Source organism: Tachysurus vachellii, chromosome 25 (genome assembly GCF_030014155.1).
Source record: "Tachysurus vachellii isolate PV-2020 chromosome 25, HZAU_Pvac_v1, whole genome shotgun sequence".
Lineage (NCBI taxonomy): Eukaryota > Metazoa > Chordata > Actinopteri > Siluriformes > Bagridae > Tachysurus > Tachysurus vachellii.
In genome coordinates this window covers 7,956,642-8,028,730 of record NC_083484.1, presented here as the reverse complement: position 1 = coordinate 8,028,730, position 72,089 = coordinate 7,956,642, and the positions used below count along the sequence as shown (strand labels likewise).

The following is a 72,089-nucleotide window of genomic DNA, read 5'->3' as shown; positions in this document are numbered from 1 at the left end:
GGTAAACAGGTAAAAATAATAAATGCTTAATAGCAAATAAACCAAATTCTTATTTTTCCAACAACAAAATATGGGTATGTATGTGGGTAAAACAAGACTGTTTGCTAGCAGGGCAGCATGTTAATGCCGCAGGTAGCACTGATGCCTCACAGTTCCCATGTCCCCCAAACTTTATTGTCTGAGTATGTTTCTGTGAGTTTATGTGACCATTTGAGTTTCCGCCAGATTCCTGTTAGTGCCATTATCTGTTTTCTGTTACTGCCATTAAATCCAGGATGCCGAGAGCTCCCAAGCAAATGCTTCTTCTCATACAGTATACAGTATCTCACAGTGAGTACACCCCTCACATTTTTGTAAATATGTTATTATATCTTTTTATGTGACAACACTGAAGAAATGACACGTTGCTCCAATGTAAAATAGTGAGTGTACAGCTTGTATAACAGTGTAAATTTGCTGTCCCCCCTAAATAACTCATTACACAGCCATTATTGTCTATACTGGTAGCCATAAAAGTGAGTACACCCCTAAGGGAAAATGTCCAAATTGGGCCCAAAGTGTCAATATTTTCTGTGACCACCATTATTTTGCAGCACTGCCAAAACCCCTTTGGGCATGGAGTTCAACAGAGTGTCACAGGTTGACACTGGAGTCCTCTTCCACTCCTCCATGATGATATCACAGAGATGGTGGATGTTAGAGATATTGCACTCCTCCACCTTCTGTTTGATGATGCCCCACAGATGCTTGGCCAGTCCATCACGTTTACCCTTAGCTTCTTTAGCAAGGCAGTGTTCGTCTTGGAGGTGTGTTTGGGGTCGATATCATGTTGGAATACTGCCCTGCGGCCCAGTCTCCAAAGGGAGGGGATTATGCTCTTCTTCGGTATGTCACAGTACATGTTGGCATTCATGGTTCCCTCAATGAACTGTAGCTCCCCAGTGTCAGCAGCACTCATGCAGTTGTATAAATTGAAATAAAATGTAAGCCACCCTGGAATGAGTGTCTGAATGCCATAAATGTAATGTAATTAATATGAAGCTGACCTTCTTTGGTCGACCATGACAAGGCCTGTTCTGAGCGAGGCCTGTTAAACCACTGTATGGTCTTGGCCACAGTGCTGCTGCTGATTCATGAATCCTGAAACTGAGTTTCATGAATGTCTTGGCAAACTTCTTATAGCCTTTATGTAAAGCAACAATTCTTTTTTTCAGATCCTCAGAGAGTTCTTTGCCATGAGGTGCCATGTTGAACTTCCAGTGATCAGTATGAGAGAGTGAGAGCGATAACACCAAATTTAACACACCTGAGACCTTGTAACACTAACGAGTCACATGACACCGGAGAGAGAAAATAGCTAATTGGGCCCAATTTGGACATTATCACTTAGGGGTGTCCTCACTTTTGTGGCCAGCGTTTTAGACATTAATGGCTGTGTGTTGAGTTATTTAGAGGGGACATCAAATTTACACTGTTATACTGTTGTACACTCACTACTTTACATTGGAGCAAAGTGTCATTTCTTCAGTCTTGTCACATGAAAAGATATAATAAAATATTTACAAAAATGTGAGGGGTGTACTCACTTCTGTGAGATACTGTACGTACACACCTGTGCATTTCTAACAGCATCTATTGACTCTAAGATAAAATGCTTTTTGGGTGCAAGATATTTACTTTAGTATGAGCATACTCCTAAACACATCTAATTATGGACAGTACTTTCCTTTTTCTCAGGTGAATGATTACTTTCATATTAATGGTACAAAGATGCACCCTTTTCTTGATCTCTGTCACAGTGTCACCAGGTCCTTCCCTCACTCACCAGCATTTACATTCACCTGAACACTAATCAGCATTACCTGTTCCTCATTCACCAATCAACACACACTATATAAGCCACTCTCAGTCACTCACTCATTGTCTGGTCTTGTATGTACTAACGTGATTTTCTCTGCAGTCATTCAAGCTCCAGACTCCTGTTTGTCTTCTAGCAATTGTCTACCCTTCCTACATCCTCGCTTTCGGAGCGACAGGATTTGCTCCTATATCTACTTCCTCAAGTTAAGGATTCATTGACTCGGATTCCTGTGATATCTCCTGCGTGTGTGTTTGTGTGTGCTGATACACGGTGGTGCTTCGTACTGTTCTTTTCAGATATACAGTATATGTTCACGGACTTCAATAAACCTCACTCTGTTTTGCTTACCTTAGTCTGTAGCGTGTGTATTATTACAATCTCAAGGATCTTAAGTACAGTTAAATTTCTCTTTGTTTCTCTGTTCTTCTTTGCTTGTTGAACTCATTGTCCTACAAGATTCTCACAATGTTTAAATAACGTATCTAGTATTTAGACCTCAGAGCATTTTGTCATTCTATAAACCTGTCCAAAATGATCAGTACTATTGTTCCTAGAGGTATATAATGTTGGAAGAATTCAAATATTGTCTTTATTGTATTATAGATGTTAATTAATTTAATAACTTCCATCCTGAAATACCTCACAATATCAATATATCAACAATTTATCAATATACAAGGCCCAGATACAGGACTCAAGCCTGTACGATGGAAACACAGTCCAAATACAGCAGTATATTTGTTACCGTGGCACACAAATATAGTACAGTATGTTATACAGTGCCACAGACCTCTACAATTTTTAACATACTCTCAAGATACAGAATATATATTGATGCTCAGACATCATCTTTATCACATATACATTACAGCACAGAGAAATTTCTTCGGTTCCCATATTGCAGCTTGGGAAGTTGGGGCAAGAACGGAGGCTCAGCCATGATTCAATGCTCCTAGAGCAAAGAGGGTTAAAGGCCAAATAATGACAATGCTGGGGCTTGAACCCCAACCATCCAATCTACAAATTACTGCGTTGATTTCCTGAGTCACTACTGCTTCTTTAAAAGCATGAATGACAATTTTTAAAGGAACATTTTTTTAAAAGTTTAGCTAAAAAAATCAAAACATAATTGCAAAATTGTAAGAGTATACATTTTTCATTGTGAAATTGAAAGCTTATTTATTGGACAAAATAAAAAATATGTAAAATATGTGCTTTGGATAATTTAGGGCATGCTGCCATAAATCAATTTTGCTTTTCTATTTGTAAAACACTCTTAGTAAGCATGTAACTTTATTTCAATATTTCACAATTATAGCAAAAATACAACCGATTCAGAGAGGATTCACAAAAGCGAAAACGTTGTAAGAGTATTAATTTTTTTACTAATACAATTTAGTTGAAATTTATTTAAATGTTTACCAATTTTTAATGTAAAACTGTGCTGTAAATTTTTACTTTTTGTGAAATACCAAAAAAAAATTTTAATAAAATAAAATAATGTCTTTTACGCTTTATAGCACCCCGGACAAAGTTTTTTAACATATGCAAACTTTCCTTATTACATATGTATTTTAGCACCTAGTCCTACTCATTTTCTCCATTTCTTTGTCATCTTTAGAAACTCCTTTTGTGTACATTTTTGAGACACCAAACACCTATGAGAGTAAAATGAAATAGGTTGAGAGAAAAGAGAGCTATAAACCACCATAACAGGATGTGGGATTTTGTCTTTCCTCTGTCTTTAATCTGCAATCTTTTATTTGGTTTTAATCTGCTTTCAATTCCTTATCCCTCTCTTTTAGCTGTCTAATGCCACTGATTTTTTTTTTGTGATAATTATAGATATGTTCCTTCATGTCATGTGTTTTTTAAAGAAAACTTTTTTGTGTAATGTACTAAAGGAGACAGGGGAAAACACAATGTACTTTTTGCCTTTGATGTGCAAATTGGTACAGAGGCAGACATATGAAGTTAGTTAACAGAAACTCAGCAAGAAAGTTCCTATCAGCCCACCCACAGCACAGTGATTGGCACATGTATAGTGATGTGCGATCTTTTTCCACTGTTTGTATATACGTAATGTTAATCTCAATTCAAAAAACATTTATAATACATCATAAAGAGACATGGCACTTTTACAAGTAAAATCACAGTCAATTTGAAGTCATGTGACCAACAATGTCTTTGGTACACACCCAATCTTCAAACAATATTGTTTTATGAGGAGAATGTTTACAGACAACATTTTGAAAGAGTAGAATGTGCGGCATCATCACCTGTAGCATCAGGTGATTTTGTTTCTTTGTTTGTTTTCTTGTTTACCATCAATTTCACTATCTATTAAAATCTTTGCTAAAATTCATTTAGACTTGCTGTGCATTGCTTACTATACATTCAGCTGCAAGAGGGAGCCACACACACACACACACACACACACACACACACACACACACACACAGTCCGCTACAGTACATAAGCTCCAGATCTTTCTTACATCTGTTTAGCTTTGCAGTGTTAACAGTGTTAATAGAAACATTAGCAATATTCATAGCCTACAGACTATTTGACTATTTAATTACACAATTAAACTACCATTTGATATTTAAAAATAATGATCTTTTATGTTTGAATTCAGCTTTGCCTATTGTCTCTACAGTGTACAGGCATCATTGATGAAATTGTAGAAATTTGACAGCTGCTATTTGTAAAAATATTTGACAACAATTTGACTGTTTCGCTACAGCAACGTAATAAAAGCATGATACTTAATACTTAAAGTATTTTTAAAAGGATTATACTTAAACATCTTTATGCAGCCTGAATTTTTAAAGCCACATTTGTTAAAGTGTCTCCTTACCTATGCAAGGACCTATGACGTCTATTGTTGGGGAAGCTGCCTTTCAACTTACAATAGCCAAGATACACTCTTTTAAGAAAGTATAGCTACATAACTCCACAGCTAGCTAAAGTAGGTCCACTAAAGCTACAGTTTCAAACAGAGGGAAATAAACAGACATTTTCATTAAAATATACACGCTTAGGGCATGCTGTCATAAATGGTTTTGGTTTTCTAGTTAAGATTACTAAGATTACTTAAATATTACACAATTTTAGCAAAAAAGCAGCAGATTGAGAAAGGATTGACTCAACAAGGGGTAAACAACCAAATGGATGTCCTTTGCTTGTGTGATTCTTTCTTGTTGATGAGTTAATGTCCAGCTTCATTCAGTAGTATTTTTATTAGAAGAGTCCAACATCTCCCAGTCTGCGCAATCTGAGGTGCATCTATACACATGGCGATGGATACAATAGTTTGCATATTGTGATTAGTATGATTCAAAAAATAATGTTCAACTGTATCAGGTAATTGCTGGAAAAGATACATTATTTAATCAATAGTTTTACTGCCATGCTAGATTAAGCTGCTTTTCAACACTGAAAGCTCCATGCTTTAATTTGCAAAGCATATTGTTTTAACATACTGAATATCAAATATATAACTGACTGCCAAAAGGACTGATGCAATGACAGCTTCAGACAACAGTAATGTCATTAATATATCTAAAATAAAGAGCATGCTGGATTTGGAGTGGGAAGAAACTGAACCAGTGGTTGTGTGGGAGAAAAAGAAAGGACACCAACAGCAGCTTGTGCAGCAGGTATCAGCCTGTTGGGCTAGCAATGGAGTGTGGTTTTGCATACGTTGTCTTTTAAAGCTGAAAGTATTCTCACACGTGACAGCTGCTTTCTAGACAGAGCTCATTCCAGCAGGTTACTCTGAGGTCAATGAGGACAAGATGTTACCTGAAGGCAAGGCATTTCTGTCTCTTATTGCATTTTTCTTTTTTCTGGTCTTTTTTTTATGGAAAAAGAGATGCATACAGAAACATACCAATAATTTAACTCTTAACTATAGACCATGGGCCATTAGTAGTGGATGACAAATTGTTTAGTGTGCACTAGTTTTCCAACCACTTCAAAAGATGCTTAATTCATGATGAAGTGGAAAGATATTAAATTGCTCTCTTACTAAACAAAACCAGCTTGGGCACAAGCTGCATGGCCAGACCTTTAATCCACCAGATAATTAGACTAAATGAGTGATAGCAGTTTTGCCACAGTAATTGATGATTAGCTGATAAAGATATATTAGGGCTTAATGAGCCAGTGCTATTTTTAACTTCATTGCCCGGCAGTGGGGTAAAACTACAGGGAAGTCAATCCTGGGAAAAAGGTTCCACCTATAGATCTTCACATAGTAATATATATTACTATAGATTCTTCGTTACTTTCTCTTTTTGTTCCTGTTTCCTGCTCACTGGTTTGTCATTGGATACATAGTGTGTTGTTTAGTTTCAAACACAGAGAAACCTATTTGTTGTTTGGCTGCTTCTGAGTAATGACTGAAACTGTTACTACTAAGATTAGTGTTGTGGAAGTCCTTATTTCAAGTGCATATAACTGTAGCGTATTTTCTGAGCACAACCCAGCAGTTTCTAATTTTTACCAATTATCATTGAAACCACAAACAGAAGACCCAAAAATAAATGAGGTTTTATTGAGAAAGTTTAAAGAAAAAAATGTCCAAAAACTGATCATTGGTCACTGACCTCCCAGTTAAGATTTAATTGTAGATTATTTGCAATTTTGTAATTAAGAAAATGTGACTGATGAAGTGATTAACAAAATAACACTGTTGAACTATAGACAGCATTCAGTCAAAAGCTCAGTGTAATTTCACTCTGCTTAATGTCTAATAAAATAAAGATGGATGACAAACTAAAAGAATAAAGAGTTATAAATGATCAAATATGATAGGTGACATGGTGAGACATTATACTCCCTCAAAAGCACCATCATTAACACACTAACTAAGGGATTATTACTTGAAAGAATGCTTTTCTTTGCTCCAGACTTGTAGAATCAATGCTAAGGTGATTTGCTGTGGCTGCTGTGGTGGCCCGTGTTGGCCATCAGAAGCCATAATGAACATAAAATAGCAGAATATTCTTATTACCAGACATTCATTAATTTATGTTGATTTAATAATTTAAAAGTGTAATTACAACTCATAAAATTATAAAGACACACAATTTCAAAATTACTGGACCAGTATCAGTAAAGAGGAGGCTTCAGTTTCTGAATGAAGGATTAACTGTAAAACTGTATTAGTAATTAACGAAAACCAGCCTGAGTTCTTATGACTATCAGCATTTATCACAGTTTTCCCATGCAAATGCTGTATCTTCAAAGCAGAACTACATTAAACATTTATACTTTAAGCATAAACATTACATGCTCAAGTATTGATGTTCGGGAAACCCTGTAATTTCCTAAAATGTTTCATGAATATATATAAATACTCATTACAAAAAAAAAATCCCCTTGTTACTAGCCTCACTCTACACCGCATCTGACCTCACACATCTCTCCACTAGCTTTTTAAAGCTGCTTCACTTCACTCACTCTTAAGGTAAGCACACTTTAACTTGAGCCTATCCTCAGTTCAACTATAAGATTTATTAATCCTGAGATGTGGTTTGCATGATTGTGGGTATCTCCTTATAGCTAGAGTTTCTGGCAAGAAACCACTCTTTCTAGATTTTATGAATGAACTTCCCTTTCTTTTTTCTCATTAAACTTCTCTGTCAAATAAGGAACTAGTAACTTTCAGATCTGCACATTCTCACTGACCATTCATGCTTAAACTCATAATCAATGGTCTAGCTCTTACTGAGTTAATTAAAGTTGGCTTTTGAATTCCAGTGATCTCCAAATACAGTTAACATTCTCCATAAAGTCTTTTCATCACATACAGCAAATGGAGGTATTTATTTTATTGTACTTATACATTCATGAGTATTTGTCAACTCCCCAGCCCAATTTTTCTTTTTTCCCTGCAAGAACTTGTACAGCTCATATACAGTATACACACAGTTTCACAGAGTTTCACACACACACACACACACACACACACACACACACACACACACACACACACACACACACACACACACACACCCTTTTATTTACTTAAACAACCTACAAGTGTAAGACGTAAAACAACTGTTGCCTTCCCACAGCCAGACACTTTCTTTCTCTTTGTGTGTTCACCATGGAATCCCACAATCTCACCACCATGACCCTAACAATGACCGCTGACCCTTCCTTGTTGATGGCTGGGTAACAGGAGTTGATGGGTGCTTAGAGAAGTAGATAGATGTGTGATAGGTGTGAGTCTCTCAGAGACTGTTTATGTGAAACCTTAGAGACTGTTTATGTAAAAACCAAAAAGAATAAGAAGCACAAAGATGTATCAGATATCAGACAGTAAGTGAAGATGCCTTTAATACCTTAACTGGTATAGTATTTAAGTATATAGGAATGTAGTATGGGAAGCATTTAATTTAGTTTTGTTGCATTCCACCTTTACTGACATCTGTATCAAAACAAGACAAGCCAAACATGAAGACTGGTGAGACTGTATGCTTTATGAACATTGGCCTGTTGACCAACATGATGCCTCAATTAGGGTCTTGAGACCTGACCCACCAAGAAGAAAAGAGGATGTCCCAGCTGATAATGAGAACATTGTGGACCTTTTTAGGTACAATGTTGAGTAAATTCCATGTAATGCAGAGCCTGTACAATGACTGCAGTTCAGAACTGAAAACAAGCAATGTGATCCACAAAACTCATGTTTTTACAAATATCAAGTATTGACCTTATAGAAGATGGTAGATATCTACATTGTGCCAAAATGCAGTATCTGCCACATATAGATGTCATCTCTTTATCAGATATTAGGAAGACCTGCTAGAATGTACAGTTTACATCACCAAAAATGGTAACAGCATGTCATTAAACTAACAAAACACACAAAAATGAGGATCCCAGATCACAGATGCTGATTTAGACTGACAATATGAAGCTAGAATGAAAAAGGTTAAACAGATAAACAAAGACATATATTATTTTTTTTACCACGATGGTGCGTATTGAATTAGCTTCACCTAGTTTCTCAATTGCTTCACAGTTGATCTTTTCTTTCTATGAACATCAATGTTGTTGCCCTGTAGAAAAATGCAGGACAAAGAATACACATAACAGAACAATAAATACACAGAATCAAACTGTAAATTATTTAGTAGCAATAGTTATATCTATAGAAGCAATAAGTACTGTATGGCGTTCTAAACAGCATCTGGTGAAGCTTTGTAAAAAACAGAGTGCAGTGGTATTGAGTCATACTACTGTAGATTAGATATTTGGGTATAGGTATATTTGGGGCATTGGTGGCTTAAGTGGTTTAGGATCTGGGTTGTTGCTCAGAGATTCAGGGTTCAAGCCCCATAACCACCAAGCTGCCACTGTTAGGCAATTTATCCCTTATCCCTTTCCGCTCCATGGGCACTACATCATAGCTGCCCATGTGCTCTGACCCCAACCTCCTCAGTTGCCATATGTGAAGAAAAGAATTCCATTGTGCTGTAATGTGTATGTGGTGATAATAAAGGCTTCTATGCCCCAATTTCATTTGACTAGTCCAGGTGAGTGTTGAGAGGCAGCAGAGAGTTTGATGTTTGTTGGCACGAATGCTCTGGTACCTTCTGCCAGATGGCAGGAGGGTGAAAAATCCATGGGATGGGTGATACAGTTTGGCCACAAACATGGTTATAAGAAACTAAGCAAGGTGATTAAGGCACTGCACCAAATGGTCAAATCAAATGGATATTTCATAATATCATTCACCTAAAAAAAAATACATTGCAATAAACTTGCTGTTTATTGCACGTCCAGCTGATGCCGATCTCTGTGTCTTCCATTGGTGACAATCTCATACATCTCATTCATAAAACAAGCAGCCAGGTGACTCCTACTCAAGAGTGTATGTTAATACAAAAAATTATAAGTCTTAATGTCACATGTAACACATATAGAACAGTACACCAAACACTTTTTACTAGTCAATAAATTAGTCTTTGGACTAACAATCATCCATCTTGAAACTGATCCTTCCTGCATGAGTTGATATATTTTAGTGCCTTTCTACAGAAGAGATGTAATTGATGTCATTGTCTTTCCAAAAATACCCAGCAGGCAGGTCAAGGGGTAATCCATGCTTAAGTACAGAAGTTCAGGTGGTAAACAAGAGCAGGAAACCATAAAAAGAAGGGGAGAAAACAAGATCGGAACAATTTCAGATTTATATTAAAAAAATATGCATAAGCTGAAAATAAATGAATTTAAAGAGAATAGATTCAGTCAAGAGTATCTGAGATTTAACTAAAGTACAAACCTAAAAGCCTGAGTTGTCATATTCATACACTTTTGCAGTCTAATAATTCATCTCCAGACTTATAACAGAGTCATTACACCTATTTAATGTGCAGCTTTTTTCTGATTAAAGTAATCATGGTACTGAAATTCAGAAATGATATGTCAGTTAAACGCAGCGCGTAGATTTGGTAGGTCCAGTTTCAGTCTGTGCATGGAATTACCCCACTGCAACTGCTCATGTAGCAGCCAGTAATATGTTCTCACAGTCTGCTACATGGAGATTTGAATAATCACCAATCAAACAGAGAGAGAAAAGGGGACAGTCCTGATCCTTCCAGCTTACTAAGAAATGACTCAGTAACTGAAAAACACAAGCTTTTGCACCTCTTTCCAATGTAGCCTAAGGTCCGAAAGTTTGGGTCCACTCTTAAGAACCTTTTTTTTATTTTAAAAGTTATGGACAACTAAGACAAATAGGATTATATAGATTTAATTTACATGAAATAACATACTGAAAATTGTAAGGTACTGTTATTCTATATTATTATATAGTGAAAAAAGACTTGTAGAGTACGCTGTCTGCAGGACGTAACTGAATTTAAAGTCTCCAGCATCCATGCTTTGTAACAGACAACAAGTGAAGCTGCACCTTTAAGTGACAGAACAACAGATTACAGCTGATAACAAGTGAATCTTCACAGATATTTCATAACATTAAAAGTAACTATAAATCAATAAAACACATGACACTATTTTAAACTGGATTTAGTTTTACACAGAATGTGTTGTTATTAGAAAATAATCAAGTCTGCTGTGAAAACGGCCATCACACCACCCCAATACTGAATATTTTCCTCTAACATCCCTCCCTGTCATATTGTTCATTTAGTGGTTCTTTTATGTAGCAGCTTTTGTTCAGTAATGAGTCAATTATTAAAGGATTTTTAAGAGCTTTTATTTCTGTTTTATGTGCCAACAGCAATAACCTTCCAGTCAGATAAATCTAAGAGTGTACCACTGGATATCACCCACCTGGGTTATGAAGAAAAAGAAACTTAATATATGATTTTTAATTTTTGTAAACCTGCTGTATCCAAGCTTTGGGTAAACCCCCAAATGTCTCGGTAGTATGAATCACTCAGCTCATTACTAATTTAGTCATTCATACACTGCTCACTTATCACCGGAAAACCAAAACAAAAATGCACACACTAAAGTACACACACATGTACTTAAGCAAACACACACACACAAACATACACACCACATACACATGCACACACACATACACTTGAGCACACATGCACACAAACACACACATGCCCTTGAGCGCACACATACACACAAACACAATGTGTACAATGTGTATGAATGAAGTTTAAACCATTGTACCTGCCATCATTCAACATTGGTATCTAGGGTGTGTTTCTATCTTGAGTTATTTACCAGTTCCTATGGCTTCCCTTGTAACACCTGGTTAGAGCAACATGGCCACACAAACTACAATTCTAGTCACAGAATGTAAACAAGAACTACCCAGTTAAAAACAAATGAATCTGGCTTACTGAATCATCAATTTTCACTGAATTAGATTTCTGGATTTGCAAGTTAAAAACTTCAAAAAAATGCGCCAAAATCTTTGTTGCATTATAGCAACTTGTCTCTTTATGCAAGATATTATACATTTGCAATACTAATCTGCTGTAGGAGAGAATCATGGAAATAACTAACACATATTTGCACCATCTATCTTGCACCACCAAATTCAAGAGGTTTTATTGAGTATTGTGACAGACCCCTTTATCTAACTTCCATCCATTAATCAACTGTGCAGTTGCGAGATAAGGGCCTTTCTCAAGTAGTCTCATATCTTAACCACTAAGTTACCAGTGCCTTATGAGCTTCAGGCTGGGAGATTCAGTGTTTTAAGCTGACTCATTGGCAGTGGAACAATGCATTTAACAAAACCATGAGTTCAATAGCTAAGAGATAAAGAATCATCCTGCTTCAAAATAAAACTTACTATCAAACCAGAACCTTACATACCAGACAAACATAACTGCTCATCATTTTTTATTAAAGAATATACCACAGTTTATTCCTGTTTACAGGTATATGTACAGTTGTGGAAACTTCAGTTCCTGAAGTAATAAGACTTATTAAAGAGAAACATCAATTCCCAATGTCCTTTGACTTGATTCTTGATTTGGTGGAAATGAACTTTCTCTTGACCATAACAAAAATATCACACTTACTATTAAAATTCATCATATCAGTGATTTTATGTTTTTCTTTAAATAAGAGCAGTTAATAAAGTCAATTAATTATTAGATTATGATAATGTACTATCTATCAATCATACAATGCCATCAATCAAAAAGTCAAATATCAGTCATTCATATTATTGGACTCATATGTTGGTCAGAAAAGGGGATGCAGTAACGATACATGTGTAAGTTATCCTGTGGATGTATTATTTTTCTTTCCTCTATGTCTTAAGCCTTCACTGGGCTGTGTCCTCCCCCCAAAACAGGGAAGGAATGTAGGATCCAGTGGGAAAATCAGTCATACGGAACTCAGTATCAGGTGGACGGAATGCCGCAGAAGGGCACTCGCTTCCTTACCCATATTCTTCACTTACAGATGTTATCATCTCTTTGAAAACACATACACACACACACCACACACACACACTTATACACAGTCCATTGAACTTTCACCACACGTACATATTCCAACTTGTGTGGGAATTCAGAGTAGGACATTCCTAATGGTGACAGATAGGTAAGTGGTTACTCAATCTCTGACAGACGGGAGTGGATGAAAGGATCACAGTGTGAGGACTGGGAGTTGCAACATGAGAGTTAACAGACAGGGAAAGCATAAAGAAACAGGAAACAGAAAATAAATGTAAGTGGTCATTCGTATTTGCAGGATAATAAAGGCTACATATTAAATATCTGCAGAATGTTTACAGAAAACATATAAGAATAGAATGGAAATTGTAAATCCACATTAATGATCTTACACCATTTTTCAATGCATCATGTAGAAATGTGAATTCCAGACCATAAGACAGCTCATAGTTCTCTTCAGGGGTTCTGCGGGTTGCAATGAAATACATTTCAAACTCTTTGATAGTCAATTTGATAAAGTTGTTTGAGTCACAGTGAAATGTTTAATCATACATCTGATTCATACATGAAAAATAACGGATCATATGCACTACTTTCTATACATAAACAAATCTGTTTGAGTACCAGAAATGTTTTAAGTTCTGAGACGCTTTCTCTTTGACAGATGAACAAAGAGATAGATGCAGAAACAAATACATCATCTTGCCAGGAAACATGTGATTACACAATGTCCTCTGTTTTGACTTATATACATAGTGCTCTGTTGAAATCTTGCTTTTCTGGAAATAAGAGGAAGACATGTCTGATTTCTCAACTAAAAAAAAATTTATCTTTTAATCTAATCTGGATTAGTACAATAAAGCAATTTAATTAGTCACTTAGAAATCAAGATATTATTAAAATTATAACAGAAAATACATCTGGAATGGAAATTTTAATAAAGGATAGATATTTTACACTTGTAAAGTGCCAAAATTATACAACATTCCTTATCTGTCAATCACACCATTTTTCTCAGCAGACATGAGGAAACCAGATAAAATCTCCACAGTGATAAAGATTTTCACTGCTTTCCCCACACTGTAAAGGTTCACAGCATACACTCCCCTTGTTCCAACAGACTTCTAGGTGTAACTACTCTGAACAAAAGTGATACACAGCCAGTCAAATATTTTATTGGTTCTGTTTAAATGACCTCCGTGGTCTACATTTAAAAAATCCGACCAAGAAATAGTTAAAATGAATTGAGAAATGCAATAAAAATACTTTAGTTTACTGGCTAATCTAGATCTAAATTTTAAGTACACATTTATGGATAGTCTTTGACTATTTTGTGTATAGTAGGGGTCATCAATCTCAGTCACAAAGGGCTGGTGCGCCTGCAGGTTTTCATTCCATCCAAGCAGAAACCACACCTGGTAAAAGATTGCAGGCCAAGATGAACTGACTGAACAGGTCTCCTGGTTGGTTGAAATGAAAACCTGAATCTACACATGCCATTTTCAGACAAGAGTAAAGACCTGCATGTGCACCCTTTAAGGAAGCTCTTTTTTAGGGTCCCATTGGGATCTAATAGTGGCCAGCTAATATGTACAACAAAATCTTCTATTGAACATATCAACAAAAATGTTTTTATCTTTTTTTCTGTAGCATTTTCTAGTAATTCAAAACTAATAAAACAAGAAACTCCAGTTGTTTAAATCTTTCCACTGGGAAATGCTGTTATCTTGCTTTTCAGAAGAACCAAATTACCTTTTTCAAAGCTGCAATGTTTCATTGTGTTGTTAAATACACTCACTGATCACTTTTTTGGAGGACGTGTTCACCTGATCATTCATGCAGTTATCCAATCAGGCAGTCATGTGGCTATGCATAAATTCATACAGATACTGGTAAAGGACTTCAGTTCAAACACTGGAATGAAGATATTTCAAAAACTGTTTAACTTCTGACATTTTCATCCACATGAGTCTCTGGAGTTTGCAGAAAATAAAGCAAAAACATCCAGTAAGCAACAGTTCTTCTGGCAGAAATGTCTTCTTGATGAGAGAGGTTAGAGGAGAAAGGTCAGACAGGTTCAGATTGACAGGAAGACCTTTTTTGGAGCAGAAAAGCATCACAAAACCGACAACACATTGAACTTTTAATGTTCCAATCCTGTTAACCAAGAAAAGGATTCAGAGTTCACAGTGGGCACAGGCTCACCGAAATTGGTCAGGTCAATATAGGAAAAATGTCATGTAGTCTTATGAATCCCAATTTTTGCAGTGAAATATAGGTGGTAGGGTCAGAATTTGGTGTCAACATGAATCCCTGGGCCCAATCTGCCTGATGGTGGTGAGAAGGTTTTAGGAATGGTATGCATTATTGGCACACATTGGGCTCCTTAAGACCAATTGAACATTATTCTGAGAACATGTGGCCTCCCCAGTCACCTGAGATGTCAACACAGACCAGAATCTGTGAGCAAAGGTAGTTCCTGCCAGGGGCGTAGATTGGGGGGGGACGCGGGGGACATGTCCCCCGCACTTTTTATAAAAAGTACATTCGTCCCCCTCACTTTTTTTAGTGGAGAGATGTGTTCACCACATGTTGAGGTTTTAATGGAGCAATGTATATAAATGCAGAGTGATTTAAAATTCAAAGAGACAAGAAAGTTTAAGATCGTCTATACATGACGTTCACGGCAATCAGTCACTCACTTGTCACGTCATATGGTATCTGAATTGTGTTGCACAATGTTTAGTAACTCTGCCTGTTGCTCTTGTTGAATAATTAGCAAGTTTTAATTTAAAGGATTATAAGGAAAAATAGATGCTTTGACAAACGTTATATAAACTCTTTTATAACGTCTTTTGTTTTAACAAGTGTGTTATCAAAACCCTTCAAATAAGAATAAAGATAATGTTGAACTGAGATTTTACAGCATGTTTAACTCTGCCAATTCTACATAATATCAAGTATGTGTCACTGTATGTACACGACAGAGACGAGGACGACGAATAGTGACATTAAAGATGTCATTTTAATAATAAGGAGCAGGTAAATCACACAAACATACAACGTAGTAAAGACGATAACCGACAATGAGTGAAGACATTGGTGATGAGTATAAATAGAGTCCGGGTGAACAGACAGGTGAAGACGGGAAACAAACATGGTGGATGAAGGGGTGCAAAGGATGATGGGTAATGTAGTCCGGTGAATGAGGGTAGATCACAGGGGAAACGTTACAGTATGCTGATAAGTACGATCTTTATTTAATGGGCTGCTCTTTCATTATTGCACTAATTTTACGTTTTTATGTGTTGTCAAGAATGAGCAAGAAACAGACAGCATAGGTTTGTCAGGGTAGATTCAGGATGTCGCACAAGAAGCTTTACAGGTGAGAACATGTGGCTTTTAAGGGTACTGTCCCAGTGGCAAGCTGTTCTATTTCTTTCTTTCTGTTTTATAAATCATATATAATCATAACGCATATAAAGCATGATTTAAAAAAAATCATGATTAAAAATAAAACCTGTCATTTACACAAGGGTTAACTGAAAAAAAAAAACAGATAACACTAGACATTTCGTCCCCCCCACTTTTTAAATGATGGCTACGCCCCTGGTTCCTGCCAAGTATTATCCAGTGTTCTTAGTAAAATGACTGGTGAGCACAACATTATTTCCAGGGCTTATTTGAGTTACTGTACACTTCCTGTCAGTTCAGACCAGTCTGATCATTCTTTTCAGATTTCTCTTATCAAGAAAATTGCAGACTCAGTTTTTTCCCCCATACCGATAAAAACATCTGTTGCTAACAATCACACTATGGTTATAGTCACTCATTTTGATGTATGATGTAGTAGTAGTAGTAGTAGTAGTAGCCTTTATTGTGATGTGAACATTTACTGAAGCTCTATACATGCACGCAGTATACTCAAAACATTACCAAGTTCTTTCGTACATCAGCTGATAAAATGGGAACCACAGGAGGATGGGGAACTGAAAATGTACTTGTTGAACAGGACAATGAAACATCCGGTCAGAACTGCTAAGTTTGTTATTATACATTATGCAATTTATTATATGCAGCAAAAGTCATTTAACAATGCTCATGTTTCACGTCAAAAATCTTATCTCAGCGTCTTCTTAAATTTTATTACATTTTATAAACTGTTATCATGGAGATATATGGGCATTACTGAATACTGCTATTGAATGCTGAAACACATTTTGAAGAAAGAGAGAGAGAGAGAGAGAGAGAGAGAGAGAGAGAGAGAGAGAGAGAGAGAGAGAGAGAGCAAAAAGATTTACAACAAAGAACCTTAACATGCTATGGAATGATAAGCATGAGCACTTTACACAATTTACAGCAACAAATACCTTTCAGATTTTCTCACAGATGTAGAAAGCTTGCAATTCATTTAGAAAGCAGTCAAACCAGTGCATTTAAATTGTTGAACCATATTTACTTTTTACAGCACTGTTGACGTTCATGTCTTGGGAATTACCTGTCAGTCTCTGACAGCCTGTCATTTCCATTTTATGTCAACACAGAGGCGAAGATAAAAGAGAAAGTTAATATACAGAATTACCAAGCAGACATGTCTCCTATCACCTTGTAAAGGTTTCTAATGCTTCATGGAAATGTGAATGTTTCCTCAAGCCTACATAACTGTTGAAAAACCAGACTTCCAGAGAGAGAAGCCATTATGTTTATAATTTCTGACTCATTCATGGCATCCATTTAATTCATATATAATTGCAGTTATTTGATCTGGACTCATATTTACAGATTTAATTCATAAAATTGTAATATGTTCTAATTTTATTATTGGTTTTGCAAAGATTGTAACAGACATAATCTACTCGAACCAGCATAGAGCAAATTGTGACATGGTAACAGGTTCTGTTAGTACAAATACTCATCAGCTCTTCAGCTCAAACTCAGATACTTTGGATGCTCACTTTTACACGTATCCAGTGAACAGTAAGTTAGCTATAAGAGCAGAAGATTTCAAAGCAAGCATTACACCAAGCACTAGACTGTTGAGGATCTTGCTCAAGATTCTACATTGTTGTGTATTTTTATTCACCTTTCTTTCACTCAATCAACTCTCACAAAGAATTCGCTGTTGACATTCATTTAGTTGTATTTTAAATAAATGCTGCTATTTGAATGCGTTCCACTAAAAACATGTGTTCATTATTTTATACTGTTCAAATAGCATTGGCAGGCATTGTGTAATGTACAGAAATGTGAATAAGTTACCAACTAAAACACATAAACAAATAAACACATACTGTAGGTCATCTCTTCAGACAGCAGAGACTGTTTTTTTTTATTTTCTTTATTTTTTTCCAGAAATTCATGACAGAAATAAAAACATAGATATTTTATAATAAAAGTCCCACCACTTCTCTGGGAACAAAGATGGTATGCACAAAGATTCTTCTCTTTTCTGGCACCTAAGTGGTGGAATAAACTTGCCTTAGATCTCAACAACTGATAACTGAAATATTTAAATTAGCACTTAAAAATGTGTTATCTGTGAGCTTTTGTAGTGGCTGATGCTGTTCTTAGTCTGTGACCTAGTGAACTAGTATCAGGATGTATTTACTGTATCAAAGCACTTCTGTAAGTCATTTTGGATAAGGTCAAAGTACATAAAGGTAACAGAGAAAATGAACCACTTTTTATTTTAGAAATAAGATACAAAGTAAGAGACACAGAATTTGTGCATATACAGCCACATTAAAACTAAATTTTACCGTCTACAAGCATGGTTTTCATTTAGCAGATGCCTTACATTTTATCTCATTATATAGGGCCTTGCTCAGGGGCCCAGCAGTGGAGGCCTATGGTTTTGCTGTAATTAGTCAGAACCAAGAAGTTGTTTTATGGAATCTAATGAAAATTAAAGTGGAATGATCATACAGACATATCAATTTTACACAACAAGGCATTTTAAAACAAATAACTTGCACATAGAAGACACATTCGCGTCTTCTTCAGTGTCAAGGTAAGTAGGTCTTTGATTTACTGCTCAACCAGTCAGCAGTTGCTCAGACTTACAAATGTACTTTTTCGTGCAATAAAACTATTGCAAAGTCTTGTGTATTGCTCAGTTTGATAATGCCATGTATACTGTATAGAATGTTGCTGAAGGACAGCGGGTTACTCTACATTATATACACAACAGTCATCACTTACACTAGAGACCCAGTAGCATGGTCTCAATCAGCTGACAGATGTTTAGGGTTAGTATGCTATTGTTAGCATCACTGTACCATGTTAAGAGTGGAAAATCTTCTGCAATAACCATATGAGGTTTGTGTAGGAGGATTTTCAGTCTGAACCCAGGTCATGCCACGTTTCCTTACCAATGTGTAGTGATGGGCTGAGTATATGACAAGTGAGGTGGAATGGAGTGGAGTGGGTATGCTTGATCAAACACAGCATGACTTTTCGAGTGGCACACTTATGGGGCTATTGTAGGACACTGTTATTAGCGTTGACAGGACACATATAACAATATTGATTTCTGCCAGAGACCACAATCAAAGAGAAATTGACCAACACACCACCTTTCAAATTTGAAATATATGTTGTCCCACTTTTAGGACAAAACAAGGTGCATGGGTATTATTATTTATAAAGAGACCGGATAGAATAGCTTGCTTTTTGATGTCAGTGTACATCTACAGTTGCTACATTGCTTTGACTGGATGTAGGCCATAGTGTTCCCTTCATACTAAATCTAAATCTAGTCTGAATCCAGGTTATGTCAACAATGCTAATAGATTGTGTGCTGCAATGTCAGTACTCTTCACTGGACCTCTGACATTATGCACGCTCAGCAGGATATTCTTGGGATAGAGTTGAGTTTTGGCACAAACTTGTGAGAAGGGGAGGGGCCATTTAAAATGTGACCGGCTTGGCATGTTCCCACGCAGACACACGTAATGGCACACTTTTGCCCTTGAGTGATTGTGTTATTTATAATGAGCTGATTAAATACTTGGTTCTAACTCATGAGCTCACATACATAAACTTCTCTACATTCCTTACAACTGCACGGTTTGTTTAAAAGTTGTTTCTATGACAAGTTACTAGTAACTGCCCTATTATAGTTGATTTTTGGAATTTACATACAATCAGAGATATATACTTGCTGTAAAAGGCCAGGGGGAGCACTGCTATCAAAAGAAAACATTTTATATAGACAACCCCAAGATTTACTTTTCATAATTAAAACTCAATTAATGAGTTAGTCGCTGGCACAATGTGGGCCCATTTTCCTTTGAGCAGATATTCCTTTAAGCATATTCCTATCCCACTGTTAGCCCTAGACACTGTCTACATGGTTGATGATGGCCATATAGGTTATATAGGATCACACAAGTAAGAAGGACCATGTTGATGCATATAAGAACGATACATTATGTGTGATGTGATACATTAACTGCATTTATTTATCCTATTCACTCTGGTTTAAATGAAAATATTTGATTATAAGAGCCAAGTAAGCTCATTAAAATATCATGACCTGATACAAATAAAAAAAAATGTTTGTTACAGATTTTCTGTTATAAATATTTGAAAGTGTGTATATGGGTGTGGGTGAGATTGGATTATGATTGGATTTTTTAAATCTCTGAAGACCTAAGTTTGCATGCTGTTATTCATAATACAACATTTATTATAAGGTGCATACAGTATAATTAGCACTGATGCATTTCTTCAAAACCATAAATAATCCTGTGGAACAATTCAGGAAGTAAGACAACCTTTAATGTTGAATGCTTCCAGAGTCTCATTTTTTTAGATTAACACAGAAAATTTGATTAAATCTTACAGCCTATAGGATGTCTGGTAATGGTTGGAATGTGGTTCAACTCTGTATAGAAATCAAAGCTAACTAATGAAATTATTCTATTCATCTACTATGGCTCAGTTCAGCAGGAGTTCATGTGCTAAATATATTGCAGCAAGACAAAGTCTGTCTTTTTTTGGACTGATAAACTGCCAGGAAGGCAGCTGTCCAGCAGACAACTGGAGCACCGGTGATGTGGTAATGTGTTCTGAGTGGCTCTAAATATTGCCTTTCCACACCCTGAGGCAAGCCTTTACACTTGTGAGGAAAGCCTGACTTGGCTACAGGCAAGAGTAGTCTTATCACTTGACACTAGAGAGGTTCTTTCCCTTAAAGACCAGGGTCTTGGGGTTTAAAGGCCAACCTTAGTGTTCTTTAGACATGACCTGAACCAGTAAGAAGCAGCATAGCAGCTGTTCAAGTATGCCCAGAGGAAATAGGATTTCAAGTGAGTATTTTGGCTTTCTTCAAGTTTCTGACATTTACCATCTGGTATGTCCTATTAGTGGTTTTGGTAAGAAGCCATTTATTCACACCTCTCCACCCACAAAAAAAAACAACACCATCACCAACAACAAAAACAATAAAAAAACATCTGATGGTTGATGTTGCTCTGACATTGAAAATAAAAAGCTTGCAGAACACCATGGTATCAATATCCAGCTCCTGTGTATCGCCACAACTAAACATTTAGTCTTCCTAGCTTCCATCATCACCCAATTACTATCACCTAACTTCCAACTTATCGCCTAATTACTAAGATAGTAAACGTAGGCTTTCTTAAGTCAATAAATCATGCAATGCTAGTATGTTGAGTATGCACTGCTCTTTTACCCACTAAAAGCTTAAGTTGGGCTGCACCTAGTTAGCAGCTTGGAATGGGGAAAAGTCAAACTTAAGATAGCTCTGCACAGTTTCTTTATTACAGGTAGTCTTGCCAGGCATGTGTATGAATTGTTAAAAGACTACTGATGCACTTTAACCCTGTAATTGATTCTAAAAAGCAAACAGCTGCATATCCTTTGTCTGAAATCTTAAAGGGAGAACAATAGGCACAACTAGGCTTTTTAAAATATAATCACTGGTACAAAATAAGCTGAGAAAAAATAATCTTCCTGACAATATTCGTTAATATATCATTGAGAAATATATAATGCAACTCACTGTGCAAACTCTTCTAACTCAATGTGACATCAATTACATTTTCAGTGAGTAATAGAAATCTCATAAGCTCATAATTAAGATCTAGGTTCTAACCTGCCTCATGAGACTGTAAGTGAAAGATTAGCTAGAAATTATGAGGTTTAGGCTAAAAGAGAGAGAAACTGATTTGTAGCTGTTAGTTTTTTAAATGTCAACCATGTTAAATACAAAACCAAGAAATACCAAACTTCCTTTTAAAAATCATTTTAGCATATATCCATGTTAGCATATATCCATCAGAAAGTTTACATTCTTAAATATACAAGTTGATCAGAGTGCTTATTTGAAATACTTGGAGCTGCAGACTGTAAACTTCACACATTAAACTTGATTGACAGGCATTACGTGTAACAGGTGAATGTGAAGAATTTATCTTGAGATTACCAGCCTTTTGTCATGTGTTGGGAAATATTCCCAACACATGGCAAAAGGCTGGTAATCTCAAGATAAATAATATAAAATATATAAATATTTAGGCAAATGAATTCTTGTCTATCTTGAACATAAAATATAAATGAACAGCTTTACAAAACGACAGCGGCTGCTCCCTCCCTTAACTCTGTTTCACCTAAAAAGCTAAACTTCTATTAGTTTCATATTGTTTATATTAAACCGGTTACTGTAATATCATATTAAACTAGGTTTGACAAAAAAGAGACTAAACAAAAGAAAAAAATATATACTATTCTCAAAGCAAAACTACTGGCAATTCTTATCTAAAGACTTACTGTAAGATACCCAACTACAAAATGACATTTTCTCCACACAACCTGAATCATGACAAACTCTTTTACCTTCTGAACTGCAAATAGAGCTTCATCATCACAGACTTTGGCACATAATGTGCTTCTGAAAACAATAGGCTACATTCAAAATAAGCCTTATTAACATTTAATGAATGTATTTGGGAAGTGATGACACAGAGGCTATCAGTGTAACCCAGCCGGACAAATGCTTGTTGTCTAAACCCGAGGCTCTGTGCGGTGATTCAGAGCCCAGAGGTTTAATCTCTTTCTTCCGTACATCCACTAGCTCCTTCCCTTCATCTCCGGCTATTAACTTTATGTCCCATAAAGAAAACATTATTCTGTCTGAGTCGGTACAGCAGATCATTTGTTCATTTTTAGAGAACATAACAAGACTTCTGTCAAAATACAAGTTTTGAATAACCGAATCATCTGCTTAAATTTACAATGCAGGTTATTTTTGACAGTCTATTTAGAGCATTAGAAATGTGAAAATTTAGTATGTATATTGCTGCATCATCCTACATTGCACATGTGGAAAGTGATGAGTCACTCTGACACAACCCATCATTCTGACTGACAGTCAGGAGTCTCAGGTCTCCTGCTGGAGCAGCAGATAAAGCAACAGGTAATTTCTCACTTCACTGGATCCTACCAGATTTATGTTTGGAATGACATACACATACTCTGATTGCAAGATGAGCTCTGTGATGCAGCTCTGATTTACATCATGCTCAAACTGGAATAAAGTTACATTTTGCAAGATAAGTGTTGTGTAAGCAGCCAATGAATAAACCAACTCTGAGCTTCTAATAACCACTTCTACTACATTTTCTGCAATTATGCATATACTATTAGAAAAATATATACTATTAGCATATACTATTACTAATAGCATATACTATTAGTTTTATACTTAGTGTTTTAAATGGGTTCTTCTTTGTGACTTTCTGTTGTAACACTCTGAATAACAAGCTGTTTGGGCTCTGAAAAACACTTCTGAAGAAAAAAGAAGAAAGTATTAAAGAGTACAGAGTATTCGAAGACTGGACCATAAAATAAATTGTTAGTATGGTAGCATTTGACAGTCTGTACCAGTATACCACACAAATATAATACTGTATTTTTTATTATAGTCAGTAATGTAGGGGAGACCAAGGCAAGACCAAGGTCATTGAATATGTGATGCCAAAACTAAAGAGGCAAGTGATTTTCCTCTGGGTCACTGGAAAATGATTTAAAGTTTAATAGATAATAAAGTTTAATAGTATCATTGTTTTTTTTTTCAAGACTTATATTCAAGACCAAGTGAAAATGGAGTCTAAATAGTCATCTCAATACATATTATTGTACATAATAGTCTATTGATGATTATGATGATTATGCTTTTCCAAATGAGACCAGAATCAGTCAGACCTAAGTATTCAACATGAATTATAATGAAATCTACTGTAAAAGAAGAAGAATGTGGATTAAACATTTGAATATAAAAAAGTAGAGCATAGTCTTTATATCTGGAGTATCATGAGTAACCGATAGTAACCCATAGCGACTGATAGTATCATAAGTCTCAAACTTATGTAAGCTTTCCTCCTGGCCACACTGCCATGGGGAAAACAAAATCACTTACTGAATATTTTGGTCTGAAGGCAGTGGAACGTGTTTTTCTATTACTTTTGGCAAAGCAAGTGGGAGTGAGACATGATGTCTATAAGTACTAGAACCACTGTACATATACATACATCTCTACTGTGGCAGTGTTGGTGTATGTGTGTGGAAGAGAAAGACAGCAAGGGTATGTGGAATTCACCCCACAAGATAACCACAGTTGCTCTGTTCCTCTGTACTTTGGGCTGAACTGGACTGCGGAGTTCTATTTTAATCTTGGTAATATCCAATTTCCACTGGCACACAGGCATAAACCTGCATACATGGCTGCTATTTGCAAATGGTGTTTAAGGAAATGTCCATGTGTCATCAGATGATATTTCTAAAGACTATTTGTAACTTGATCATAAATGATCATGCATGAGCATGTTGCATCACTGTAGTATTTGTCATTATTTTCAGAAAATCAATTTTGTGCATTTGAGTCAAGCTGATTGTCCTGTCTGAAAACATTTAGGTCATAGATCTAACGGATCACTTTGTTATCTTCATTTTTTTATGCCATGTTTATCACTCCAAAGAGGTCAAAAAAGTGGAGAAGTTAACTGGGGTCAAGGTTATTGCCTTGTAGCAAATATACTTCAAGCTTTAGATGTACAGTAGATATGTCACCGTGCCACTTTACGGATAGCGATTTTTTTTTTTTAACTGAAGGACTTTAAAATGAACTTTAGAGTTACACTGCAAATATAACATAGTATAAACATAATATAATTTAAAAAAAGTCTTATTAAATATAAACATTTCCGGTTCCAAAAATGTATTTAGCTTATTTATTTTTACCAAATTTTATTCTAATCATTTGTTGCAGTTTTTGATATCTGATATGTTTTCCCCAATACCAGATCCTCTACATTTTGCTGGTACCAGCAGACTCTGGAGATCACATGACATCTGTAATTAAACAGACAACTCTTGAAATTAACACATTCTTTCCCTTAATGTCAGAAATCAGTTGAAGAATCACTGCTACATACTGAGCAGAAAAGCTTTCTTTCTTTGCCTTTCTAACCCTGGTTCTCACCATAACTAATCAAAAAATTGTAAAAAGGCAAAGACACTTTGCTTTGCACTCTGTTAACCCATATTAACCTCCAGCTGCACATTTTGGCTCATCCTTCGTCTGTGTTTTTCTCTAGCAGCTCTGTTTAGAAGTGAAAAGGGTGAAAACTACTCCATTCATTTTTCCAGAAGCCTTTGAACACTCCAAGAGAAAGCGCTAAATATTTACACGAGACACCAGTGTTTGTTTAAAGTATGAGGGACACAGTGGTGAGAGAGGCAGACAGAGAGAAAGAGAGAAAAATAAAGAGCAAGGGCATAAGTTTAGACAAAACACCTTCAGCAATGTGATGACTGCCAGACCACACGCTTTCTTATGAACTTTTCGGTCTCTTCACCTCCTTTTCAGGGCATAGGAATAAAGAGGACTGTAACCTTTAAAACAGAATGCATAGTGACTGAAATCTCACTTGAAAAAAGCTGCATTGCCTCATTTCTGCGCACTGTAAATATTCAGCATCAGTTCTGTGGCTATATATGAACCAGAAAATGACAACAAGCAAATGTCAAAGATCCTAACAGCCAAACAGGGTTTTATTACAGAATGCTAAACCCATTGTGGAAGCTTGGAATGACGTGTGTGTCCGTGTGTGTTTGTGAACAGTGACGTTCATACTGAACAATATCAAATATGTTGCTTCTACAAATTCCTGAATACACAAATGAGACATCATTCTTAAAAGCCATGAGCATTAAAGCACTTCAAAAATCTTCAGCAATGGTAATAATAATGATTTCTAGGTTTGTAATATCGACAGCGATTCTTGTAAAATTGTCTCTTGTTAACTGTGAATTCTGGTTATTCCATAGTGTGGGACTTCTGGTCAGAAGCATTATTGTTGTCTAACAGCATGTCATAAAGTGCTTTTTACAAAATTTAAGGCCAGAGTAATAATTAGTATAGAAAGTTTACAAAAAATACAGGTTTTTTAAAATGTGTTTTCTTCATTTTCTATACATACAGCCTAAACTTTATCAATGAAAATATATGTGTATTTGAGAACTAAAACTATGACTAGAAGAACTAAATATGTCAGTTTAATAGCTGGGACATTATAACACTTGGAAGAAAGTGCTATCCAAGCACGTCTGCATACATGAGGTGAAAGATACTCATGATTGGTTCATGTCACTGTGATTGATGGGAGAGAGAGAGAAATCCACCCTTCCATCTCTTGCTCTCTAGAACTACTGCCCATGAATCCCTGGCCGTGGCATCATTAAATGAACTTGCAATCTCCAGATGCTCAAGCAAAAGCTTTTCTGTTGCACCACTTGGGAGTATACACCAAAATACATGAACATAGAAGCAAAAATAAATAAATAAATAAACACAGCCATGAAGAAAGAAAATTGCTAAAATGAATATCAACATGGCTTCCAAACTTGATATTTTGTGTGTTTGTATGTGTGCGATGTAGTAAATCTTTTCAAAGTCACAAAATTAGAGTGCAATTTCAATTCTTTGATTATGTCAAGTCGAGTTTAATGTCAGCAAATTTATGGGTTGTGGGAAAGTCATGCGACTTGAGCCATCACACGGGTAACATAATCTAAAAACACCAATAACTTCACATAATCTAAAAACTAAATAACAATAGCTAATAGGCTAATACATTTAACTTAACATAACTAATAGAGAGAGAGAGAGAGAGAGAGAGAGAGAGAGAGAGAGAGAGAGAGAGAGAGATACAGTATGCAGGTGAGGAAACAGCTGTTTGCAGAAAACATCTTGTCTCTCCAATTTTTAACCACATCTAATTATAAATCTCTAAAAACTGAGTTTTTAAATTATATATAAAACCTTGCAATTGTTATGTAATCTAACATGTGAGATAAGCAGTTCAACACTGAGACTGCAAATAAAACCCTGGGGTATGCCACCACCAAGGCATCTATTTATTCAGTACAACAGCACGGTCCATCATGTGTTACTCTTTACAAATTTAAATGGCGTAAAAACATTCACTACATATTCAATATGCTTTTTGCACCACTTGGAACCATAGTTCTGTACAGCTCTCCTGCACCTCCAGAGGCTCATAACACTGTTAGACTATCTGCAAAATTAAACCGATTCTTTGGAGTAATTATCCACTGATCCAGCAGTGAAGTCAGGTTTCAGGTCTATGTGTGTTTTTGTGTTCTCATTCATTATCTGGTACTTCAGCTAGCATCAGTTACAGAAGAAACACCACAGGAAAAAGAAGATATAACTGATGCATTGTTCCCTCAATGATTCAGCATTAACTGAAGATTTCTGCCTGTTGTCTGATAGAAACGGTCAAAGGCGATAAAATCAAGGCATACAGAAGAGGATATGACCTACAGAAAACACACACACAATATGTATAATGATAATGAAGATATTTTATTTGTTTAGCACTTTTATCAATGGACATTGTCTCAGAGCAGATTTATAGGAATATGAAATTTCAGAATAAAAATTACAAATTTTAAAAGTTAAAATTTACATGTATATTTATCCCAAATGGGCAAGCCTCCATAAAACACTATGAAGGAGAGACCTTGAGAGGAACCAGACTCAAAAGGGAACCCATCCTCATATGGGTGACAGTAAAGAGTGTGTTTAGACATAATGACATTTCTACAACTGTAAAATGTCAAGTGGAGTTGTGTAATTGGGAGCTTTTGAGCAACTTATAAGTTCCTCAGCATAGTTTGTGAAATTATTCTAAATGTAAAATGAATTCCTTCTTGTTTAAGTCATCAAAATGTTCAATGATAGGGACCCAAGTGAAAAACCTACAGTGGCAACATCAGTTCAAAGCCACGTATATGATCTCCAAATGATACTATCCACGGAACTCCCATGTATCTCCACTCTGCCCACGTGGGTCCATCCTCAGCAGCAACGAGCACCTCCAGGTGATGGGACTCCAACCAATAATTGGGTCTGGAGAGCAGGACACTGGGAACACTGTCAGGAACACTGGGAGTTCAGGAGTAGCACATGAAGCTTGAGAAAGAGACAGAAAGAGAAAGAGACAGAAAGACAGAATTTAAGTTATGCTTGTGATCATATAATGGTTAAGGTTAATGTAAATTGTGTGCAGAGTGCAAGCAAGACTTGGCAAGATAGCCATGACAGCAAAAAAAATGCATGAAAGGCTTGACTAAACAAATGAGTTTCAGCCTAGACTCCTTGAATTCTGAGACTGTGTCTGAGTCGTGAACACTATTTGGAAGGCTGTCCCATAACTGCGGGGCTTTATAAGAAAAAGTTCTGCCACTCCTGTAGTCTGTAGATTCTACTACTTGAGGTACCAAAAAATAGCCTGCACCTTTTGGTCAAAGTAGGTGAATCATAAAAAAAACTCGGGTACCATGGCAAAAGAACATTCAGTTGCTTTATAGGTCAGTAATAGTATTTTATAATCATCAATAGTGTGAACTTTGACTTAGACCCAATGCAGTGTGTATAAGATGGTACTAGTTAGGACTCTAGATGCTGCATTCTAGACTAACTGGAGCTTGATGCTCCTATTGGGATATCCAGACAGAAGGCATTAGAAGTATCAAAGTAACATTTCTTCATCATGTAAGGACACCATATTTTTTTATCTTAGCAATAATTCTAAGAAGAAAGGAGGCACCTAGTGATATTATCAAGCTTCAAATGAAAGACTGGAGTCAATAATCACACCATGGTCTTTCACTACTACACATGATGAAACAGAAGACCATCCATTGTTATTTTGTAAACAGAAAGCTTACCTCTGGCTGCATGTGGTCCTGGTACAAGCACTTAGGTCTTGTCAGAATTAATTAGGAGGAAGTTAATAAGCATCCACTGTCTAATGTCCTGTCATATAACTACAGTATATGTCATCAGCATGACAGTGGAAACTAATACCATGTTTATGAATAATTTTAACCAGAGACAGTATGTATAAGGAGAAAAGCAGTGAGTCTCAAACAAAACCTTGTGGAACACCTTACTTATCCATAGTGTTGTAGAGAAGTCACCATTAGCATCTACTGATAATGATCAGTTAAATAATATGTGAACCAGGAGAGGTTCCAACAAGATATTTTAGCCTTTCAAGTGGAATAGTATGGTGTCAAAAGTTGCATTAAACTCAGGCAATGAGTTATGATCATGTTATGCTGAGGTCTAAATCCTCACTGATACATTCCATGAATGTTATTCCTATTCCTATGAGCATAACCGCTGTGCTACAACCTTTTCTAAGATGTTCGAGATTAAGGAGGTTTGATATTGCCCTATAGTTGGATAGCTGGCAGGGGTTGAGGTCAGGTTTTTTAATCAAAGGTTTGTTTAAAATGTTTAAAAGATTTAGGAACATAGTCAGTGCTAAGGGGAGAATTCATTATTTTTAGAAGGGGTTTGGTCGATACTGGTATTATGTGTTTAAACAAATATGTATCTAATATATATATGTGTACCTATAATGCAAGGTTATGATATTAAAGAAGAAATTAGTGAAATTAAATCAGTCTCTAAATCATGTCTGGATTTAAGAGCCGGATATTTTCAATTTTGCCATCAATTAGGGTGGAGAGCCCTTACATTGCATTTATGACATATAGCAGATGACCTTGTCAAGAGCAACTTACGTTTAATCTCATTTTAAACAATTGATGGTTATATGTCTAGGTTTTTGTTTGGAACAGAGTTTATTGTCAAAAATAAGTTTCTATACATGTAATATGTGTAGAACTCTATACTCTCGAAATCCCAACGGACAAGCTTCATTTAATGCTACATACTCATTTGGTTTAATCCATGTTTCTGTTAGACATAGTGCATTAAACCCCTAAACAGTAAGATTTTCATTAACAATAATATAAATCATTAAGTTGATTAAATCACAATGACATCATACAATTTTTTGAATTTTTGACACTGCATAGAACAAAGGGTAAAGCTAAACTAGATAAATGTTATCGTATATCTCTTCCCCTCTATAGCTCCTTCACTACACCTTTCTGTCAAGACAAAAACAGACAGCACATTTCACCTCATTACTCAGCTTTCTTCACAGTTCTTTTCACACTGAGAAGATCTGAATGTCCCATTTGCCATCATCACCTTTCTTCCCTGGCTGCTGTGACCCTGTCAGACCCCTACTGAGTAACCTTTGAACCTCAGCCTCTTTATATATGTATTTGTGGATAATGAGCAGTAAGCAAAAGGAAATATTTAAAGTGTCTAAAAACTTTTTTTTGAAAGATCACAGTAGGATGTGACCCAGTTTGAACAGAACTTGGTGGTGATCATGGTAATAATATCCCTACTCCAAGTATTGTGAGATTTTAAAGTAAAATGGAGTACACCAGTAAAAATCTTGTGTTCGATAGGTCCAGTAAAATGAATATCTCACAGCTTCAGGAGAATCTTTAGCTGACGTTATTGTTTTAGTGGAGTTTCCAGTTTCTTCCTACCTGCAAAAGCAAGTACGTGGAGTGGCAAAGCTAAATTACCCCCTCAGTGAATGAATGAATGAATGAATGAATGAATGAATGAATGAATGAATATCTGTACACAACCCAGAAACTAGATTCTGATGATTCAGATTTTTTATGCTTTCCCATCTTGTCTACAACAAGGCTCATGGTGACTCCACATATCTCAATCCAAATATTTTACATCTCAATATTTTGTCATTAGTTACTTCTCAAATCAGGTTCAACATTAGTAGTAGACATTCCTTTACATTTTTACATACCAAATAAACATTTTTGTGAATGTGTTATTATAATGGACAAAACTGTTAAAATCTCTATACTGTCATACTGTCTGAGCCACAGAAACTAAACTGACCACTTAACCCTTGTATGTATGTTCGGGTCTGTGGGACCCATATTCATAAACATCAATATTTTTTAAAAACTTTGCTTCCTTGTAAATTTGTTGATTTTTTCCCACTCATAACTTGATTAAATTTGATTTTCATTTTTTATTACATTTTATTAAAAAACAACAAAAAACAAGTAGCACTTTAATTAAAAAATGTGATGTAATAAAGTTAAAGGGCAAATATTAACCATATATGCTGTTTATATTGCTTGTAATTGGGATGAAGTAAACATCTGTAAATTTTTGATTGTGTTGAATTAAAAACCAAAAAATGCAGCGGGTCCAGCAGACCCACGAACACTGTCTGAGTAACATAAAAAACGAACAACATACAAGGGTTAATAGGACAATCTTAGAACAGCTATAGAACGTTTTGTTTAGTTTCCTTGTAAGGCAACTGACCTATTGGAGTGAAAGGAGATATACAGTATCTCATAAACAGCTGTTTCAATGTGGCTATACAGTATAGCATAACTCAATTTACTGAGTTTAATGAAATAGGAATCATCCAGAGGAATTCCCTGTGATTCACCCAAATTTAGGACGAATTTAGTGTGATCCCTCTAAATCCACCTTTGCAGACATGTTACTTGTAAAACTTCCCTTCTGAGTTGTAAACTTTTGTTCTTTTGTGCTGTATTTTTCTACATATTATTTCTTGCTTGTTTTACAACTGGGTTCTATGAACACTGAGTAAGAGGGAGCTAAGTAGATGAGAGCTCTGTAAGTAATTTTTGTTGTTCTCAGTTTTTAAAGTTTGTTGTTGCACTGAATGTTTTAACTTATTATGCACTAAACCTTTTAACTTCTGGGAATGAAAGTTGATTATTATTGTTCTGTGTTATGAATCATGATATTAAGGTCCTTAGTATTAATGGTGTAATGCAATGTCTATCTAAAAAAAAAACCCAAACTTTGTCACATTTACATCACAGTACAGTAAAATATCCCAGATTACAGCGCATACCCCAGCTTGTTAGGGAGGGTCAGAGCACAGGAAAAGCCATTATAACGAAGACCTAGTCAGGGGAGGTTAACGGCCTTGCTTAATGGCCAAACATCGATGGTGCTAGGGCTTCAACCCCTGAACTAAACCTTTGAACCACCTTTGAACCTTATGTCTCTCCATATGGGAATCAAGCCCCAATCTTCATGACTATTTAAAACAGTGTGAGTCTGATCAGGCAGTTACTAAGAATGCTCTGTATTCATTTCAGGTTCACATGAATGAACATGGTCATCATATCTGACCACTTACTTGCATCCTTATTAAAGTAAAGATAAACTATTTTTTGTTGTGTCATTTGGATTGATCTCAAACAGCAATATATATTCTCTCTCTCTCTCTCTCTCTCTCTCTCTCTCTCTCCATATCAGAGACAGAGAAAGAGTTATCAGTCAATGCTCATTTTAATTCAGAATTCCAAATACCAACAATAATAATAGGTTTAGAGAACCATCAGAAGTTTTCCTGAATGATCTAATCTCCTCTGGTCATCAATAACAGTAATCTTACAGGCATTCACGATCTTTACAAATCCAGACTATATTTTGTCAATCTTTACAAATCCAGACTATAACTGCAACAGTTTATGATTGCTGTGGTATTCTTATACCGAGGATGCCTGATAAACTTTGTAAATCTATTCATACCAAGAAAACGGGCACAAGTGTTTTTACCCTTGAACTCTTTATTTTCATTATTACTCTCCTTTCACTAGGATTGCACACTTCAGGAGTAACAGTCATACAAATAGTCATAACAGGTCTATAGTCCACCTAATTATGTACAGTGATTCATGTTCCATGTGATCTGTTCTGAGCAGTACCAAAAGTGAAAAGTTGAACTGAATGTAAAAGAGAGAGAGAGAGAGAGAGAGAGAGAGAGAGAGAGAGAGAGAGAGAGAGAGAGAGAGAGAAATGAGGACTATCAACACAAGCTCACCATCTCTTTCCATATGGCAATCTTTAATACATTAAAACAGTTTTATTAAATTAATTTAAATAAATTTGTCTAAGCTAATATAAATTAAATTAAATTAAATTAAATTAATTTGTCTAAGCTAATATAAAAAAAAAAAAATTAGCTTTTTAAAGGACATGCTGTACTGAGTAGCACCTGGTCAGCAAAGGCTTAGTTTAGATAATTTATAAAATATCAAATTGAAAAATAAAAGATTTTGCTTAAACAAGAATTGTAATAGAGAACTATGAGTGAGTTGGGTTAGTGCTCTAAGTGCCTATCAGCAGTAACTCACTGACAACTGACACTGTAACTCACACACGCACACACAAGCACACACGCCACAAACAGGGGAAGTTTCTGAAACTGATCTGCATAACCTAAAAGAATGATAAGAACAGGCTAACATGCTAACACTCAGATGCTGGCATGCTTGATTAGGATCAGGTGTGTGGTGCTTCCCCTCTCCTGTCTCCAACACAACCACTATATCCGGTGCATATTCACACGTATAGTCTCTATGTCTCTGTCCTAATAGCGTAGTGTTATAGCGATTTTATTTTGTCTTATGAATGATCAAAATGAGACAATTCTCCATTTACACTACAAACACGCAAATGCTGAAAAAAGAAACTAACTGCTGTGTACTTGAGTAATACATGAAGATTAAAAATAAAAATTGCAGACTAATGGACAAGTTGTTTGCTGATTAAGGAACTTTTTATTAATACATCCTGTTTCTCAGAACCCTTTAAGTATCATGCTAAAATTATGTCCAAGTTTGTGTTGAAAAAGAAATAAATAATAATAAATATAAGTAAATAGTACTACTGATACTACTAATGCTACTACAACTACTACTACCACTAATAATAATAATAATAATAATAATAATAATAATAATAATAATAATAATAATGTACAATTGATTGATTAATTGATTGGTTATATCAAATCATGTAAAATACTTCTTCGTAGCATGCTGTGTTCTCAAGGCAATATGCTAACATAAAAGCAAACCAGCATGCTAGAGTGTGGTCAGCAGCAAGCAGAACTGGAAGTGGGAGCTGATTCTTCTGTGTCATTTAGAAGTAGAGTTTGGCAACAACACACAATAATGTGCAAACACACACACACACACACATCTATTATTCAAACACCTACAGAGAGTATCATTTTGAATGGTTTAAACCAAAGACACTTGTTCACGCAAATAATTTTTTCTACTGAATATAAATCATATTATGTTGAATTTAAATTTTGATTACTTACACAACCAGCCTACACTTAAACCAAGCAATAACCTTAACATCTGTAACAAAAGGAAACATTTATGCTCTTTTAGTTGGTCAAACGTGTCAGATATTCCTATCTTTGTGAGGACATTTGTTTTCCACCAATATATAATCATACACACACAGTCTTGATCCCACTTATAGAAAATCTTGTGTCGGCTGTGTAACTTGTTCCACACTCCCACTAACTCAGTACATCCACGTCAGAAAATGGAAAAAAAGGGTGAGATGAACAATAAAGAGATGTGAGCTGCAGTGTAGAAGTGGGATGAGGAACAAGGAGAAAGCCTTTCATTTCACTGGGCTTGTGAAGGACAGCTAATACATTAAAAGTTAAATAAATGAAGCATATGAATTCAAAGACACATTGCTTAGCTAGAGCAAAAATACTAGAATAAATGCAGGGTATAATTATCTGCAAGGTGTAAAAGGCACTGTATTCAAGATGTTCACTGTCGTCAAGTTTCTGCATGCATTTTAAAGGTGAGAGACTCATTTTATGATCCCATCAACGCCCCAACAAAATTTCCCACAATTACTACTCTGTTTTTAAAAACTGCTTTCTCTGTTAAACTACCACACATGCCCTGCTCAGGTAGAAACCAAGGCTGCTTTCATGCTCAGAGCCACTGAAAATGAGGTCACAACACATAGTCTGTCAATCATCCCAATTAAGCCTCAGGAAAAAGTTAGAGACAGACAGAAAGTGACAGGCAGACCAAAAGGCTAAAGCAGTTTGTCAGACAGGTATATAAACTACACTGGCCTTTAGCTCCTGCAGGCAAATCTCTTATAACTCTCATTGTTTGTTTAAAGATTCTTGGAAGCATAATCTTGCTTTCAGAAACTCTAATGCACTGCTAATTCAGTTACGCAGCATTCTATACTAACTATGTCATTTTTCCATTGTGCACTAAAGTATAATAATAATTCAACTGAAAGCTTTGGTATTTAAACCGTCTAAATGTTCAGCACTCAATGGAATTTGGTGCATAGTGAAGTATGCACACATCCACTTACTTTTAAGACACTGTTACCTCAAAGTGAACATCATGTCTAAATTAAATACTAAGACATCTGCAGTACACATCAGGTCCAGATCCTATGACCGTCTATCTAAACCTCTCTCTCAAGTGTATTGTCAAAACAGAAGAATACTGCTCGTTTACTAGATATTTTGCTAATATTCATATAACAATTGAATGCTTACTTTTTTCAGTGTTGGAGCGGCATGTTAGCCTGCTGGTAAGCATGTTTTCTGCACCCGTCCAGGGTTGGGGTTCAATTTCTGGCTCTGCTGTGTGTGTAGAGTTTGCATGTTCTTCCTCTGCCTTGGGGTTACCTCTTCTTGGTGGTCCTCCCACCCTTTAAACCATCCATAGTGGGTGATTGTGTCCTGCAATAGATTAGCATCCTGTCCAGGGTATACCCTGCCTTGTGCCCCAAGTCTCCTGGGAAAGGCTTCAGGTTCCCTGTGATAAACAAAAAATAGATAAATGGAATTTTCAGTGCTTATATACTGTATGTCCCACAAACCCTGGGCAAGTAAGTTCCCTTTTGAGGGAATTCGAGGCTGTATCAGAGCTGATGCTATGGGAATGCTTCTTTGAGGAAGTTGTGTCTGAAACTCTGTGTACACACACGGCAATTTAATGGCTCGGAAAGGACACATGATGAAGTGATTACGCAACAGCAAGTCCATATAAGGGCATCTATGTCACATTACTCCAGCTTCTTTGTCTTCAGAAAGCACTCTGTGTACATTTGTATCGACCGTATGTCTGTCTAGCATGCCTGGTCGGTTCTTGAGGGAGCTGGCTGCGCACTTTGAGAGAGGTTTTCTCAGCACAAGCTCCAATCCCGCTTGGCTGTATTTTCCAGCCAGGTGTCTGCACCTTAAAACAAAGCTTCCCCTATTTCCTGAGCCGCCCGTGCCATTTTTTTCGGAGCAGTGGGGTCTGTTTTTTTTTTGCATAGACACAGACTGGGACTGGGATGTGGCACAGGGCATCCGTGTACTGAATTACCTGGATGACTGGCTCATTCTGGGCTATGGTGGCCAGTCATCGAGATGCTCTGCTTGCACATATGAGGTCTCTAGGCCTCATATTTTAACCCAGAAAGTAGTTTGTGACTCCACCACAATGTGGACACGTCTGTCTCCCACTAGGGTGGCTTTCATCTTGTCAGCAGTGAAAGCTATTTGGCTAGGCCGATGCCTCTCTGTTGCTGCCAGAGTGCGCAATGATCAAGTCAACCTTCTTTTTGTTGGCACCTTGCTGGACCGCTAGAGTTGAATTGGCGGACCTAGTCTTCCTCCAGGACAGCATTCCATGGGAGGTCCCCATCATGAAGAATCTCCTCTCTCAGGTGCAAGGGCAATCCTACACCCCCGCCCCACTATGTAGAAGCTCTGGGTCTGGACCCTGAGGGGGACCAGTTCCTAGAGGCAGGCCTCTCATCTAAGGTGACAGAAGGAAGCTGTATGTTTTGAACTGGAGGCTACTCTGCCTGTAGTGCAGTTCACTGCCCAGTCGGTACAGTGCTGGAGTTTCTGCAGTCTTGCTTTTCTTGGGGCCTGTCTCTATCTACTTTAAATGTGTATGTGGCTGCCATTGTGGCGAACCACAAACCTATCCTCTGGTTTCCTATCCTCAGTGACAGGTGGCTGAGACCTTTCTGCAGACTGTGCCTTCCTTCCTAGGACCTCTCTGTGGTCCTGTAGGGGTTGCTGGAAGCCCCATTTGAGTCCAAAGAGTCAGCCAATGAGATGTTTCTGGCCTTGAGGATGACTGAGGACGTCTCCCTCAAAAGAGTGGGAGATTTGCAGGGCAGAAAAGGGGAGCCAGAAAATCACGGGTAATCATGGTGGCGGGGATATTGATGTTCCCATAGCATCAGCCCTGATGCAGCATTGAGTTGCTTCAAAAGGAAAATACACCAGGTTATGTATGTAACCCGGTTCCCAGAGAAGAAAACGAGAAGACACCGGGTGTCCACTCGCGCTTGTTTTAGACAAACAAAAGCTGGAGTAGTTTGATGTAGATGCCCTTACAGTATATGGACTTGCTGGCATGTAATCACTTCGTAATGTGTCCTTTCATGAGACATTAAATTGGTTTGTGTGCACACAGCTTCAAACAAAACTTCCTTAAGAAGCATTCCCATAGCATCAGCCCTGACTCAGCATCTTGTTCCCTTCTCAGGGAACCGGGTTACATACGCAACCTGGTGTAGTTTTTTGAACAGTTTGTAGTGGTACATATTAACATATTAACCCTAGTCTAATTGTGGTCCTGATGTTCAAGTCAATGTGCCAGAATTTGGGTAACTTCTTAAGCTGCTAATAAAATGATCTAAGGGTAGCAGTCTTGTGCAGTCTTTATTCAGACTTTCATAAATGCTGTCATAGGACCTATAAGTACTTTGTAAAAAAAAAAAAAAACATTATTACTAATCTTATTTAAAAAACAGAAAAATGGAGATATCTGAGGAACAAACAAACTTGAAAATAGCTGAGGAAAATAGCAGGTAGAATTTAGGGGAAAAAATATTCAATTCGAATGAAAATCTGCCTCAACAAAACTGAAGGTAATGCAAAAGAGTATGCATTGCTTTGCACTAATCTGGCAAGGGATAATGTTTGATTCATATTATCATACCTAAGTGCAAAGCAGAGGGGAACACTGAAAGTGAGACAGGAAGACACAGTCAAGACACTAATAATTGAAAGGCATTTACACACACCACTTACACACATTGGCACACACCACCCATCCATCCATTTTCTGTACCAAGTATCCAACAGAGTAATAAGCAGCCTTCAGTATATCCTAGAGGACTTGGGGCACAAGGTGAGGGATACCTTGGACAGGGTGCCAACCCATCACTCACACTCACTACAGACAATTTAAAGATACTAACATGTCTTTAATCTGAGGAGGAAACCTGAGTGCCCAGAAGAAGGGAAAACATGCAAACATGGCGGCAGGAATCAAACCTCCAACACCAGATGTTTGAGGCAAACATTCTAAATGCTGATAAACATACACACATATAGTAATTTACACATATTTGGTCATTTCAATTGATTTAAACATCTGCTGTATTTAACATCTGTTGAAATTTTAAAAACAATACTGCCCTATTTTAATAACAGTCCATATTTAATCTACAACTGAATATCTGGCCTTCTCCGTGACAGATATTATAAGAGATCTCTTGCCCTAGTGTCAGAGGTAGGCCATTTGTAGAGCAAGGAAATGAATCACCAACAACCATTGCTGGTGTATTTGTGTGAGTGAGTTTGCATGGTGCATGTGATTGCCTAGAATGTGGAGTGCTGGAAAGTACTTTTGTATTAGCTATGAATCATGTGGGTCACGTTAACAGAAGCTGAAAAAGGACCAGTGAGAGCTTTTGCCTCCTTCAGCTGCTTACGTTCTCCCTGTCTGGCCTCTGCTCATGACTAAACACCATACTGAAAGTGCACAATTGTTTTTATAAAGGTTATGTTCCAATAATCAATTCTACAATAATACTGTAATAATACACATAAGATATTGCTATTGTGATTACTTCAATAATTACTACTCCTCCATTCCATTCAGAAAACTAAGGCAATTGTGTTCAAATGGGGCAAGTTTTAAAACTACAGCTCTAAATGGGTCCGTAAATAAGTAAATATCCCTGGACAAATTTGTAAAAACTGTTGCCACTGGCTTGTTCATTAAGGGTCTACATTTGAACTAAATTATTTCCTTTCAAGCAACTGCTAATTCAATTGTCATTTTAATTAATTTTAATCTGAAAGACAGAAAGAGTTGTGTATATAATAACTCAGACTGAAAAATAATTGTAAATAATAGTAATGTTTCAAAACATGGGCATCAGGTGTGAATACATCCTGAATGGGATTTCTGCAGGATGTATCAAATGAACAATATATCTCTATATCTAACAATAAATCCTCTGTGTGTGTGATATCCTTAAGTCATAAGGATAGCTCAGTGGTTAAGGTGTTCGACTACTAATCAGAAGGTCATTGGTTTGAATCCCAGGTCCACCAAGTTGCCACTACTGGGCCCCTGAGCATGGCCCTTAACCCTCAATTGCTCAGGTGAAAACTGAACTGAAATAAAAAAAATGTAAGTCACTTGGGATTAGAGTGTCTGCTATATGCTGTAAATGTATTCTTGAACTTCTCAAGAAACTGTGTCAGTCTCTTAGATCAATTCTGCAGACTATCATGCCAAGGTATGCACAGAACTAAGAAGCACTATTTTCTATGGCCATCTTTACCACTGCAGATTTACATCAATTACACATTATGTGTGATTTCTGTTTAGCACTAAAACACACCAAAGTTGCAGTCATCCTGTACCAGAAAACAGTCCTAGAGCTAAACAGATTTTGTAACTTTTTACCTGTATATATGTCTGAGTCTCTGTGCACTTGGGTGGGCTCAGTTAAAGCCTAACACTTTAACAACATGAGACTCTTGCTAAACTACAAGCTAATGACAGACTACATTCGGCACACTGTCTGGAAAACAGACTTTTACAAACAAGGAAGCCAGTCAACAGATGTTGTATGTTGTCTGCTGTTAGACTTTGTCAGAAAAAAAAACATTGCAATGTGAAACAGTTTTACTAAACAAGATGTTTCTCCAACAGATTTTTTCACTGAACTGTACTGCCTACATACATTCTCTCTTTAAATGAATAACGTTGAACAAAAAAATCCACCCTGAATAACTTATAATTAATTATAATCACTATGTTATCTTTACTGGTATAAAAATTTTATTTTAAGATTTCATTCTGGGTTTAATTTTTAGTTTAAACCACTTTCATCAACATGCTGGTCTATTTTCACTTTGTGTAATGGGTCCTATGTTACCCACAATGCTGTTTGACTGCTTGCTAGTAGTGACATTATGACATTAATTGGCAATTAAATATAGGGTTATGTGCAATGCATAAATGTGCATTTATGAGATGGAGAATATACGGTGGCCGAGAAGTGCAAAACACATTAACAAATCCGAAAACACATTAACAAATCCGAAAACACATTAACAAATCAGAAAACAAAACAACAAATCCGAAAACACATTAACAAATCAGAAAACAAAACAACAAATCCAAAAACACATTAACAAATCAGAAAACAAAACAACAAATCCAAAAACACATTAACAAATCAGAAAACAAAACAACAAATCCAAAAACACATTAACAAATCAGAAAACAAAACAACAAATCCAAAAACAAATTAACAAATCCGAAAACTCATTAACAAATCCGAAAACACAACGACAAGTCAGACAACCCGGAAAAGGTAGGTATAGTTTGTGAATGGAAACTTACCGATCATTGGACAAGACACCTGTCATTCACCTGTATATCTTGAATGACAGGTCTCTTTCTGTCTGAAGATGACAGTAGTTCTTCCCAATTCCCTAGATAGAAAGCATGTCACAGCACTGTGCCTCTAGTACAACCTGAATGCTTACAGACCCCTCCATCAACTGGTGAAATTCTGTCTCCATACCAATATTTTAAACATCTTCTCTCTGATGACATCTTTATCATATTGTTCATGAGTCAAACCTGTACAGCATCCAGTACAACCCTGCCAAGCCCCTTAACCTTACTGTTCACTTACTTACTGTGAACTTAAACAGTTCTTTGGCACTGTACTCCACATGTCGTTATTCAGTCTTCCAACTACCTGCATGTTTTGGAGCCGACGGCAGAAGCCGCATTGCATGTGTTGCTGATGTTATTCCTCTTTCACTGTGGGAGGTAATCAAAGATTTCTTCATTTCAGCAACAATAGTTTCCAGCCCACAAGAGACATGGCTGACTATGATGAGCTTTAAAAGATTCGGCGTCTCATAAATCACATGCTCACCAAGCTAAAAGAACTGCCTATGTGTGAGACATGAGTGTGGATGAACAAATGGTACCATTTAAGGGCAAGAACAGAATCAAGCAAAACCCCAGTAAACTACAAAAATTGTGTTACAAAACACTGGTCCTTGCTGGATCAGATGGTATTCCAAACAATTTTGAGATTTATATTGAGAAAGCTGTCCATCCACCTGAGCTTCCAGATGTAGGGGCAAGTTGGAATGTAGTACTGTGCATAGCAGAATCAATACCAAAGAATTAAAATTTCAAGTTATTCTTTGACATCTGGTCTACCTCAGTACCACTGATGATTGTGTTGTCTCATCAAGGCATCCATTGTCGGGGTAAGGTGCGCTCTATTCGCTTGCTAGGCATTTCCGTGATGACAGACGCTGATCTGAAAAGATCTGGCCATGGGTCCTTCCAGGAAAAAAACAGCTTATTTTGGCAAAAGGTCAGTCACCCTTCTCAGTAGCTATGTAGGTGCTCACCCTGTATCTCATGTTGACTGATGGGACAGAGGCAAAAAAAAACCCATCAAGGTCCCATGCTCTGCAGCAGTATCCACTTACAATCAGCACATGTGAGGTGTTGACCTGTTGGATGCTTTGATTGCTTTATATTGCACATCAGATCAAAGAAATGGTATCACTGTTTGGTTCATCATTTGATTGATATGGCAGTGGTGACACGTTGGCTCAGCTACATAAAGGATTGTACCATCAGTGGATTGACGAGAGGTGACCATATGCGTCTATATGCTTTTAAGTCCCAAATAGCACACAGTCTAAATAAAAAATTAAAAAAAGATGTTAGAAAGAGAGGCAAACCAGTGGTGGGATTACCCAACAGTATGGAGACAAGAAAAGGAAGCAGGGGCCTACCGTCCCTAACCAGGATGTCTGCTTGAACAATACTTCACTTTGCCCAATAATGTGTAAAAAAGAAGGGAAGATGCAGAGTTCCTGGGTGTACAGGAACACAAAGTGATGTGTTGGAAGTGTAATCTACACCTTTGTTTCACACTAGAGAAGAACTTCTTTTTGAAATTTCACAGAGTGAAGAACATGCAGTAAATGACATGACTGACGTGACAAACATATTAGATGATACAAAACTATGCCTGGATCAAATTCAATATTTTAATGTTTGTTTATAATAAGTTTATTTCTGAATTATTTATTGTTTATGTTTAAACAATTTTGTAACTGTGCCTTAAGGCTATTTGGATCCTTAAAAACATTTTATTTTACCTTTTTAAATTACCTTTTTCTGTCTAAACATATTTACACAAATTCTTGAACCATTATTTGAATGTAGCTTAACATATTCCATGCAGGAGAGTATATGTGGATTAAGTTTAAGTGCAAGATAATTATGTGTGCCTAAATTGTCTAGAATGTATCATGACTTTAAGCTATGAACAGAACTTCAGTCTTTTATTAATTATAGGTGATAGTGATTTATAAATGATATTATTATTATTATTATTATTATTATTATTATTATTATTATTATTATTATTATTGTTATGACTACAGCCCCATTGACTCTCTATGTAAATGCATTGATGAAATTAACAGTTCAGAAACTCTCAAGGTTAACACACACCTTGACTCTAGGGGTCTAAAGACACAAAATAAAGTCAGAAATCTTGGTGTAATTTTAGAGTCTGACCTTAATTTCAGTAGTCATGTGAAAGCGATAAGCAAATCAGCTTACTACCATCTCAGAAATATAGCCAGAATTAGATATTTTGACTCAAGACAGGACTTAGAGAAACTTGTTCATGCTTTCATCACCAGCAGGGTGGATTATTGCAATGGACTCCTTACTGGGATCCCCAAAACGACCATTAGACAGCTGCAGCTCATACAGAACGCTGCTGCCAGAATTCTGACCAGAACCAAAAAATCTGAGCACATCACTCCAGTCCTCAGGTCCTTACACTGGCTTCCAGTTACATTTAGAATAGATTTTAAAGTATTGTTACTCGTTTATAAATCACTTCATGGCTTAGGACCAAAATACACTACTGATATGCTAATTGAATATAAACCAAGCAGACTACTCAGATCATTAGGATCAGGTCAGTTAGAGATAACGAGGGTTCACTCAAAACAAGGTGCGTCAGCATTTAGTTATTATGCCACCTATAACTGGAATCAGCTTCCAGAAGAGATCAGATGTGCTTCAACAGTAGACACTTTTAAATCAAGACTAAAAACACATCTGTTTAACTCTGCATTTACTAAATGAGCACTGTGCTGCTTCACACTGACTGCACTTTTTATCCAAATCACTTTTACTCCTGTTTTATTCTTTTTAACATATTTTAAACTGTTTTTATTGAAATCACATTTATTTTCTTTAATTGTTCTTTGTTTTTATTATGATTTTATCGTATGTCTCTTATTTTTACATATATATTTTTTCTCTATTATAAACTGTTTTCTAATTTCTATGTAAAGCACTTTGAATGACCTCTGTGTATGAAATGTGCTATACAAATAAACTTGCCTTGCCTATTAGTGACTGTGTCACAGACTCTGGTCTCCATCTCTCTGTCTCTCAATTCAATCTATCTCTGTAGTTTTTATTTTTATTTCTCTCCATGTCTCTCTCTCTCTCTCTCTCTCTCTCTCTCTCTCTCTCTCTCTCTCTCTCTTGGTTTCTCTTTGCCATCCTCATTCATTATCTCACATGGACTTGTCAGATATTTACTAAATCATGCATTATTTCTGCAGATCCAAATAATGATCCTCCAGAAAAGAAGAACAAAAATTGAAGGGGCATACTTCCATAATAAAAATAATTGTGCAATAATTGTAAAATTGAACCAAGAGAACCAGGTGTGCTATTTTGCACTTACAATGATGGCATCATAGCCTTTGGTGTCTCTTTTTCATGATTTTTTTGCCTAATTCTATTGTCAGTTGCAATCACATTAATTTTGATTTACCCAAGTACATATGTTGCAAAAAAAAGATGTTTTCCAACAACCACATCTGCAGTATGTATCATTACCATAGACAAGAATGTCTAGTAAAGGAATAAAAAAACTTGTTAAGTCCCTCATACTGAAAAGGGGTGTCTAAAGGCAGCTGTTAAACTGTACTTCTAGTGTATGTCTGTGTGCTAAAAAAAGATTTCTGCGAGCAGTATTTGCAGAAAAAGAAGCAAGTGGGTTCGATCCATTAAAAACAGATATGTAACACCTTTCACTTTTTTCATTTTTCTTGTAAAATTGAGTTTCTCATGAACAATGACAACAAGACAGGACAGAAATCCAAGCACATATGTCTCAAAGTATGCAAGAACTAGCTTTGAACACAAGCTGAACAAAAAAAAAAAAAGTTTTAGACATAAAAAACAAGTCTACAAATTCTTCATTTTTGTAATCTAAAATAAGCTATTATACAATGACTTACCACTAAAATTTAAGTCACTCGGTTAATGGTAGCTCCCAGTAAACAACTAGTGGTGCCTATGTGGGTGTATAGACAGTTGGTGTTTGTTGGTCCTCAAACGTTTCTTGGACACTGAGAGCCATTCCACTTCATGGAGGGCGAAATCCTCTTGTGTCTTGAGAGTACTGCCGTACTCAGGTGTTTTTTGCACTAATTATCTACTCTTTTGGATTGTATTGGCCTTCTCTTTGTTTCATAATAAAAAAAAGTTTTTATATTTGGGGTAACATGTGGGGTAAATAGTCAGTATGTGACAAAGACATGAGGGTAGTAGGGGAGTTAGGGTTTGAATGAAACAAAACAAAGTAAATGTTGAGTATGTAAGGAAGATGAGTGACACAAGACAGGAGAGAGGCTGAGTTAGGGGGTGGGGGAGGGAATTGGGGGAGAGGTGATGGAGACTTGGCTTAGACTTGGCTTAGATTTGGTTTAGCATACTAATATCACCTTAAAATCCCAAATTATCTGCTGAAACATTATACTGAATATCACTGTTCCTTCACAGGATAAAAAGGCTAAAATTTGTCACTTCAACTGTGACACATCAAATAATAGTAAAATAGTAAAAATAGTGTTATAAGATTTTTTTAAAGCAGTATTGGCTTACCTGTTAAAAACAGTTATATATCTCATCAAAACCAGATGAAATAGCTAAAGTGTCCAAGTTAACTCAATGCCTTAGAGAGATAAAAGACTGGATGAGCTGTAATTTTCTGTTGTTAAACTCTGATAAGACAGAAATACTACTTATAGGTCCAAAAACCAGTACACGGGATGTACTGTTACTAGTAGCTCGACAGTGAAAGACCTGGGTGTTATATTAGACAGCAACTCGTCTTTTAAAAATCACATCACCCATACTACAAAAACAGCCTTCTTCCACCTTAGAAATATTGCCAAGCTGAGAAACATCCTGTCTGTCTCTGATGCTGAGAAGCTAGTTCATGCTTTCATGACCTCTAGACTGGACTATTGTAATGCATTACTAGGTGGTTGTCCTGCATCTTTAATAAATAGGCTACAGTTAGTCCAAAATGCAGCTGCCAGAGTTCTCACTAGGACAATAAAGTATGACCATATAACTCCAATTTTATCATCTCTACACTGGCTACCTGTTAAGTTTAGAATTGATTACAAACTGCTGCTACTTACATACAAGGCTCTTAATGGTTAGCTCCCATGTATCTAGTCTTCTAACACGTTACAATCCTTCACGCTCTCTGAGATCACAAAACTCAGGACTGGTAGTTCCCAGAATATCTAAGTCCACTAAAGGTGGTAGAGCGTTTTCTTATTTAGCTCCCAAACTTTTGAATAGTCTTCCTGATAGTGTTCGGCGCTCAGACACACTTTCCCAGTTCAAATGTAGATTAAAAACTCATCTCTTTAGTCAGGCGTACACATAATACATCCCATAATATTGTACACTATTACATCAGACTTGCACATCTTTATGAACAGCAGATATGTTAATCCCTCTCCACTGCTTCTCTCTTTCTACCCATCCCGAGGCATCCAGACATTGTACCAGCTCCGATCGTTTTCCGTGCGATGAAGATTTTGGACCTCCACTAAGCTGATGCCGACTCTGTGAGAATCCTGAGACATTTACAGACCTACCAGCTCCAGTTGGACTCTGTGATACTAAAGAGGAGATCTGAACTCCATGTGATCCCTACACCAATACAACATTTGTTTGACTGTATATTTATAATCACACCCTCCAGTGACACCCATATGAGGATGAGTCTGATTCCCCTCAAGGTTTCTTCCTTTACCAATTTAAGGGAGTTTTTCCTTGCCACTGCTGCCTGAGTCACCTCAGACTTGATCACTGCGGATTGCTTTGAGACAATGTCTATTGCAAAAAGTGCTATACAAATAAACTTTAATTGAATTGAATTTAATTAATTTCTAATATTCACAAACAAGTCATGTTTTTTTTTTCACACAATCACAGAAAATTAAAGCGGACTCTTCCACGCTCTGATTTTTCCATCTAAAATCTAAATGATCATAATAAACAATTAAACATTCTGTAGATTAAATCTTACATTCCTTTTGTTGATATGTTTTAATAGTGATGAATATAAAAGTGATGAAATTAATCTTGTGTATCTCAAAGAAATCCCATGTTCGATAATGTGGTGTATTAGACCCAGTGGGGTACTTGAGTGGTGCTGTTCAACGTCTTCACAATGTTCTGTGTTATCTTTAGTAATCCATGCAATCAAGAATCTCTACAGTTTATTACATAAACATATGTTTCACTGTCAGATTTCCCTATTAAATATCTACCTGTCTGTGCGGGACCTTCTAAAAATAAACACACCCACACACACGCCTGCATGCATGCACATAGACACTCTCTCACTCTTTTTCACACTCACACTCACACACACACACACGCCTGCATGCACAGTCACTCTCTCGCTCTTTTCACACTCACACACGCCTGCATGCACACAGACACTCTCTCGCTCTTTTTCACACTCACACAAACACACACAAAATGCTAACTTCTCACTTGAATAACAAAAGCACAGTGTCAGCCAACAAATTCAAGCATCAAAAATTCAAGCACCAGAATTTCTAAGCACATCATTAGTATTGCAATGTAAGCATATTTTATCTGTGTTAGGGTAGAGCTTTACTTGTGCAAAATTGTACTTTTTTTGCAGTGCGGTTACCTGCAGGGGAAAGCAAACCCTAGACTGAATGACCATTAATGGCTAGAGTTTTGAGTGCCTTAGCACTTAATCCAGCTGTATAATTTAGATGTAGCTTTCCCTGTCTTCCTCCAGTTATCATGCTGATAAAATGGATTATATTTAAAAAACGAACAAAAATAAACTGTGAAATGAATACAGTGATTTGTCACATTAGGTAACAGAAATGAGCAGAGCAATTCATAGGAATTTCAGGTAGACCACGAGTAGTTTAGTGATAGGGAAGGACGAAAGCAAAAGTCACTTCCAGAGTTAACGCAAAAAAACGATAACGCAGAACTGATAAAGGAATACTTCTCTAATCTACTATTAGAAAACTAACTAACAATGAATGCTCATATTGTACAGTGGTGTGAAAAAGTGTTGAGTTTTTATTTTTTTGCATGTCTGTCACCCTTTAATGTTTCAGATCATCAAACAAGTTTAAATATTAGTCAAAGATAACACAAGTAAAACACAACATGCAGTTTTTAAATGAAGGTTTTTATTATTAATGGAAAACAAAATCCAAACCTACATGGCCCTCTGTGAAAAAGTGCTTGTCCACTAAACATAATAACTGGTTGGGCCGCCCTTGGCAGAAAGAACTGCAATCAAGCGTTTGCGATAACATGCAGTGAGTCTGTTACAGCACTGTGGAGGAATTTTGGTCCACTCATCTTTGCAGAATTGTTGTAATTCAGCCACATTGGAGGGTTTTTGAGCATGAATTTCCTTTTTAAGGTCATGCCACAGCATCTCAATAGGATTCAGGTCAGGACTTTGACTAGGCCACTCCAAAGTCTTCATTTTGTTTTTCTTCAGCCATTCAGAGGTGGACTTGCTGGTGTGTTTTGGATCATTGTCATGCTGCAGAACCCAAGTTTGCTTCAGCTTGAGGTCACGAACAGATGGCCGCACATTGTCCTTCACAGATGTTTTGGTAGACAGCAGAATTCATGGTTCCATTTATCACAGCAAGTCTTCCAGATCCTGAAGCAGCAAAACAGCCCCAAACCATCACACTACCAGCACCATATTTTACTGTTGGAATGATGTGATTTTTCTGAAATGCAGTGTTACTTTTATGACAGATATAATGGGACACACATTCCAAAAAGTTAAACTTTTGTCTCATCAGTCCACAGAGTATTTACCTAAGTCTTGGGGATCATCAAGATGTTTTCTGGCAAATCTGAGAAAAGCCTTTATATTCTTTTTGACAGCAGCAGTTTTCGTCTTGGAACTCTTATGCTGGAGTCATGAACACTGACCTTAACTGAGGCAATTGAGGCCTGCAGTTCTTTGGATGTTGTTGTGGAGTCTTTTGTGACATCTTGGATGAGTCGTCGCTGCGCTCTTGGGGTAATTTTGGTCGGCCGGCCTCTCCTGGGAAGGTTCACCACTGTTTTTGCCATTTGTGGATAATGGCTCTCACTGTGGTTTGTTGGAGTCCCAAAGTTTTAGAAATCGCTTTATACCCTTTTCCAGACTGATAGATCTCAATTACATTCTTTCTCATTTGTTCCTGATTTTATTTGGTTCCCGGGCATGATGTGTAGAATTTGAGGATCGTTTGGTCTACTTCACATTGTCAGTCACGTCTTATTTATGTGATTTCTTGATTGTGGACAGGTGCGGCAATAATCAGGCCTGGGTGTGGCTAGAGAAATTAAACTCAGGTGTGATAAACCACAGTTAAGTGATGTTTTGGGGAGACACGACACTTTTTCATACAGGGCCGTGTGGGTTTGTATGCTGTCTTTACTTGTGTTATCTTTGACTAATATTTAAATTTGTTTGATGATCTGAAATATTAAAGTGTGACAAACATGCAAAAAAATAAAAAATCAGGAAGGGGCCAACACTTTTTCACACCACTGTATATAACTTACACATGCATCATTCAATATGCTGTCTAGCTTTATTTGATCAAACATTGTATGATTTCTTAATAAGTGATTAAGTCTCACATATAATTTGGCAAAGCATTCTATAGAGATAATAAGCATTGAGCTTTTTCTGTAATGTCTAACATAGTTAACGAAGACTATTGTTAGCAATAATTAACAATTAACAATAAATGTTTTACTTATGAAAATTCTGTTGAGTTCCTGCATGAGACAGACGACAAGTTATTCCAGTTTTATATATAAAATAGTTGTGTTGGTATGACATTAGAAAAGCCTAAGACAGTGGTACATCTATTGCTAAGCATTGAATAGAACATTAAAAGTTTGTAAGTGATCAGGCCTGTAAGTAGAACACTGCTCTGTGTGGTGTATGTGAATCTTATTACGTTTGTAAATGTGGGAGGGCGTATTTTCCAGCAGTATGTTTTCATGACTATGACTCTGACTCTGACCACTCATAAACATACTGCATTTAGAAAACAGTCTGGGTCAACACAGGTGGGTAAATCCCACACAGCACCACTGTGTGTGCTATGTACTGTGGTTTGATGTGAAGAAAGGATCTGAGAGTGTGTGTCTGAGAGAGAGAGAGAAAGAAATTATGTGTACAAGTACTGATCTCAGAAGTAAATGCATTGATAGGCAACAATGGGGCAATAAGTGTATACGCTTGCAAACCATCTGTATGCGGTAAACTGGTTCCATGAAGGGAGAAAAATGACATCAGCAGGAAGTGACGTCATGGCTTCCTCTAAAATGCATACCTTTACCATACTCCTGACGACCCATGACCCCATTTCCCCCACACTACCTCATCCGTTGTTTATTTCCTCACCTCCCGCCTCTTTTGAATTTTTCCACATTTTTCTTTTCAATTGACAGCATCTAAAAGCCAAAATGATTTCTGTTAGGTAACCAATTAACAAAACAATACAGTTCAATATCTCATTAATAGATACTGATAATATATCATCAATATCTGGATTCTCAGTGTGTGACAAACAAACTAACAAACCACCTTCAAAACAATGTTCTGTTAAGACCTGTTCTGTTGTAGCTCTGTCTGTTTTGAAGTAACAATAAAATCTAACAAAAGTATATTTAAAATATATTTATTGCATTTGTTAATTTATTAAATATTTTGGCGGTTTTACACAATCATGACGGATCAATTTGTTTCATCTACAAGAGCCTGGGATACTTAAACACAGTTGGCAAAAGCAACCACGCATTTAAAAGTTAAAGGGAAAGGGGCCAGCGAGAGGGGAGGAGAGAAAGAAGGGAAACAGAGTGAGCGAGAGAGAGAGAGAGAGAGAGAGAGAGAGAGAGAGAGAGAGTCAGGTCTCCATCTGACTGAGAGTTAGAGAGCTCCATTCCAAAACACAGGGATTACATAACTCAGGGAAACTGGCCCAGAAGAGGCCAACAAGTCTGTCTCTGTGCTGGAGACTGGCCACACACATGCTACTCACACACACACACACACACACACACACACACACACACACACAGCTGACAGATTTCACTTCCCTTAACCAAGAGCAGAACTGAAGGAAACCTGTGAGGCTCTACAGGGGCAACAACCTCTTACTTCTTCACACTCATATTTACATACATGCAACTCCTGTAATGTTTATTTTATATGATACTAAATGATACTATAAAATAAACAATGCACGCAATGATTCCGATGAGAAAGATGGCTTTAAACCTGCATGTCAGGTAATCAGAGTCAGGGGTGGATAATAGAACAAAGAAATCACATCACAATCGTTTTTACAATATATTTTACACGATAAGTATAAATCACAAAATCTGTCAGCAAAACAGTAATTTTATCATATTATAATTATTATCAGTGGAATAAGATCTCACAAAACCATGCAGAGTAGGACATGTAGTGCAATGCTTTATTAACTGTCTACATTATACAAATAGAGAATAGTAAGAGTAGAATGTCTAGAGTAAATAGTAAAACTAGAATTTACTATACATGGGGAAGTAAAGGAAGTGTTTGGAAAAATATAAAATGTATACATGAATGTAAATGAGCTGTAGAACAGTAGGACTTTTCACAACCCCTGATATATAACTGCTCAGATCACATGCTGAATATATTTAGCATAGTTCCTCACCTGAAATTAACTCCTGCCTACAGCATTGCAGGCATTTGTGTGAAAGATATATTGAATGAAAAAAATAATAAAGGATCACTCATCAAAAATAAGCAAAATCAAGCAATATTGGGCAATAGTGATGAAACATGTGGACTGTGATGTATGTATTTAAAAACATGGAAACTTTCATCTGTTTTGTTTTTTTTCAACATTCTGTTTTTCATCAACAATGATTGACCATGGTGTTAACAAGGATCATCTTGCATGACATCGATTTACCCCCAGATGTTCTTAAAAATGCATTACTTATGACTTTCTGTAAATGATGAGCTTGCATACACTTTGAAGTTTTGATGATTAATACCCACTTGAGCAAACTGTATATATTATATTTATTTCAGCCACAGATCGTAGATGTTATTTTTTTATTTTAAAACAGTTACTGAAATTATTGTTTATGCCACATGATGGGGTTCGCAAAACAAATATTGATATGAAAATTGCATGATTAAAAAAGAGCGATACACAAGAAATTCCATATAGCAAACAGAATAAACTGGGTCTAAAATCCAGTCATAAATCTGGATAACTCATAAATCAGAATAAACTGGGTCATTAAATCACACGGTCAACTTACTTTTTAAAAGGTTTATAAAAAGACAAAATACATGTTGTGTTCTTTACAATGACGGAGGTATAAAGTCTCAGGTATCGTTGCTTTCTCCCTTTAACTGTGCAACCATTGATTTCTCTTTCTGTTTATTCTTGTCTAGATTTAGCAGGTTTTGTCTTCACTGAAAGTTAAAACAAAATATTAAAGTGCCCTGTTATGGAAAATGAAATCCATCAGGCTTTTTGTAACCAACAGTTTCATGTGCATGTAAATGTTTTCTTTCACTCCAATCTATAGAGTCTCTATATGGAAACTAAGGTGCAAACCTGCCATTTGATTATTCAAGGTTGTGACTACAGTTGTGACTACCTTGAATAATTTCTGAAAAAACTGCCTAATTCTAAGATGTAAAGAAATATTGGAAAATGGTTGTGTAAAAATTCAATCGTGTTTTCAGATCAGAAAACCACATTTTAAGTAAAATTATATGTAAAACTTAAATGGATAATGAAGAATACAGACACATTAAACATACTAAACGTTTTTCTTAATCGGTTACTTCTATATACAAATGGTCAATTCCAACATGTCATTTCTTTTTTGTGTGTGTTTACTTCAAACCTTCCAAACCATTCCAGCAAGACAATCAGATCTTGCTTTGTAAAGTTTATTAAACCTTTTAGATGTTTTATAACACTTCTTATATGTTTCCATGTAACTTTTTTCATTTAATTCTTTTCAGGTAGAAAATCTCCAAATGGTCTTTCCTTCATGGTCACACCAAATGATATTTGGTAAAATAACTTCAGACAACTTTTGTTAGTGAATTATGAAAGAGACATAATTGTAAATTTGTTGTGGTTTAGTTAGTAATGAAAATACATCTAAAATGACACAAAACAATTACGTAAACATATGTACGGTTTCAGATTTGTGTAAATAAATGGTAAGATTTTGTCTTTTCTAATAAACAAATAAATTATATACCGTACATATATAAAGGCGATCAAATCATCAACCTACAAACACAGTTGAGCACAGATCAATAATAATAATAATAATAATAATAATCTGTTTTGTTTGTTTGTTTTGCTTGAGTTAATTTTCCTTCAAGATCAAGAAATATTACATTTAAATGTTATTTCATGCTGTCATCAGAAGCCTGTGATTTTTCTCTGATAATCAGTATAATACGTTACATATGGTCAGATACGCAATATTTAATATGCACACAAAAGCGTGAGATGCAAGGCAACGTATTTTAGCCTTGTGTATGATAGTTGCGGTGTCTTCATTCATTCATTCATCTTCTACCGCTTATCCGAACTACCTCTGGTCACGGGGAGCCTGTGCCTATCTTAGGCGTCATCGGGCATCAGGGCAGGATACACCCTGGACGGAGTGCCAACCCATCACAGGGCACACACACACACTCATTCACTCACACACTCACGCAGTACGGACAATTTTCCAGAGATGCCAATCAACCTACCATGCATGTCTTTGGACCGAGGGAGGAAACCGGAGTACCCGGAGGAAACCCCCGAGGCACGGGAAGAACATGCAAACTCCACACACAAGATGGAGGCGGGAATCGAACCCCGACCCTGGAGGTGTGAGGCGAACATGCTAACCACTATGCCACCGTGCCCCAAGTTGCGGTGTCTTCTGACTCAAAAATCTACGATGTGAATTATCCTATGCCTTTAAATATGACGGTAATATTAGAATTTTTGTGCAAAATTGATTTGCTCTGGTTGTACTTCTAGCTCACACTATGAATACATCTTCACCCCTGTAAACAGAGTAAAAAATATAAACGTGTTTTATGTCATGCTTATTATTGTAGACTAAATCCCTAATCCATGGATAAAATGAGAACGAGTTCTGGAGGAGGATAGAGACAATGAAAAAAAAACAATAATCCTTAATATTCCTACATGCACACAGCACTAACGCTAACAATACTAACACTACAAACAGCATTAGCCAAGAATAAATGCGGATTGAGCGTGCCCGACTTTACAGCACAGTGGCTGTTTTTTTTCCAGAATGCAAAATCAACATGCTGCAGTGATGCAGTATAAATGTTCCATTTTGTAAAATATGTTGGCACATAGATAACTGGAATATTATTTAAAGGAAAGTGCATTAATGGTAGCAAATCTTTTCAGATTTATTGACAGCCATAAAAAATAACAAAATAATATACATTGAGAAATCACAATTCAAGCATAACAACTCAATCTAGCTAAATTCCAGCTCTATTTACTCTATATAAAATATATTTACACAGTGACATCTTTATGCAAGATATGATGCATGACGTTCACAGAAAGACAAAGGAATTGTTCTACATATCAGTAACCTACAGTATTTGGGATTTTTTTTATGCATTATATGAAATGCTCAACTGTTTCAATGAACATAAAATGATATATAATAGAGCATGTGATAAAAAAAATTATAGTTATTAAAAAAGATAATTACCACATACAGTATCTGAGCAGTTTATATACATATATAACGTACACATTAATGCATGCATTTATGCAACTGGCAAATATGGTTTTATTAATCTTTTTTTACTCTTATAGAGTTGTATGCACATATAATCTAGCAGACATATTTATTCAGTATACAGGCTACTGACCAAGCACAAGAGGTGGAATGAAAAACTGAAAATAATCCTAAACCTACCATATACTGCTCAGGATTTCTTCCACTTGTGTTCCTCTTGATGTGTACGGTGATTCTTTGTGTTAATGGCCACTATGGATAGTCACTGTGGCTCGACCTCGTTGCACACGTGCTCCAAGCTCCGCAGACAGCGCGAGACTGGGGGTGACGTCACGGTGTACAGTGGCTGATCTCACGGGTTTACCGCAGCGCAGGGAAAGTGGCGCGTGCACTCTTCAGACCTGGAACCGGAGTTTTATATCGACGTCATCGTGGAATTCAACGATGATTTATATGTTTCGTGGATAAACTACGTGCTAACGACGAATTGTAGAAACTATAATTATTGTTTACACACACACACACACACACACACACAAAACCCACAAACATTCCACGACATGAAAGATGATATTAAATGAATCAGATTCATCGATGATTCGACTCGTCGATGATTCACGAGTCAAACAGGTTTAAAGCTGCCTCACTTGTTAACGATATACAAAGACAGGGCTCTTATATATATATATATATATATATATATATATATATATATAGATATATATATAGATATATATATATATATATAGATATATATATATATATAGATATATATATAGATATATATATATATTTTTTTTTTTTTTTTACAATAATACTTTAATATATGCTTTGCATTGGTTGCACATACAGTGGAACATGAACCGCTATCAAATCATAGCGCAGGAATTAAGCGCTTTCAGCCAATCAGACCCAGGAGGCGGGATCTTAGTGTTAGTGGGTGTGGTTGGCACCGAGCTGCAGTGATTGCGGTGGAGTGTAAATGGTGCCACTATAAAACCCACCAACATCAACTGTTCAGTTCTTCTCATAGCCGCTGAATTAAACATTTGCTTGCATGCATGTTTTCATGTGTCTGCTGTTCAGCTTAGATGTCGACAATACAATTCAATTCTGTTCTATTTACATCGATAAATATAATTTTCTATTCCTTTTCAAATCCTGCATCTGCACATCATTAAATGTTTACAGCATCACGTTGTAGTCTAGCCATAATACTGTCTGGTTAGATTAGATACACCTGAGTAAAACAGATTCCCTGCTGTGTATTCAGTACTCAGACATCTGGACAGGTTCATCCTCTACTTTATTATAATAATAAAATGCTCTCGAGCTTTGTGTATGCACACTTATCATAAATCTACACATCTGTTATCTTAGTTTTGATAAAAATATAAAAAGTTATATTTAACTTTACTTCACCTTTTTGGATTTCGTCGGTTGTGTTAACGCTGTTTATGGATAAATAAGATCTTAAAAACAAAATACAGAACACATTTTAAGAAAAAAATGAATTTATGGTTCAGAACTGTTTGAACATAACGCAAAATACTGTCTGGAGAACACTCAGACAATAAGGATCAAAAAATACACTTTTTAAGAAATATGAATTCAGTATATACAAAAAAATACAAATTATTTTGTTAGAGCCACAACTCCCTGTGTTTTCTTGTTTTATTAATAAAAATAAATGACTTAAATACAAATTATTTTACTTTACTTGACCGCCACTTAAAAAAATGTGGCGGCTTTAAACATAGGAAAAATCTGACAATTTAAAAAAAAAATTAAAAAATCACAATATGCACAACTTGCATACAAAATGAGGAGGAACGGTTCTTAAATGTCTGTTTGCTTTGTTTTCTTAAAAGTCTCTCTGTGTCTTTTCTGTATTTTATAGTTGGGACCTTCGTAACTGATGAAGTCTATGTTTTAATTGTTCGCTCTTTCTCCTTATTTGTTCTTTGATGGACAGCAGCCTGCGTTCATCCGCCTGCATGCTGTGGATACACTCTGCTGCCTTCTTCAGGATCATCACCTTGGCAGCCTTTTCGTTGTTGGCAACCTCTGGGATTTCATCACGTAGAGCGAAAAAGCTTAGCTTGAGTTCATTACGGCGCTGACGTTCCAACACATTGTGTGTCCTTCGCTTATCGTTGTCCTCCGAATCTGACGTGCGTGGACTTGTGCACTTCCTTGGTTTGCTGTACCGGTTGCTCCCGTGGGCTGTGGAGGCTTCAAGGCGTGGGCGCTTGCTGACGGGATGTTCGTGCCGCGTGGACGGCTGGGCAGCGTAGTTGTGCTGCTGTGTGGAGACGTGGCAGCGCTTCAGCACCAGCGGACTGGGCTGCCTGTATTCGTTTGCCTCAGCATCGCTCCTCCTCTGACGCTTCTCCACTGTCACCACATCAATCTCCTCGTCGTCTTCCTCGTCTTCCTCTTCTTCATCCTCTTCGTCATCTGCAAACGAAAATAAAACAGCTACGATTAGAAAAATCTCTTCAGCGTTTGCACGTTCCCACACTTAATAGCTGTGGGAAAAGACTGGAATGTAGTGAGTGGCATTCTGAGTAGAAGAAGAAGGGAGGGGGGGGGAGAGAGAGAGAAATCTCTGCATTCTGGTCCCCACCCACTTTCTTTATCAGCTGATATTTGAACACTGCAGTCTCAAAGCTTGACTTATGGTCCAGACTTGTTCACCAATGTGTGGGTGAAAAAGAGGAAGCTTATGAAAGTCCAGATCACTCAGACTCACTGCAACATGAAACCCTTTCCCTTTCTGACCAGTGTATCACACCTTGTTCATCATAACTAAGAAAGTCCTTTTCACAAATATGATGACAACTATGGATGTGTCATCTATGCATGTCTTTTTATTTCAACAACACGAGCATTTAACGTACCTGAATCGCTGCTGCAGCCGCTGTTGGGCGGCGTGTCCAAGTGATCCGGAGGCGCTGTCAGTTTTGCGCACTTGGGCGATTCCGTCAGCACATACGGGAAAACCATAGACGGATCGATGCACTCCGACGCACTAAGATCGTGCAAATAGACCCCGCTGCTGTCCGCTGCATCACTACCGGCGGACAAGCTTTTCCGTGCCGCATGCAGCGTCGCGAGCCTCTCGGACACGACCTTCTCGAGCTTAGCGACAGCAGAAAAGCCGCTCCACATGCAGTCCTGGATGATGATGGACTTAAGGACAGCCTGCGATGAATCCGAGTCGCAAATGAAGCTCTGGTTGACCGTTTCGTCACCCAGGAACTCGCTCACCATCTCCAGCTGCTCGGCTGTGGACAGCCGCCGGCTCGGGGAAAGCGGCGGCGTCGGAATGAGCTCGAACTTCTTCCAGATGTCCTCACTGGGCGCCTGACCCTGGTGCAGCTGCGTGTAAAAGTCCTCCTCATCGTTGTCGAAGTAAAAGCACGGCTGCACCGAGTCGTAATCGTAATCGTAGTTCTTCCACGCCAGACCACTACTCATCGGCATGATAGCTATAACGAGAGAGAAAGACAGAAAGAGAGAGAGGGATGAACTTCTGGAGCACGAGCGAGGATTAATCTTCATTTATTTCCACATCCACATGCAAAGTGTCAGTGTCAGCTTAATGCACTTTGTTGCAGAACTTTATAGCATTCGCTGACCCCAGACATCGTTTTAAAAACAGTGCGCTGCTGCATGCAAAAACACTCCCGTGCTGTCACTTCGTTAGTCACGAGCAGGTTGGGATTCACAACACAGCACGCGCACACACAGACTGGGGAAAACACATAGAAATCTGACGAGTTCGTATAAGAATTGACACAACAAATCTAAGCAGAAATCAAACCCCCGGGTTAACGCACAGGTTAAGTTCGGTTCAGCAAACACACTCACCATGTATTAACGGTAATTAATCTCAGAAATGTTCAGCAGCAGATGAAAATAGTGCAAAAATAAATAAAGTGTGAAAAAGAGTGTAATCCAACACTGTAGTGCTCCCAGGAAGCATGCATAAATCCAATCCGCTCGTGATCCAAAGCTTGTAGTAAGTAAGTAAGTAAGCGGTAAGCACAGAGACACACGACACACTCTCACACACTCGGAGTCACTAATCTGTCTGATCCGCGCTTGTCATCGCAACGAGAATAAATCCGCCTCTCCTTCAGCTCGCTTCCCCATGCGCGTGTATCCATCCGCCGAGTTTCCCGCCAAATCAGCACGCGCATATATACACACACACACACACACACACAAACACCTTAAATGCTACTTTCTGCCATTTTGCAAGAACAAAATTTAGAAACAATCCGTCTCGTGCAGTGAGGTCTTGGGCATTTTCGCCCAAAATACTGGAACAAATGGACTTTTTTGTCTATCGGAAGGATTTTTAGTGGGCGACGGCAACATGAATGGCTGGGTGGGAGATGGACGTGCATCTGGAGGGAGGATATGATCTGTAGGGACTATAAGGTGCTGATGAAATGCAAAAAATTAAAAAGATGTCACACTTTGATGCTTTGAATGATAATAATATGTTAAAGTAGATCTAGTTAATCTCATCATTTATTAATAAGATCAGCACTAGATTATAACTCCATGGATTAATGGCCAGCTAGTGGTAGAGCTGAATATACTAACTATTCTGACAGACATGTAATATGCTGAGAGTCTTTCAGGCTTTTGCTATTTTCTGGTCTGTACAGGTAGAGATGAGTGAAGGCATTTAGTATGGGCATCAGCTTACTAGGTCTCCTTGCAAGCTCATAATAAAAACACTAACCTTGTGTTTACAGAGTGATGTAAGAATAGACAGAGTGAAATCAGATGTATAGGGCAAACAAAGGTTATGTGGGTATGGCGAATGGCATTGTACACACATTTACATGGGTCCTCGCATGCATGCATTCATTCATTTATTCATGCATTCATTCATTTAGGAGTCTATCCCAGGAATACTGGGTTCAGTGTAGGAATACACCCTGGTGGGTCAGGTGTCCACTGCAGAACACCATGCACACACAATCACATGTTCAATCATGTCTAAAGGCAAATTAGAGCAGTCAATCCACTACTACCTGCATGTTTTTGAGAAAACAAGAAACATGGAGGAAACAGAAACTGGGAAGTGCATATATACCTACACCAATAAGAGATAGCTATTTATTTACTATGGGTATCAGGGCATGTGGGGTTGGGGGGCATGGTTATTAGATAACAGACAAGACTGCAAAAGTTATTAGCAGGGTAGATTTGGGCTTGCCCCTAACCTACAAAAAGGTGAATGGGGTAAAGGGCACACAGGGATGCACATGTACAACATATAAAAAGAAAAGGGGAATACAAAGGTTCAAAGCATGACATAAATGGGAAGGCATTACAATATCAATCCTCTGTATAGAATAGACAGGTTTGAATGAAAATCAATCTACATAGAAAAAAAACAGGAGTATGCAATTAAAGAACTACTCTCACTCAATCACTCATTTTCTACCGCTTATCCGAACTATTCTCGGGTCACGGGGAGCCTGTGCCTACCTCAGGCGTCATCGGGCATCAAGGCAGGATTACACCCTGAAAAGAGTGCCAACCCATCGCAGGGCACACACACACACTCTCATTCACTCACACAATCACACACTACGGACAATTTTCCAGAGATGCCAATCAACCTACCATGCATGTCTTTGGACCGGGGGAGGAAACCGGAGTACCCGGAGGAAACCATGGGGGAGAACATGCAAATTCCACACACACAAGGCGGAGGCAGGAATCGAACCCCCAACCCTGGAGGTGTGAGGCAAACATGCTAACCACTAAGCCACCGTGCCCCCATTAAAGAACTAGATTTTTCTGTAGAAAATGATTGAAACAGACATACATTTAACACCAAAACTGAATGAATGTTTATGAAGGTTATGTAATTACAGCATTTACAATAGATATGTAATTTTGTCAATTTGATCAATTTGTAGCTCAGTTAACCTAATGTCCTAATATATGTTGAGCATTAAATGAACATACATTAAGGTGTTAGCCAAAAATGCTCTTGACTTATTTTATCTAAGTAGGTTTTGGTAGTAAAACCAAGGCACCCACATGAGCTTGCTATCTTCTGAAGATCAGTGTAACGGAATGGAAAGTGTTGAGTTTCAGGGGGCTTCAGGGTGGAAGTGAATGACATAGTGACTCACTTTAAAGCCATTTGTTCGCTGTAGTTAAGGCACACCAAACAATAGACATCTACAGGAAGTCATTGGTCCTTCAGGACATTTTGGTGGCACAAGCACATGTAAAATTTTTCGTGTCACATGACATTTTGCTATTTCTAACTGTCATGTATAGTGTTTAGTCATGTAGTATGTTGCTGTTATATGTCATCATATCTGATCTTAGCCTAATTGCTTAATGAAGTAGATTAGACTGTAATAGTCTAATAAATGTGTCTGCATTAAAACAGCACAAAGCATGCTTTCCAAAACTCAGTTTTGCACATTAAAAAACTAATTATTAATGCACTAACACTTACTGTATCATTATTGTAATTAACTCTGGGAAAAAATGAACATATGTTTACAGATAGATTTAGTCTTAAATTGTAAGGGTGACTGCTAATAATAGATGTGTGTGTAGGTAATGATAGATGGGTGAATGGCGCCCCCTGCTGTCAGTTGTATTATCAACTGACTGGTTGTGGTAGTTCCTGGAAATGAGGCTCAAAGAATGTATTCTGTAAATGATGCCAATTCACACTCTGGTTTACATCTCGTGGAAAATTAGTGTAGGCAATCCAATTACTGTTGAATAAATGTGTTTAGGAGGACGGAGGAAACTAGAGAACCTATAGATATCCCACAGAAACACAAGAACAGGCAAAAGTCTACACTTTTTTATTTGTGCTTGCTTGAAAATTTCAATTCAATGTAAAACTCCTTGTGGGCAGTTCTTCTTCTTCTTCTTCTTCTTCTTCTTCTTCTTCTTCTTCTTCTTCTTCTTCTTCTTAATAATAATAATAATAATAATAATAATAATAATAATAATAATAATAGGGGGGGCACGGTGGCTTAGTGGTTAGCACGTTCGCCTCACACCTCCAGGGTCGGGGTTCGATTCCCGCCTCCACCTTGTGTGTGTGGAGTTTGCATGTTCTCCCCGTGCCTCGGGGGTTTCCTCTGGGTACTCCGGTTTCCTCCCCCGGTCCAAAGACATGCATGGTAGGTTGATTGGCATCTCTGGAAAATTGTCCGTAGTGTGTGATTGCGTGAGTGAATGAGAGTGTGTGTGTGCCCTGCGATGGGTTGGCACTCCGTCCAGGGTGTATCCTGCCTTGATGCCCGATGACGCCTGAGATAGGCACAGGCTCCCCGTGACCCGAGGTAGTTCGGATAAGCGGTAGAAGATGAATGAATGAATGAATGATGAATAATAATAATAATAAAAACATTAGAAAGGAGGAGGTGAGGAAAGCTCTAGTCCAGATGACAAACCTGTGGAGGTGTGGAAGTGTCTAGGAGAGACAGCAGTGGAGTTTCTATCTAGATTGTTCAACAGGATTTTAGAGAGTGAGAAGATGCCTGAGGAATGGAGAAGTGTTCTAGTGCTGATCTTTAAGAACAAGGGTGATGTGAAGATTTGAAGCAACTACAGGGGTGTAAAGTTGATGAGCCACACAATGAATGTAAGTATGGTAAAGAGTAGTGGAAGCTGGGCTAAGAAAGAAAGTGGATATTTGTGAGCAGCAGTTTGGCTTCATGCACAGAAAGAGCACCACTGATGCAATTTCTGATCTGCGAATGCTAATGGAGAAGTACAGAGAAGGACAGAAGGCACTCCGCCTTTGTGGATTTAGAGAAAGCGTATGACAGGGTGCTATGGTACTGTATGAGGATGTCAGAGGTGGCAGAGCGGTATGTCAGAGTAGTTCAGAATATGTATGAGAGGAGTATGACTGCAGTGAGATGTGCTGTAGGTCAGACAGAGGAGTTCAAGGTGGAGGTGCAGCGAAATCAAGGAACGGATTTAAATCTGTTGTGTGACAGAAGAGTGTCAGCAAGAATCTAAGTAAATGTGTAGAAGACAGTAGTGAGACCAGCTCTGCTGTATGTGTTAGAGACTGTAGCAGTGAGGAAAAGACATGAGGCAGAGATGGAGGTAGCAGAGATGAGGATGTTGTGGACAGGATTAGGAATGAACACATCAGAGGGACATGTGTGGTGGGACCTTCTAAAAATAAACACACACACACACACACACACACACACACACGCACACACACACACACACACACACACACACACACACACACATAGACCTACACAATCACACACCAAGGATAATTTAGCATTACCAGCCAGTAACTCTGGACTGGGTGAGGAAACTGGTGTACCAAGTAGAAACCCCTCAAACACCTGGAGAACATGCAGACTCTGTAATCTGTCTCAGGGAGAAGAAGCCACAAACATTTCATACTGGAAAAAAGGATTAATAAATCATACTGATAATATAAATGCTGACAGATATGGATTATTAAAATGATATAACAGAAATATGCAATAATCATATGAATGCCTTTTGAATGCATCTGGCATAGTTTTTATCTTCAGTATAATTAATTTGTTTGCTATTTTTACATTTCACATCAATGCCCAGAAGGTGGCAACAAAGCTACAGTATACTACACAGCCAACACTTGAGTAACTAATGAAAAGTTGCCATTACTGTCAGCCAAGAACATGGATCTGAGACTACATAGGGCACAGGAAAAGTCCAAGCAATTTTCAATCCTTAGCTGTAAATGTGTTCTCTGTAGCATTAGATTATTGTTCTTGGCTGACAGGAGGGGAAACTGATGTGGTCTTCTGTTTTGTTTGCCATCTGCTTCAAGGTTAGATGTGCCATGCATCCTGAGATGCTTTTCTGCTGACCATGGATAGCAGTGTTTCTTGCATGTTGAGGGTCAAGTTCATTAATTTCATACATTAAGTGGCAATATTTAATTAAATTGACCCGTTTCTGTCCTAACCCAAGGCTAGCATCAACACACACACACACACACACACACACACACGCACTAACAGTTACATGATAGTGTGTGAAGAACCAGAGGTTTAAGGGTTGAAGGGCTTTGTATTATGTACTATGTTTGTATTGTGAAATATTATGCATACTAAGTAATCTAAACTGTGCTATTGTGGTGTGTCACTCTTTAAATGTGTAGTACGAGGCCTTAACTGGAACAAACTAAATTCCTTAAATGAAAATAATATTATGACATTCATTCATTCATTTTATACCACTTATCCAAACTATTCTCGGGTCACGGGGAGCCTGTGCCTATCTCAGGTGTCATCGGGCATCAAGGCAGGATACACCCTGGATGGAGTGCCAACCCATTGCAGGGCACACACACACACTCTCATTTCACTCACGCACTCACACACTACGGACAATTTTCCAGAAATGCCAGTCAACCTACCATGCATGTCTTTGGACTGGGGGAGGAAACCGGAGTACACGGAGGAAACCCCCAAGGCACGGGGAGAACATGCAAACTCCACACACAAAAGGCGGAGGCGGGAATCAAACCCCCAAATAATAATAATAATAATAATAATAATAATAATAATAATAATAATAATAAGAAGAAGAAGAAGAAGAAGAAGAAGAAGAAGAAGAAGAATATGAATAATAATAAATGAATAAAACAAACAAACAAATAAAAAGTTGAGTTTGTCTTGCTCGCTCGTTTGTAATGTAGTTAGACGCTGGAGAATATTTTACAAACACCATTGTCAATGAAAAAAATATTGTAACATTTGCTATTTAAAACTATTTAAGTATGTGCAATATTATCCATCCATTCTCTTTACCACTTATTGTACTGGATTGCAGGGAACCTGTAGCCTTTCCCAGAATCTGAGCACAAGGAAGGTATTACAGGGAACAATCACACACACACTCACACACCCATTCACATACAGACCACATGTACTACAAGGTATGTCTTTGAACTGGGAAGAAAACCGGAGTACACAGAGGAAACCCCTGAGGAATGGGGAGAATATGCAAACTTCACGCACACATAGCTTGAGCTGAGAATTGATCCCCAACCCTGGACATAATGTGCACTATTAGTTATTATAGTTATATAGTATTTTTAAAAATTAATTAATGAATGATTTGCTTTTTAATTGCTACAGCTGCTATGGTAAAAAAAAAAAACAAAAAAAACAAAACTGAATTAACTACTTGCCAGATTATTAGACTATAAGCACAGAGATGAGACATAATGCCACAGCTTGCTGGAGGTTTACTGGTGTAAGAGTAAAAGAAAAGTAGATCAGGATTTAGTCTGTCATTATATTTATTATTTAAGTTATAAAACTGCATGCTATATGATCATTCAGTGTAAGTGTCATAAAGGTATTTTATGCCAATGTTATTAGTATGGAAAGCTTGTATGACATGATACTGGGTCTTAATATGTTTATGCAGTCATGACATTGTTTTGTACTGTATATGTCCTCAACAAACCAAAGGTAATTCCTGTTTATGCCTGTTTCATTCTAAAAAGTATAAATAAATACAATACTTACAATACTTATAATTCTTAACCTATTTCATAATATTACACTAAACTTTGGGCTGTTACAACTAACCCATAATACGAGGTAAATTGTGTTTGAGATTAAACCCTTCGTTGTCTGTTTGTGATTCAGAGAAAACAGCTAGAACAACTAATAGAAGACAGATGCAGCTCCATTGTATAACATTTTGAATGTTCTAGTTTAAGAGCTATGGTGAACAGACAAAAATAAATACAAACAAACAAAACAAACAGCTAACGTTGGGGCAAGTTACATTAAATTCAGGAACACGTACAGAGTTCTTGACTTGGATTCATACACTTTATAATTATATAAAAATATATATTTACTGTTTTTATTCCATTATTTCCATTAGAATGAGCATCAGAATCAGGTTTATTGGCAGATATTTGTTTATTAATGTCCAAGATGGTGAATAACAGACCATGCTGGGTCCTGGATGTTGTTGATTAGATCAGTTGAGGATGGAAATAAACGTTTATGAGCTGTGATTTATTAAGTAACTGTGATTTATTAGCAGTAAACATAGAGTCCAGGTTAGTGGGCGTGGCCTGTGACGTGTATTAGTGGCGTGTGCGGGTTGGTGTTTTTGCAGCCCCACGTGCGCCCTAAAAGCAGAGACCTCCCTACAGACAGGTCAGTGTGGTGCTGCAATGCTGCCCTTCACGTCAGTTACCGTGTGCTTTTATGACAGAAGACAAGCTGTCACATCTCGGTTTGCTTTTAGTCCCGTTACATTGAGTCAGCCTTAAGATTTGTTTGTTATTTATAATATTTTTGGATGACCTTCTGTGTCCCACCGTTACATGGTTCCTGTATTAATATGAATCATCTGTTAGCTAAGTGCTAAGTGCTAACTATTGCAGTGAACATACTGTAGAAGGTACAATCCAGTGCACTTGCTGCTTTATTATTCTGCTAGGATCATGGTGGAGCTGACATGTCTTACTGCTTATTGGCCTCTCATCCGATTCCTGGTTCCTTTGGCTATCACCAACATAGCCATCGATTTTGGGGAACAGGTAAGAAAACAAGAAATGTTCTGCTATTGAACCACCGTGTTTTTAACCGTATTAATCCGAATTTCACTCGTAATCTTATTACCATACTATTACTATTGTTTATCGAACTCTAATTCACAGTGTACAGGAATTACAAACGCAATGTTAACAAGAAAAATGATTAAAAATACAAAAAAACATGACAGTAAATGTTGCTCTATTCTGAATGGCTCTTGATAACGTGTCGCCTGTTTCCATGGTAACAGATCATCCCAGTGGCGACTTCTGCTTCCTCTGCTTCTTCTTCTTTTTCTTCTTGCCTCATGTTAATTTTATCTCTTAAATTCTTCAGTTCTACTTTGGTTTGAAGTGCTGAAGCTACTGAGCATAAGGTTTTGGTGGCGTAGGACAACGTTTATAATGCTACACAACTGATTCAGAGAGGTTTTTACAGTTAAACAGGCTGCTGCTATCTACAGTAGTAAATTTTACAACTAACCTGTGATTCCTGCCTAAGTGGTGTTTGTGTTTGTGTTGTTGCAGTGTCTAATTCTGAACACTAGGTGTTACATAAACTTTTTAGAACCGCAGTAAATGGGACACTAAAACCTGCTGTCTCACAATTCATACATAAAAGAGAAGAAATTAGTTGAATATTGTATTATATCTTTCAATTAGCAACATAAAAAAAGTAGTCAGTAAAAAGTCAGTAGTCAGTAAAAAGTCAGTAGTCAGTAAAAACACCTCATTAATTTTTCAGTGGAATGTAAAGGAATGGAATTAGAATGGAACGAGGACTTATTAGTGTGACACTTGTAAATCGTTTACTTCACCATCAGAAAAAGGAGATACAAACATTTGAACTAATATTTTGATTTTGTTCTAATAAATGTCCGGATGTTTACTATCTCTCCACATTTCTTAATTTGTGATAATCAGGAAATATCTGTGAAACTAATTCAGTTAAAAGCTTTGCTGGTATAAATGAAATAGATGAAAACTTCCACCAGTTTATCTTAAATGTAAGCAAAACATTGATGAATGGTGTTTATACACTCTTTATACTTTATAATAATTTGTACATTTTTGAAAGATTTCACCCCAATAGCTATGTATGAAGTGTAGTCTTGCTCTTAGCACATAACATTGACGTTTTAGGAAGTTTTATATATTTTAAAATGTATAAGGTAACATATGCTTTATTTTCCAGCCAAATATAATGCAGTAAAGCTTCTTTTCTTGAGCGTTTATGTAATAAAACTTTTCTATGACAAAATACAGAGAGGCAGTAGGTCATTTCTAATAATTAAGAGTCTCTTGAATGTTTTTATGGAGTGATTTCCATATCTATTTTTTCAGGTATTTGTAAACATTTTAATGTAAACCCTGTAATTATTACTAAAATGCACCAAATCCTCCTTAAATGCAGAGCCTCATAGGCATCTATTTCATGGAAATAATTTTCTCATTTTGGCACAATAGTTCTTTTTTTTTCCCCAGTTGCTGTTATTTTTGCACATTCTGCACCTTATTTAGTTTATTTTTCATCTTAAATGTAGGGGCTTAGCCAGCAGCTGGTCTTGTGGCTTAGACCATGGTATAAAAAAATAGAGGGCTAAAAAAAATCATGCTGTATTCAGCAGACTTTAATAAAAATATTTATATTTAATAAAAATATTGGCCTGTAGCTGCTGATTTTTTCAGCTGGCCTGCAGGTTCAGATCTAATGCCTAATAATTACAAAGCATGAATTAATCATACTTTTGTTTTTTAAAGGAATTTCAGAATTTTCAGAGCTGATATATCTAACACAATTTAGTCAGTCCCTAATTCAATCCCTAATTTTTGTAGTGCATGTGGACAGTGCGGTGTACTGTAGTCTAAATAAATGTTATGCTCACAACTATTTCTGTGTGCCTGAGAGTGTGTCCGTGTGCGTGCGCACGTGTGTGTGTGTGTGTGTGTGTGTGTTTATTTTAAGAAGGTCCCGCACAGACAGGTAGATATTTAATAGAGAAAACTGACAGTGAAACATATGTTTATGTAATAAACTGTAGAGATTCTTGATTGCATGGATTACTAAAGATAAATACAGAACATTGTGAAGACGTTGAACAGCACCACTCAAGTAGCCCACTGGGTCTAATACACTGCCAAATTATTAAACATGGGATTTCTTTGTCCCCTGAGCATCATTTCTGACCAACAGCTCTCTCTGTCCCACCTGCCTGAAACTAAAAACCACCCACTGCTGAGAATTATTTTGTCTTACATGATCTCATTCCCAGAATATATCTCTAACCCATTTTTTTAAAACTGTGCAATAACAATAACTTAAATTCTTGTGCAATAGCAACTGTGCAATAACACCATTTTTTAAAGGTGCACGGGCCCTATCACCTAGTGCAATTTGTTTGTTTGAAAGTGTAACTAACGTATTGTTTTCTTCTTTTCTTTTGTATCTATACACTGTACTGTATATATTTGTATTTGTATCTATTTTTATATTATGCTTTTATTTTATATTTGCACATTTTTCTTTGCTGCTGTAACCAATGTGGGATGAATAAAGGTATATCTTATCTTATCTTGTCTTATCTTGTCTTATCTTGTCTTATCTTGTCTTGTCTTATCTTATCTTATCTTATCTTATCTTATCTTATCTTGTCTTGTCTTGTCTTGTCTTGTCTTGTCTTGTCTTGTCTTGTCTTGTAGAATAACCACCTTTAGTAGCTGATGGAAAAGTCTCCTTTTGTAGCATATGTGTGTCACAGTGGTGTCTCAGTGATTTAAACTCATCATGGAACAGGTAAATGAAAGAAAATCTCACAAATTGTGTTTGTACCTCATATGTATCTTTGGCAGGCTTTGAACCGAGGAATCGCTTCAGTAAAAGAGGATCGTGTGGAGATGCTGGCCAGCTACGGTTTGGCCTACTCACTTATGAAGTTCTTTACTGGGCCCATGAGTGACTTTAAGAGTGTCGGACTGGTGCTGGTAAACAGCAAGAAGGACAGAAGGAAAGCAGTGCTGTGTATGGTCTCAGCCGGTGTCGTAGCTGCAATCTTCCATGCTCTTATAGGTAGGTGTGTGTTTTGGGACTTTCTGCAATTAACTGATTGTATTTTTCAAAATTCCACAGACTGAATTTATTTTAATTCTTCATTCATGAAATACATGTGGAGTAATAACAGTAGATGATATTAGAGCCTGCTTTGTAGTGGGTGTTCAGCAAGATACAATGCCAGAATTTGATTGAATTGACAATACAGCACCTGGTGTCTCCATGGCTTTTAAATCCATTACAAATGTGTTCTTGTGTGACAGCTTACACAGATTTAGGATATTACTTCATCAACAAACTCCACCATGTGGACGAATCTGTTGGAAAAAAGACAAGGAAGGCATTTCTTTACCTTGCAGTGTTCCCTTTGCTGGATGCCATGGTGAGTTCGAGGTTCATACAGTTCCTTAACTGCCCCTTTTCCCCCGTTGATTTGGTGTAATTCAAACTATAATTTTATCATTAATTGTTTATTCAGGGCCCCCATTTGTGTAGACTCTGGCACCAACACTGTGACTATAGTGCAATAATAGCTTTCACATAAAGAACATAGCGACAGTAACAAAAAATGCATGTCAGCTTTAAAAAGTAACAAACGATCTGTCCAGATGTGACGTTTGAACTTTTTCTTCTCATTGTTATGGAACACTTACATTTACATTTACAGCATTTGGCAGACGGCCTTATCCAGAGCGATATACAATTCTGTATATCGTCGCTGTCGGGCGGAATCCTCATATCTCCAAAACCGTTCTTTTTCAGGAAATGAAAAAAACGCCGTACCTTATCTGCAGTGCACAGGGTTTAGTCCGCGTTGCAGTGGATTGTCTTGCACTAAATTCCTGTCCTCAGACGAGCACCAGATCTAGCGGGGGTCAATATATTTTTTTCTTTGAGCCCAGTGTTTTGAAGACATTTACCTCAGAAGACGTGTTGATTCGTTGCGACTCTTCTTGAGGAGAAATACGCCGCAAAGCTCTCCCGCGGAGTGAGGAAGAGGTGGACAGTTGAAGTGTCCAATGGAGTTACGAGATTTGAGCTCAAGCTATTTTCAAGACTTTAGATTGGTTAATAACTTGTAAAAATAACAGACCCACGTGGGGACTGACCAATAGCATCGATATGTGAAAAAATATGAAATTGACCAAATTTCGACATATGCGGGAGGCACGGTAGCTTAGTGGTTAGCATGTTCGCCTCACACCTCCAGGGTCTGGGTTCGATTCCCGCCTCCCCCTTGTGTGTGTGGAGTTTGCATGTTCTCCCCGTGCCTCGGGGGTTTACTCCGGGTACTCCGGTTTCCTCCCCGGTCCAAAGACATGCATGGTAGGTTGATTGGCATCTCTGGAAAATTGTCCGTAGTGTGTGATTGCGTGAGTGAATGAGAGTGTGTGTGTGTGCCCTGCGATGGGTTGGCACTCCGTCCAGGGTGTATCCTGCCTTGATGCCCGATGACGCCTGAGCACAGGCTCCCCGTGACCCGAGGTAGTTCGGATAAACGGTAGAAAATAAATGAATGAATGAAACATATATGCAACAGACAGGGAAGGAATTCACTTAATAACTGATGTGTCATATCAGGACTTGTTTAACTTCTGATGTAAGGTAGCATTAGTACATCACAAACTAAATACTTTTATTATTAATAAAAATGTTGCATCAAGGAAACTGAAATACAACTTAAGAACAGAATCATAGGTTATAGTCATAGTTTAGTTTATTTATTAAACATTTTTACACCCTATATTTGGTATATCTCTCTCCTTTTGTTTAAGTGTGTACTATTGTGCAGTTGGGATATTAAATTGAATTAATAAATAAAAAAATATGTTTTATCTAATCTTTGTTTAAAATACTGGAAAGCTGCACCTGGATAAATAACGATTAAAGTTGGATTTGAACTGATTTAGAAAAATCTTGAAATGTGTTCTGTGACTTGAAATGTGTTCTGTGATCTCCACTTACGAATGAAAAATTCGTATCAACAGTCTGAAAAATATATTTATATTATTATTTTAATAAAAAATACAAATAATAATATAAATATATTTAAATAATATAAATACATGTCAGTTGAGTTCAGTTGCAGTTGTACTACATCTGAACTCAACTGACATGTATTTATATTATTTAAATATATTTATATTATTATTTGTATTTTTTATTAAAATAATAATATAAATATATTTATATTATTTAAATATATTTATATTATTATTTGTATTTTTTATTAAAATATATTGTACAACAATAAAAATTCGGTAAGGTAGACATTAGTCAGAGAAGAAAACAAGAATAACTTAAAGCGATGCTACCACTGCTGTACTTCACTATATCCCAGACTTGTTCTAGTCTTCATGATGCAGTTTTGTAAGGAGTGTTCTCTAACAAATGCTGGAGCCTTCAGTTGCATTTATATTTCTGTCCTATGAGAACTTTATTTGTAATAAACAGGTGAGTTTCAGCAAATCATGTGACTTTGGACTGTAACTGGTTGCACCAGAATTAATTCAGGGGTTTCACACCACTAGGTGTGAATACTTCAGAATTTGGATCAGATCTGTAGCACAAATTCTTTCCCACTGAAACACAACATTAGAGTTGCGCTAGCCTGAGGTGACAGTGGCAAGGTGACTTGCCCTGAGATATGATGAAGAAACTTTGAAAGGAACCAGACTCAGTAGGGACTAAACACTATTTAATGTTTTTTTTTTTTTTTTTGTTTTGTTTTTTTAATACAATATTTAGTTCTGC

General features: G+C 37.0%; 2 protein-coding genes and 1 long non-coding RNA gene across 3 annotated transcripts in view; 1 reads left to right on the top strand and 2 right to left on the bottom strand.

Annotated features, from left to right (window-relative positions):
* Positions 1-27,710: 27,710 nt before the first annotated feature.
* LOC132840287 (uncharacterized) lies at positions 27,711-55,189 on the bottom strand. The gene is made up of 3 exons (XR_009647799.1): positions 54,865-55,189; positions 35,637-35,898; positions 27,711-28,303 (listed from the first exon to the last, which is right to left on the bottom strand). It is a non-coding gene; the product is annotated as an uncharacterized LOC132840287 (long non-coding RNA).
* A 784-nt stretch (positions 55,190-55,973) lies between these two features.
* myca (MYC proto-oncogene, bHLH transcription factor a) lies at positions 55,974-58,807 on the bottom strand. The gene is made up of 3 exons (XM_060862129.1): positions 58,561-58,807; positions 57,588-58,178; positions 55,974-57,144 (listed from the first exon to the last, which is right to left on the bottom strand). The coding sequence occupies exons 2-3, from the start codon at positions 58,171-58,173 to the stop codon at positions 56,579-56,581; spliced, it is 1,152 nt and encodes a 383-aa protein (XP_060718112.1). The 5' UTR covers positions 58,174-58,178; positions 58,561-58,807; the 3' UTR covers positions 55,974-56,578.
* A 7,073-nt stretch (positions 58,808-65,880) lies between these two features.
* The window catches only part of ankha (ANKH inorganic pyrophosphate transport regulator a), a 27,560-nt gene continuing 21,351 nt past the window's right edge, over positions 65,881-72,089 (top strand). The window contains exons 1-4 of the mRNA XM_060862188.1: positions 65,881-65,906; positions 66,193-66,292; positions 69,137-69,353; positions 69,599-69,717. Of these exons, the coding sequence (XP_060718171.1) occupies positions 66,197-66,292; positions 69,137-69,353; positions 69,599-69,717 (432 nt within the window). The 5' untranslated portion in view covers positions 65,881-65,906; positions 66,193-66,196. The remainder of the gene's footprint in view (positions 65,907-66,192; positions 66,293-69,136; positions 69,354-69,598; positions 69,718-72,089) is intronic.

Bases quoted from the DNA above. Each gene is read 5' to 3' on its own strand.
- myca (XM_060862129.1), bottom strand. From the start codon at position 58,173: ATGCCGATGAGTAGTGGTCTGGCGTGGAAGAACTACGATTACGATTAC. The intron at 57,145-57,587 runs GTACGTTAAATG...TTTCGTTTGCAG, and splicing joins CGGCTGCAGCAGCGATTCAG to ATGACGAAGAGGATGAAGAA.